Genomic DNA, 72,089 nt, shown 5'->3' with positions numbered 1-72,089 from the left:
AGCAGGGGGCTAAGCACACAGCCTTGTGGTGCACCTGTACTGATGGAGATTGTGGAGGAGATGTTTTTGTCAATCTGAACCGATTAGGGTTTGCAAGTGAGGAAATCAAGGATCCAATTGCACAAAGATGTATTGAGGCCAAGGTCTTGAAGCTTATTAATTAGTTTTGAAGTGATGATAGTATTGAATGCCGAGCTGTAGTCGATAAAGAGCATCCTATTTCTGAGCTCTTTGGGGTCATCCATGCAAGAAAGTGGCTACCAATTTGGATTACTATGGTTGCTGGAGGAACTTCAAATGGTAAAAAAACAGAACTGCATTTTATTAGAATGTCCTAATATTGAGAGGAAACAATGAAGGTTTAACAAAAGAAAAACTATCAAAAATACTTTGACTTCTACTTTCAATGGACCACAGTCTGCTAATGGATACTCAAATGCACATACTATATCCTTGTCCTTAATCTCATATTTTACACAAACTAAACTCTCTCATTTATGACATAATAAGTTCTGTTCTTTTATAGAAGATGGCAACTTCATCTACAGTGGGGTATGGACGCAAACTTCTGCTGGCTGTTGCAGTTACTGTTGTAGTGATGATGATTATAATAGTGATTTGTGTAATAGAGGTAGGTTTCTACAGCTTAACATTTTATCGTCTTCACGTTTATCGGGAAAACCTATAAAGGAGATGAGCAGCATTAACAGTGCTTCCAATGCTTTTTGGTTATTTAAATTAATCATAAAAATTCAGTGGCAATGTGAATTGGGGACACTGACCTAAACTAAAATTCTGTCTGAAGACTGGAATTTCACAATATTTACCTCTTATTGATCAGATTCTTATTCCTGCTTATGCTCAGATAGTTGTAATTTACAGAATAATTAATTAAGTGTATAATTTACATATTGGGTTATAAATATCATATAGGCATATGCAACTTGAGACATTGGACTCCCTAGATAACCATATAATAATTTTACTGATAGTATTGTGATGTATCTTAGCATTGTGATTTTGTTTTATTAGAGAAATTGTAATCTTATTTAATTTCAAAATGTGCCCATTTGAGTTTTGATTGGGGGGAATAAAGTGACTGATAACTCTGTATTTCAATTTTTAGGATATACAGAGGGCAATCCCTCATTATCCTTAAAATGATATCACAATCTATGAAGTTAATGATAACTCCAATATAAAGATCACAAAACCAATCAAGAACAGTAATAATCCCTGTAGCTGATCAAGCTCCAAATCACCCAAGTTTAAACAATGTTCAAATCCTTATTCTTATTCCTTTCCTGGCCAAAAATTTAACATGCATAAAAATTCTAACAATTGTTCCATTTTTTCACTCACTTAACCTCAAATTTACAAATTCAGGAATATCACTTATATACTATATTGTATACCTTTATCTATGCATATAGGGAACATAGAATTAAGTTATTTGACAAAAGAATTATGGAGGAATCTGAGGAAAGTATTTTCACCTTAAAGATGAACATAGAAGCATAAGAAATAGAAGCAGGAGTCAGCCATTTGGCCCATCAAGCCTGCTCTGCCATTAAATAAGATCATGGCTGACCTCGGCATAGTGTCAGCTCCAACTACCTACTTTTTCCCCATAACCCTTAATTCCCCTGCTATGCAAAACTCTATCTAACTGTGCCTTAAACATACAGTGGATTCCAGTTAATTGGGACACATCAAGACCAGTACATTTTGTCCCAATTAAGTGGCTGCTCAAATTTGCCGAAGTCTCATGGAAGTAGTTTTAAAAAAACGTATAAAAAAGACAAACTACCATTTAACTGAGTAACAAATGATGTATTTTAATGAAATACAGAAGAAATTAGAGCACTATCAATACTACTACAGTACTATAAAACTGTGTATTAGTTCCTAATAGTTATTGACAGAGGAATTCATCCAGTATATGCTGCCATGTTTTTTTGGTGGACTGTACATGAAAAAAATCAGTTCAGATCATGCACTGCCTTTTGTCCAATGCTTTCAACAATTGCATTCTCCAAATCTTCATTTTCATTGTAACATTCAAGATGGTGGTAGATACCTTCAAATTCTTCATAGTTCCTAACATTAGTAGTGAAGTCATTTCATTTTCACTCCAGGAAGATTCTGGCAATTCTAACCCTGAATGTTTGAAACCACAGTGAACAAAACTGTTCTGAATTGTCTAACTGCTTTAATTTGTCCCAGTGAGGAAGATAAAGAATGGTAGGGTGAAGGAACCATGGGTGACAAGTGAGGTATAAAATCTAGTCAGGTGGAAGAAGGCAGCGTACATGAGGTTTAGGAAGCAAGGATCAGATGGGTCTATTGAGGAATATAGGGAAGCAAGAAAGGAGCTTAAGAAGGGGCTGAGAAGAGCAAGAAGGGGGCATGAGAAGGCCTTGGCGAGTAGGGTAAAGGAAAACCCCAAGGCATTCTTCAATTATGTGAAGAAAAAAAGGATGACAGGAGTGAAGGTAGGACCGATTAGAGATAAACGTGGGAATATGTGCCTGGAGGCTGTGGAAGTGAGCGAAGTCCTCAATGAATACTTCTCTTCGGTATTCACCAATGAGAGGAAACTTGATGATGGTGAGGACAATATCAGTGAGGTTGATGTTCTGGAGCATGTTGATATTAAGGGAGAGGAGGTGTTGGAGTTGTTATAATACGTTAGGACTGATAAGTCCCCGGGGCCTGACGGAATATTCCCCAGGCTGCTCCACGAGGTGAGGGAAGAGATTGCTGACCCTCTGGCAAGGATCTTTATGTCCTCGTTGTCCACGGGAATGGTACCGGAGGATTGGAGGGAGGCGAATGTTGTCTCCTTGTTCAAAAAAGGTAGTAGGGATAGTCCGGGTAATTATAGACCAGTGAGCCTTACGTCTGTGGTGGGAAAGCTGTTGGAAAAGATTCTTAGAGATAGAATCTCTGGGCATTTAGAGAATCATGGTCTGGCAGTCAGCATGGCTTTGTGAAGGGCAGATCATGTCTAACAAGCCTGATAGAGTTCTTTGAGGAGGTGACCAGGCATATGGATGAGGGTAGTGTAGTGGATGTGATCTATATGGATTTTAGTAAGGCATTTGACAAGGTTCCACATGGTAGGCTTCTTCAGAAAGTCAGAAGGCATGGGATTCAGAGAAGTTTGACCAGGGGGATTCAGAGAAGTTTGGCCAGGTGGATTCAGAATTACCTTTCTGCAGAAAGCAGAGGGTGGTGGTGGAGGGAATACATTCGGATTGGAGGGTTGTGACTAGTGGTGTTCCACAAGGATTGGTTCTGGGACCTCTGCTTTTCGTGATTTTTATTAAGGATCTGGATATGGGGGTAGGAGGGTGGGTTGGCAAGTTTTGCAGACGACACAAAGGTTGGTGGTGTTTTGGATAGTGTCGAGGATTGTCAAAGATTGCAGAGAGACATTGATAGGATGCAGAAGTGGGCTGAGAAGTGGCAGATGGAGTTCAACCCGAAGAAATGTGAGGTGGTACACTTTGGAAGGACAAACTCCAAGGCAGAGTACAAGGTAAATGGCAGGATACTTGGTAGTGTGGAGGAGCAGAGGGATCTCGGGGTACATTTCCACAGATCCCTGAAAGTTGCCTCACAGGTGGATAGGTTAGTTAAGAAAGCTTATGGGGTGTTAGCTTTCATAAGTCGAGGGATAGAGTTTAAGAGTCGCGATGTAATGATGCAGCTCTATAAAACTCTGGTTAGGCCACACTTGGAGTACTGTGTCCAGTTCTGGTCGCCTCACTATAGGAAGGATGTGGAAGCATTGGAAAGGGTACAGAGGAGATTTACCAGGATGCTGCCTGGTTTAGAGAGTATGCATTAAGATCAGAGATTAAGGGAGCTAGGGCTTTACTCTTTGGAGAGAAGGAGGATGAGAGGAGACATGATAGAGGTGTACAAGATAATAAGAGGAATAGATAGAGTGGATAGCCAGCGCCTCTTCCCCAGGGCACCACTGCTCAATACAAGAGGACATGGCTTTAAGGTAAGGGGTGGGAAGTTCAAGGGGGATATTAGAGGAAGGTTTTTTACTCAGAGAGTGGTTGGTGCGTGGAATGCACTGCCTGAGTCAGTGGTGGAGGCAGATACACTAGTGAAGTTTAAGAGACTACTAGACAGGTATATGGAGGAATTTAAGGTGGGGGCTTACATGGGAGGCAGGGTTTGAGGGTTGGTACAACATTGTGGGCCGAAGGGCCTGTACTGTGCTGTACTATTCTATGTTCTATGTTCTCACCAACTATCAGTAACAAAAATCACTATTTTTTGAACACAAGCAAACACAACTGACACTATTTAAAAACTGTTTTTTCTAAGCACAATGTAATGTCTTACAGCTACGTAAGTGTACATGGTTGATGCTAGTTAGAAACTCTTCGACAACGGTCTTCTGTCCAAATTAAGTGGCATTATGTCCCAAGTAAATGAAGGGAATCCCAGCTATTTTTTCAATTAGTTTTTGTTCTTTAATAGTTGGCCCAAATACACAGCTGCCCCGATTAACCAATGGCCCAATTAACCAGAATCCACTGTATTATTTAATGAGGTAGCCTCGACTGCTTCCCTGGGCAGAGAATTCCAAAGATTCACTCCTCTCCACTCCTCATCTCAGTTCTAAGTCTTGAGTCTATGTCCCTAAGGTTCAGCCAATGTTGTGAAAAACACTGACTGAATGAGTTGTGGCTGAAGAAACCTCCATCCAATAGAACGTATAGAAGAGTACAGCACAGGAACAGGCCATTCGGCATACAATGTTGTGCTAAACCAACTAAAAAGCAAATCAAAAGCACCCAAACACCAATCCCTCCTATCTACAACAGGTCCACATCCCTCCATTGTCCTTATATCCATATACCTATCCAAACATCTCTTAAAAGTCTCCAATGTATTTGCTTCTACTACCATACCAGGCAGCACATTCCAGGCATCCACGACTCTCTGAGTGAAAAACTAACCCCTTTCACTTTCAACACATGTCCTTTGGTATTATACACTTCAGCCCTGGGAAGCAGATTCTCTCTGTCCACTCTACCTATGCCCCTCATAATCTTGTAAACCTTTGTCAGATCTCCCTCAGCCTCCGACGCTCCAGAGAAAAGTTTGTCCAGCCTCATGTGATAGCACATGCCCTCTAACCCAGGCAGCGTCCTGGTGGACCTCTTCTGCACCATCTCCAAAGCCTCAACATCCTTCCCGTAGTTGGGTGGCCAGAACAGTATGCAATACTCCATATGTGGCCTAACCAGAGTTTTATAAATTTGCAACATAACCTCCTGACTTTTGAACTCAATGCCTCCATTAATAAAAACAAGCATTCCATAAGCCTTCTTAACCACCTTTTGACCTGTGTAGTCACTTTCAAGGAGCTATGAACTTGGACCCAAGATCTCTCTGCTCAGCAACACTGTTAAGGACCTTGCTCTTAACAGTGCACTGTCTCCTTACATTTGCCCTGCTGAGGTGTGACACCTCATATTTACCTGGGTTAAGCTCCATCTGCCATTTCTCAGACCAAATTTGCAACTGGTCTATATTGTGCTGTATTCTTTGATAGTCTTCTACACCATCCGCAGCTCCACCAATCTTGGTATCATCCGCAGCTTTACCAGCCCAGCCATCTATATTCTCATCTAGATCACATTACAAACAGCAGAGGTCTCTGCAAAACTCCACTAATTACAGACCTCCAGCTCAGATAAGTCTCTTCAACCACTATCCCGTCTTCTATGTGCAAGCCAGTTCTGAATTCAAACTACCAAGTTGCCGTGGATCCATGCATTTTAATCTTTTGGATTAGCCTCCCCTGAGGGACTTTGTCAAACGCTTTACTAAAACCCCTGTAGACAACATCCACTGCCCTACCCTCATCAATCTCTCTCTTCACCTTGTCAAAAAACTCAATCAAGTTGGTAAGGCACAGCTTGCCCCGCACAAAGCCAGGCTGGCTCTCCCTAATTAGGCCATGGGTTTCCAAATGCTCATATACAGTTGAAGTCAGAAATTTACATACACTTTAGCCAAATACATTTAAACTCAGTTTTTCACAATTCCTGACATTTAATCCTAGAAAACATTCCCTGTCTTAGGTCAGTTAGGATCACTACTTTATTTTAAGAATGTGAAATGTCAGAATAATAGTAGAGAGAATGATTTATTTCAGCTTTTATTTCTTTCATCACTTTCCCAGTGGGTCAGAAGTTTACATACACTTTGTTAGTATTTGGTAGCATTGCCTTTAAATTGTTTAACTTGGATCAAACATTTTGGGTTGCCCTCCACAAGCTTCTCACAGTAAGTTGCTGGAATTTTGTTCCATTCCTCCAGACAGAACTGGTGTAACTGAGTCAGGTTTGTAGGCCTCTTTTCTCGCACACAACTCAGTATTAACAAAGTGTATGTAAACTTCTGACCCACTGGGAACGTGATGAAAGAAATAAAAAACTGAAATAAATCATTCTCTCTACTATTATTTGGACATTTCACATTCTTAAAATAGTGATCCTAACTGGCCTAAGACAGGGAATGTTTTCTAGGATTAAATATCAGGAATTGTGAAAACATATACAAACGGTATTTGGCTAAGGTGTATGTAAATTTCTGACTTCAACTGTATCGCCAAGAATTTTCTGCAGCAATTTCCCTCAACTGATGATGTGACTCACTGGTTTGTAGTTCCCAGGATTTTCCCTTGTTCCCTTCTTAAATAGAGGTACAACATTAACTACTCGCCAATCCTACAGAACCTTACCTGTGGCTAGAGAAGATACAAAGATACTGGCCAAGGGGCCAACAATCTCGTCTCTCGCCTCCTTCAGTAGCCTGGGGTAAATCCCATCAGGCCCTGGGGACATCCACCTTAATACTCATTAGGAAGCCCAACACTTCCTCCTTCTTGACCTCTAAACACCCTAACGTATGTATACACTCAACACTGATCTCCTGGTCCTCCACATCCTTTTGCTCAGTAAATACTGAAGCAAAGTACTCATTTAGTACCTTACCCACATTCACTGCATCCAAGCAAATGTTACCCCCTTTATCCTTGAGGGGTCCCTCCCTTGCCCTAATTATCCCCTTACTCTTGATGTATGTATAAAATGCCTTGGGATTCACCTTAATTCTACTTGCCAGGGACTTTTCATTGCCCTTCTTGGCTTTCCTCATTCCCTTCCTTAGTTCGTTTCTGGCTTCTTTATACTCCTCGTGCTTCACTTAATCCTGATTTCTGAAGCTTTACATAGTTTTCCTTTTTCTTCTTGACTAAGTTCATCACTTCTCTAAAATTAAAGGTTCTCTTATCTTTCCATGCCTGTCCTTCCTTCTACCAGGAACATACCTTTCCCATACTCTTTGCAATTGATCTTTAAACACGCTCCACACCCTCTGATGTGGACTTCCAAAGAAAAGGTGTTCCCAATTAATGCTTCTTAGTTCCTGCCTAATGCCCTCATAATTGGCCCTCCTCCAATTTAAAACTCTCCCACAAGGACCATACCTATCTTTATCTATAGCTAACCTGAAAGATAAGGTGTTGTGTTCACTGTTCCCTAATGGTTCATCCACTGAAAGGTCAGTTACCTGGCCAGGCTCATTACCCAATACCAGGTCCAGTACGGCCCCTCCTCTTGTTGGACTGTCCACAATACAGATTCAAGAAACCTTCCTGGATACACTTATGAAATTCTGCCCCATCTAAACCCCTTGCACTAAGAATGCCCCAGTTTATATTAGGGAAGTTGAAATCTTCCATGATAACAACCGTATTATTTTTACACATTTCCTCAATCTGATTACATATCTGTTCCTCAATGTCCCGGTGGCTATTCGGGGGTCTGTAGTACAATCCAATCAGTGTGTTTGCACTCATCCTATCCCTGAGTTCCACCCAAATGGACTCAGTGTCTGACCCCTCCATTACGTCTCCCCTGAGTGCAGCTGTAATATTGTCCCTGATTAGTAATGCAATTCCACCCCCATTTACCTCCTCCTCTATCTCTTCTAAAACTTCAAAAACCTGGTACATTAATCAACCCTTCCTGCCCCTCTCTCAACCAAGTTTCAGTAATGGCTACAACATTGTAGTTCCATGTAGTGATCCATGCTCTAAGTTCCATACCTATAATACTCCTAGCATTAAAACATACACACTTCAAACTATCTGACCCATCATACTTGTTATTTTGATTATTTCCTTCAACCCTCTTCCTGACATTTACCTTCCAGTCTAATCCTTCCCTTACTGACCTGGCGCTCCCATTCCCAGCCCCCTGCAAAACTGATTTAAACTGTCCCAAATAGCATCAGCAAACCTTCTGGCCAGGATATTGGCTGCCTTCCAGTTCAGGTGCAACCCATCCCACTTGTACAGGTCACCCCTTCCCCAGAAAAGGATCCAATGATCCAAAAACTTGAAACTCTGCCCCCTGCACCACCTCCACAGCCACTCATTAACCTGTGCTATCACCCCATTCCTTCCTGCACTAGGCCGTAGCACAGGGAGTAATCTAGAGATTACAACCTTGGAGGACCTTCTCTCCAGCCTCTTCCCTAACTCTATATACTCACTGCGTAGGACCTCTTCCCCTCTTCTGCCAATGTCATCAGTGCCAATATGCACCACAACCTCTGGTTGTTCCCCCTTTCCCTTGAGAATATCCCACAGCCACTCCGATACATCATGAACCCAAGCACCCAGGAGGCCACACACCATCCTGGTGTCTCTTTTACAACTACAGAGTCTCCTTTCTGTCCCCCTAACTATCAAGTCCCATATAACTACCGCATTGTCTAACTTTACCCAGCCCTATCAAACCTCAGAGCCGGCCTCTGCCACAATTAAAAAGTACTGGAACACAAGACTGTAAAACACTGTGGACTCTGAACTGAGGTGAAATTAGGTTAAACAATTTCTATTTTGGCCAATATGAATACAAGGCATAGAGGTAACAATTCGTGCTGCAAAGTTCCATTATTTTATTATTCAAATGGATTAGCACTCCAGTTCAGTTTAGTAATATTAGAACATGTTGAGGTATATCCTAGGCTTAAACTCTAAAAGAGAGAATTTAGCTCAACAATGAAGTCAAAAGTGCTTTCTTTCCCAACTTCAAACTCTCTCTTCCATCTTTATTATGTGAGTGTATCTGTTTTGCCTCTTTATTCTAAGGAGAAATAGTGGTTACATCAATTTGAGACAGATGCATAGCAGTTTAAAATTTGAAGAGCACAGTTGAGACACATACCATATGATTAGCTGGCAGCATTGGTAAGCAGATAAATAGTGTGCATTCTGCCAGAGAAGTCTTCGTTTTTCTCTGGGTAGACTCGTGCTAGGGAGAAAGCGTTGATTACAATAGGCATCATTACCTCAACCCTGGTTCAGTGAGGATGTTCATAAAGTGCCCACCTCATAATTCTCCTTCAGGATTAATTGTCCTTTGTGATTATCACAGTCTGTGCCATGCTATTTTCTCTGACAACCATGAATGATCTCCTGTGTTTCAATTTCACAATGTTCTCACCTGATTCTTAAGTGTGTGTCACACTGCCTCAGGATCTTTTACTGCAGTATACCAATGCACCTTTCTCTGGTATCATACAATTTCATCAAGACAAAGGTGGCATTTTACTGTCCTGATATATTGCTCTAAAAATTCCATTTCCTTGGTGACAATGGTTCCTCCGTTTTGACTATTGAATGCCCTTCTCATCCAGATTCTCATCATTGTTTGTTTAAGAGCTGCAGTTTACATCACAATGACGTGATCTTCAATGATGACTTGCTAAGAGTAGACAAGAGAATCAGTAAGACGGATAATGGAGATGGCTGTGAAACATTAGCATTTGGAAAGCTTGGGTCAGATTGGTCAATCCGGGGAGTGGATGGGGTTTCCAGAATTGTACAGAAGCAGGACTCTGATCTATAGCACACCAGCAGATGCAAGACGTAAACAATGAATTATAGACCACATCGTTAAAATAGCTAAAAGTAAAACACAGGCCAGTGGAGAGAGAAGAAAAGACTAGCACAAGCACAAGGATCTCAAAAATTTCCTTTGGAGGTCAGAGCATGTAACAGTTGGCTAGATGAAGAGTCTCAACTCAAAACAGCCAATGTCCCATTTCCCTCTGCAGTTGTTAACTGATGCTGAATCTTCATAAACTCCTAAGGAAGTAGAGGCACTGCCATAGGAAATAAGAAACACAATGTCATGTAAATAAATGTTCTGAAATTAATCCAACCAGTGCCACTCTGAAAGTAAAAACAAAGGACTAGACATTGGAGGCAGATCAAGAGGCTGAGTACTGGTCAGGGAAAGGAGAATCAATAGACAAAACCAGCAAGTGACAGAATCAGCTAAGTCAAAATAGGCAACACACACAAAATGCTGGAGGAACTCAGCAGGCCAGGCACCATCTATGGAAAAGAGTAAACAGTCAACATGTCGGGCCAAGACCCTTCAGCAGGACTACTTCAGAAAAGGATTTGGTATTAGATTTGTAAAATCCATCAAACATTTGGCATTTGGATCATCATTTATCTTATGTCTAATAAAATGCTATTAAACTAATATAAACACTATGAGCATGTGAGTGATTTTAAGATAAGGTTCAAAATTGTCGCATATAATATAAATCAGACTAAAAATTGAGAGAGCACATAGTACAAAAGAAGTGATTCACATACTAAAATATAGGCAAATGCATATGGATATATTTGATCTTTGTGCACTATCATTGCTGAGCATTTTATGGCAGCAACATATTTTGGAATATTGGTTACAAAAGATATTGTGCCTATTGCATTACCAGTCCAATTTATTTGAATTTTGAGTATGGATAATTATTTAGTCATCCTGCAAATGATGGAAATGTAAAAGTAGATTGTTCAGTTTTCATTAGCTAAGTAATTATTCTTTTAGATACTGTATATATTATTTTAATTCAACTTGCACTATGTGCTTTTCATTTTTAATTTATATTCTCAGCTACTAAGAACAGTCATTAACCTTTTGGAATCTGTACTACCATTTTGACATTTTTGTTTTTGATAATAGATTTGTTCTCAAAGGTCAGAGTCAAAGACACCTTATGCTACAGGAGATACTGCTTGTAAAAGTCAATCTAAGAGGTAAACATTCCCTTTGCACTAACTTATGAAATGTAATGTTCCAGTTTAGCGTTCATGACCCATATATTTTTGTGTAAAAGATGCTCAGAAATGTCAACAGTCTGTGCGGTTTTTTGTACACAGCCTTCTGAAGAAACTTACAGAGCAAATAACTGGGAAAAAATCAAAAGATGCAGAACAGGTAACAGCAGACATTGATTTTTTTCTTCTATTTGCTATTTTTAAATCATGCAACAGTGCTTCTATAACTTTACAGCAATTGCTTCATTAACATATTCACATTTATTATCAGATAAGCCCACTGATTGATGATACTGAGCAACGAAAGCCACCTTGGCTGCAAGACCTGTTCCGGCCATTCCAGTCAGTTCGCAATAAATCAATGGGTCATGGGACAAATTTCAAAGAATCCGTAGATGAGGAAGAAATAGATAGAACTAATGTGAGGTAAATTATGTGACTGTAAATCAACTGAAAGCTGATGTAATAAATTTAAATTTAGTCATACTACCAGGGATTATTATAACATTGAAATGTATTCAAGGGCTTCTAATTGTACAATAAGGTGCATACAATACAAGAATTAAATACCAAGCAAGAGTCAGAAGTATTTAAACAAAATTATTGCAAACATGATTAGTGTTAAAGTGTGCATTATTTTGAGGAATGATAAATCTGGAGTATGGAGGCATGTGTGTTTCTTTCTATTTTTCCTTGCTTCCCATTTACAGATCAGTTGCTTCTGGAAGAAACTCCCTGGTTTTCATTTCCATTCATTTCATTGGAAAAAAAAAATCAAACAATTATTCAAGAATGTGTGATCTACCACATCATTCTTACACCCAACAGCAATTCAAAAACAAAAAAAAAAGCTGAAAAGTTTATCAGCTACACTTGAACAGAGTTGGGGAAATGTTTAGTCAAGCAGAATTGTAAAGCAGAGATTATGATCTGTGTCGTACAGCTGGCCGTGAAATAGGTGTTGCATAAAACCAAGGAAGACTTAATGAAAAAATTCCAATTAATGAGCTAGAACATCGGGAACCAGATTCCACATGTATGCTGAAGTCATCCAGTGGTACCTCATCTTTGTCTCTTCAATCACTCTTTTGACAGTAATTTGTCATAATTCTTCTTTCCCACCACCCATACAAGATTATAGCTTTTCTCTAACTAAGTAGTACTTCAAATCACCAGATGCTCTATATAACTGAATCATCAACTCTTTACTTTTGTGTTCATATTTCTTAGCAATGCACAATAATGTTGTGTTAGCTTTCTTAGTTTGACACTGCATTGACATGCTCTCTTTTGCAAATCATGCGCCAGGACACCCAGATCTTGGAGTTTTTCAATCTCTTACCACTTGGATAATATGCTTTTGCCTATTTTCCTACCAAAGTGGATCATTTCACACTTTTACGATATACTTCATTTGGCTGGTCTTCAGTCATTCACTGAACCTATCTAGATCTCGTTGTTAGCTCCTTATAGTTTCCTATTTCAACTCAATTCAAGTTTAATTGTCATTTAACCATATATGATTACTCATGAATACAACCAAACGAGACAGGGTTACGACGGGGTCAGGGTGCAAAGACACATTACCAACAGTCACACACAGTGAGCACACACAAGATCACAATCACATAATAAGAGTCCCGAGGCCCACCTCACCCCCCCCCCCCACCCTGCGACGCTGCAGCTTGATACATACAAGTCAACAAGTTCATATAGAATATCAGGGAAAATACAATGACACAACCAAATACAGTGCCTAGAAAAAGTATTCAACTCTCCCTCCTCCCCGGAAGTTTTCATGTTTTATTGTTTTACAACATAGGATCACATTGGACTTAATTTGGCTTTTTTTTTTGACACTGATCAACAGAAAAAGGACTCTTTAGCGTTAAAGTGAAAAGAGATCTCTACAAAGTGAATTGAATTAATTACAACTATAAAACGAAATAATTGAATGCATAAGTATTCAAACCCTTCAATTACTTAGTAGCTGCACTTTTGGCAGCAATTCATCTTGAGTCTGTGTGGATAGGTCTCTATCAGCTTTGCACATCTGGACACTGCAATTTTCCCCCATTCTTCTTTACAAAACTGCTCAAGCTCTGTCAGGTTGCTTGGGGATCATCAATGAACAGTCCTTTTTCAAGTTCAGCCACAAATTCTCAATTGGATTGAGGTTGGGACTCTGACTTGCCCATTCCAGGACATTAACTTTGTTGATTTTTAAGTCATTCCTGTGTAGCTTTGGCTTTATTCTTGGGGTCATTGCCTTGCTGGAAAACAAATTTTCTCCCAAGTCACAGTCCTCTTGCAGGCTGCATCATGTTTATTTCCAGGATTTCCCTATATTTTGCTGCATTCATTTTACCCTCTACCTTCACAAGATTTCCAAGGCCTGTTGCACTGAAGCATCCCCACAGCATGATACAGCTACCACCATGCTTCACAGTAGAGTTGGTGTGTTTTCCATGATGTGCGGTGTTTGGCTTACACCAAACATAGCGTTTAGTCTGATAGCCAAGAAACTGAATTTTGGTTTCAGCAGGCCATAGAACCTTCTTCCAACTGACTTCAGAGTCTCCCACGTGCCTTCTGGCAAACTCTAGCCAAGATTTTGTGTGAGTTTTTTTTCAACAGTGGCATTCTCTTTGCCACTCTTCCTTAAAGCTGTGACTGGTGAAGTGCCCAGACAACAGTTGTTGTATGTGCAGTCTCTTCCATCTCAGACACTGAAGCTTGTAACTCCTCCAGAGTTGTCATAGGCCTCAATAGTCCCCTTCTTGCATGGTCACTCAGTTTTTGAGGACAGCCTGCTCTAGGCAGATTTACAGCTGTGTTGTGCCATATTCTTTGCATTTCTTGATGATTGACTTAACTGTACTCTAAGGGATATTCAGTGACTTGGAAATTTTCTTGTATCTATCTCCTGACTTGTGCTTTTCAATAACATTTTCGCAGAGTTGCTTGGAGTGTTCTTTTGTCTTCATGATGTAGTTTTTGCTAAGATACTGAATCATCAGCAGTTGGACCTTCCAGATACTGGTGTATTTTTACTACAATCAATTGAAACACCTTGACTGCACACAGGTCTCCATTTAACTAATTACGTGAATTCTAAAACCAATTGCCTGCACCTGTGATAATTTGGTATGTTATATTACAGGAGGTGAATACTTATGCAATCAAATATTTTACATTATATATTTGTAATTAATTTAGATCACTTTGTAGAGACCTGTTTTCACTTTGACAAGAAAGAGTCTTTTCTGTTGATCAGTGTCAAAAAAAGCCAAATTAAATCCACTGTGATTCAATGTTGTAAAACAATAAAACATGAAAACTTCTGGGGGGGGTGGAGGGAGTGAATACTTTTTATAGGCACTGTAAATATGCATATAGTCCAGACCCCTCAGTCCATTTTAAATATTAAGACTGCTTGTTGTTGGCAAAACTAGCAAGCAAAAATTTAGTGCATTCATCAAAGAGATTTATATAAATTGTGAAAAAGATCTCCCTGCATGCAGCTAAGGCCCTAACACCTTAATACTGAGAATGTTAGCTTGATAGAAAGCATTGTTATTTTTTCACTTGCACATACAGGGAATTTGAAGGATTTTGAGAAGACAGAATTGATGGTATTTTTCCACATCCTTGAGATGCCTGATGTAGGCAGACCATGCCTCTGAGGTATGAGGATAGGAATCTTTGCTGATGGGCCATGAGTTTTCAACTGCTCCACCAAAGCACTTGAATTGTCTTACTTGGAGCCTTTGTTGTTTAAGGGCATTGTGGTGCAGCAGGGACAGATTGGTCTTGATTTTGCAGATGTCAAGTTTAAGGACAATTTTCTCCTATGCTTAAGTGAAAACATTGATGCCTTGAGCTAGATTTCTTCCAACCCAATTTTTAAAAATCCTGGTTTTCATCCCAAATAGACACAGGTTGACCTTTTTAGGTGAGTTCGGTGCTGGGATAAGAAGGGATGTAACCCTTGGCCATGAAGGATCAATGAAGCCTAACCTTACGTTGACAAGATATTTGGAATGTGGCCTCATCATATTGAGCATTATCTTTCATCAGTAAGACAAACACAAATTGTCATAGCATTGGTATCTCCTAGTTATATCATTCTTATTTATTGAGGGGAGGGAACGTCGACTCAGACCATGAGAGGCCTGTGTCTGGCATTTTCATGCCTTACAAGGCGCAGAATTGGAAGTCTGTGTGGGGCACCACTCCTCCCACAGACACTAGAGCAATGTGTGGTTAAATGCCTTGCTCAAGGACACAAACATGCTGCCACAGCTGAGGCTCGAACTAGCGACCTTCAGATCACTAGACGAACGCCTTAACCACTTGGCCACATGCCCAACACATTTATTTATTTATTGAGATACAATGCAAAACAGGCGCTTCCTGCACTTCCCCTGATTTAATCTGAGCCTAATCACAGGACAATTTACAATAACCAACATACCTACTGACCTGGGTGTTTCACCAGTCACAGCTTTATGGGAAAGTGACAAAGAAAATCACTGTTGAAAAAAAAACTCACATGAAATCTTGGCTAAAGTTTGCCAGAAGGCACGTGGGAGACTCTGAAATCAGCTGGAAGAAGGTTCTATGGCCTGATGAAACCAAAATTGAGCTTTTTGCTCATCAGACTAAATGCTTTGTTTGGCATAGGCCAACCACTGCACATCATCAAAAACACACCATCCCTACCGTGAAGCATGGTGGTGGCTGCATCCTGCTGCGGGGACGCATCTTTGGACTGTGGAGCACCCAGAGGAAACCCACCTGGATACGGGGAGAATATACAAACTCCTCACAGGCAGTGGCGGGAATTGAACCCGGCTTGCTGGTACTGTAAAGCGTTGTGCTAACCATGATACTACCATGCCTCAAAGGCTACAGAGGTCTCTGCATCACCTATGCCACAACCAACATTGTTGACTACTGAACTGACCACAGCCTAATCTGTTATTTCTATCAGCCTTTCCTTGAAACACAGCACCAACAGATATGTTACCATAAGATCAATTCACCCGTCACCCCTCATGATATCTGATGTACAGTCACTCTTGATTAATCAATAATTCCAATTAAAATTATTGTTTTGTTTTCTAAATATCTAAATTTCATTATTCCCTGCCTCTATAACTTCCTCTATGCCTACCACAGTCAAAGCATCTGTGCTGCTCCAAATTTGCACTTACTGCACATGCTGATTTTCATTGTTACAGAACTGGTAATGTGGCCTTCTCGTGCCAAGGCCCTAATGAACAGAATTGTTTCCCTAAACTTCACCATCTTCTTCTCCTTTATAGGTGCTGCTGAAGACACCTTACCCAAACTTAGTCATCTGAACTAAAACCTTTTAATACAGCTCACTATCAGTATTTGTTTGATGTAGATCATTTGAAACAGTTTAAAACATGCTGTTCCATTAAAAGTTCAACACTCAGTGGCTATTAAGTACCTCGTGTACCAAATAAAGTGGCTATTGAGTGTATCTTTGAGGTTTTCTGCTGCTGTAGCCTATCCAGTTCAAGGTTTGACGTGTTGTGCTTTCAGAGATGCTCTTCCGCACACCACTGCTGTAACGCGTGGTTATTTGAGTTATCGTCGCCTCCCTGTCAACTTCAACCAATCTGGCCATTCTCCTCTGACCTCTCTCATTTTCGCTCACAGAACTGCTGCTCACTGAATGTTTTTTTTTTGTTTTTCTCCCCATTCTCTGTAAACTCTAGAGCAGTGGTTCTGAACCTTTTTTATGCTATGGAGCCTTACCATTAACCGAGGGGTCCATGGACCCCAGGTTGGAAACCCCTGCTTTAGAGGATGTTGTGTGTGAAAATCCCAGGAGATCAGCAGTTTCTGAGATACTCAAACCATCCCATCTGGCATCAACAATCATTCCATGGTCAACATCATTTAGATCACATTTCTTCCCCATTCTGATATTTGGTCTGAACAGCAACTGAACCTTCCAACGCATGCTTTTATGCGTTGAGTTGCTGCCACATGATTCACGGATTAGATATTTCATTAACAAGCAGGTGTACGTGGCCACTGAGTGTATCTGAATATAACTTGTTGCATTGACTCATGCAGTGCAGAGAGAGAGTAGAAAAAAAAATGGAATCCATCAGAAGGAACTCACAAGGGGTCATGCTTTTAATAAGCACAGCATGCCTTACATATATTGTATAAGCAGTCTTATGCAAAGAAGCCATGAATAATAGAAATCATAAACATCATATCATTGGAACAAAGAAAGGTGGATAGAGCCTATGATGGTGCAACAGTGCAGAAGGTAACTTACTTTATAATTTACTCCCACTAAATGCTTAAAAGTTATCATTTATATTTCTCTAACAAATTGGCAAGAAAGTTCTTCATTATTTAACCAGTCTATTAATATAGAACTTAGTAATAAGCAAACCAAAGAGCTGATTATAGACTACAAAAGGAAGAAGCTGAAGGTCAATGATGAGAATGGAGGGAGAAAGGGTCAGTACCTTTAAATTCCTTGGCATTAGCTTATCTGCAGCAAAGAAGATCGTGAATAATATGGCCTTGAACTATGCTTCTTCACAGTACAACAAATAAGGCTCACTGACTCTTGATTAATAACAAGAGAGCTGGCAATAGGGTAGCCAATTTGTGCCCATGTACTTGGAGCCTCTCAGTCTGCTCAGTTTCTAATAATTTATTTGTAAATTGTAAATGCCACAATTGGGCCTAGCATAAATTGCTACAACCTTCTCAAACCTTTGCAGTCACTTCCATAAGCAGCCACAGACTGTGAAAACCACTCCTTTGGAACACATGAACATTGCTTCAATCTGCACTACCTTAATCTGGTGTTAACCACACACAGAATTGGGCACAGTGAATATGTCTCAAGGCAATAGTCAAATTGATAAATCACAAACAACAGAAACTCTGCAGTTGCTGGAAATGCAAGCAACACACACAAAATGCTGAAGGAACTCAGCAGGCCAGGTAGTATCTATGGAAAAGAGTACCTGCTGAAGGGTTTTGGCCCAAAACATTGACTGTTGACTGAATGCTGAAATCATGATATTCAGGCACGATGGCATACTGGTTAGCATAATGTGATTACAGTGTCAGTGATCTGGATTCAGTTCTGCCATGACTCTGTATGTTCTTTCCCTAACCATGTAGGTTTCCTTCGCTTTCCTCATACATTTGAAAGGCATATGGGTTAGAAGGTTCATGGGTCCTATCAGTGGCACGGTCTCATTGGGCCAGAAGAGCCTTTCTCCATGCTGTATCTCAAATAAGTAAAAGAAAATACACTATCTTTGACCAGATGAATGCATAGTATTTGCATATGGGTATCTTACAATATCAAACTTAATCCCTAAACTTCCTAAAACTCTCAGGTTCTGAGAATATGGAAATTTAGATGTCATAGTCATAGTCATACTTTGTTGATCCCGGGGGAAATCGGTTTTCATTACAGTTGCACCATAAATAATAAATAGTAATAGAACCATAAATAATTAAATAGTAATATGTAAATTATGCCAGTAAATTATGAAATAAATCCAGGACCAGCCTATTGGCTCAGGGTGTCTGACCCTCCAAGGGGAGAGTTGTAAAGTTTGATGGCCACAGGCAGGAATGACTTCCTATGACGCTCCATGCTGCATCTCGGTGGAATGAGTCTCTGGCTGAATGTACTCCTGTGCCCACGCAGTACATTCTGTAGTGGATGGGAGACATTGACCAAGATGGCATGCAACCTCTTTTCATCTTTACATCTGTAAATGTAAATTACAGTTTACTTCAAATCCCTGAATCCAGAGTAGAAAAATTAATTCCTCAGTTTTAGTGGGGCGTGCATATTGGCAAATATTCAAAAGTCATTCTTTGTTCATGTGTGTAAAATAAAGTCCAACTCCAATCATGAATAAAAAGAATAGGGAACATTTTATATGTTTTCAGCATTAATTATGAAAAATAGAATAATTGCATGATCTGCTTTTTAGCTGGGAGATTGCTCTTTTGATCCTGTGGATTGGGTCAGTTGGCTTTGCCACCTCCGACAACAGACTGACTTACAGGCAACGTTATTGCTTCTTGAATGGCAATTACATGGATCAACATGATATACAATGCGAACAAAGTACCCACACACAATAAGTGATTGATGACCAAGTAATCATGTTCTGGTGGTGGTGGCGGCAAGCTCCTTCTATCCATCTGAATTCCACTGAAGGAGCAATCCATTAGTCCATGTGCTGTAGTCTTTTTCAGGGTTTGACTCCAAGTAAAAACCCAAGCTAACAAGACAGCAAACAGAGTAATAGAGTACAAATAGAAATGGTTTTATTTCTTTCCCTCTTTATTCTTTACTTACAGGGAAGCAATATTAAAGTGCTTTTTTAATACTGTGGTACTTTGTTTAACTAGAAGTTTATTTTATAACCATATAACAATTACAACACAAAAACAGGCCAGCTTGGCTCTTCTAGTCCGTGTCGAACGCTTACTCTCACCTAGTCCCACCGACCTGCACTCAGCCCATAATCCTCCATTCCTTTCCTGTCAATATCGCTATCCAATTTAACTTTAAATGACAATATTGAATATTTTAGTTCACTCCCTGAAAGCAGGACTCCATAAGAGTGCTATTTGAAAAGTTAACATTTCCTCACTTCACAACAAACATCTTTCAAAGTATCAAATACTTAGGTAAAGAATAATTTTTTAGGGTAAAAATTGTTTTGTTACTTGTTAATTAATAATTTCCTAATGCAAATAAAATTGTCCTTTATATGCCAGTATTGAAATTGTTATTGTGATATCACCCCACCTGCTGAAATGTCATTATATATCATTTGTGAATAGCATTTCATATGGTTTCAGCTTCAAAAAAAAATAAAAGACAAATTAGTATGAAAATACTAACTGTTTGATAATAGACGGCCTTGTACAATAGCATGGTTTTGTGAATAGTGTCTCACTAGTTTTAGACAACCCTTCCCAAAAGAGTAGGGGAGTCTAAAATTAATGGACATAGGTTTAAGGTGACGGAGTGGGTTTCAAGGATAATTTGAGGATCACGTATTCCATACAAAGGGTGGTAGATAAGTGGAATGAGCTCCCCAAGGAAATGGTAGTGGTGGCTACAGTTAGAATGTTTAAAGGGCATTTGGATAGATTCATTGTTGGGAAAGGTTTAAAAGAACATGAGGGAAATGCAAGCAAGCTCCAAGAATACAGGCCAAAATATTTAGTCCTTCTTGGTAGGATAACTTTCCTATCCCAGAAATTAGGCTGGTAGGATAACTTTCTCATCCCAGGAATTAGGCTGGTAGGATAACTTTCTCATCCCAGGAATTAGGCTGGTAGGATAACTTTCTCATCCCAGGAATTAGCCACTTTTGGACTACCTCCAGTGTTACTATATTTTTAGGTAAGGGACTAAAACTGTGCGCAACATTACAGGTGAGGCCTCACCAACACATTTTATAATTGCAACCCCTCTCTATTTTTAAACTCCAACACTTTGCAATGAAGGTCAAAATGCCATTTGCCTTTTTCCACTGCTATTGGACTTACCTGCAAGCTTTTACGTGATTCATGCACTGAAACACCTGGATCCCTCAATAGCTTTGTTAAAACTGTAGGAGAGCTTGTCAAGATATTGACTCAGTCATAATAAGTAATAATATCCCATTAGTGACCTCTCCCATATAAAACAATAAAGACAGCTGTTACAAGAGAATATGGAAAATTGGCCAAAGGATTGGCAGATGGAAATTAATTCAGATAAATACAGAGTGGTGTGTTTTTGAGAAGTTGAACAAGGAAAGGATAAACAGGGTAAGTAACAAGGCCTTGGGAACTACAGACAGACCTAGGGTATCCTGAAGGTGGTGAAGAAATCATATGGATGCTTGCCTTCGTTGGATGGGGCATTGAATACAAGAGTTGAAACGTCACGTTACAACTGTTAAAGACATTGGTAAGACCATACCTGCAGTGTATATTTCTCGTTGCCAAACTACAAGAAGGATACTGTTAAGCCAGAGAGGGTGCAGAAAAGAATCTGGGACTGGAAAGTTATGAGGCGAGGCTGGATAGGCTGGGATTTTTCCCTGGATCAAAGGTGACTGAGAGGTGACATTTCAGAGGTTTATTAAATCGTGAATGACATAGACATAATAGATAATCACAGTCTTTTTCCCAGGGTAGGGAAGACAAAATCTAGTGGCTTTTAGTTTAAGGTGGGGAGATGGTGTAATGAAGTATTAAGGAGGATTTGTAAGTGAAGTATATGGAGGGTGCTAGATATATGGAATGAGCTGCCAGTGGATGTGATAGAGGTAGGTACAGTTACAATATTTTAAAGACATTTGGACTATTTCATGGGTGAGATTTAGGAGAAGTTTTGAGCAAAGTATTGAAGATTTGCTAAGTATATCACAGGAAAAGAATCTCAGGGTTGTATGTGGTGCATGTATAATCTGATAATAGATTTTACTTTGAAGCAGCATTGTATCAACCACTGTGAAATAAAAACCTTTCCCCTCAAATCCCCTTTAAAACTCCTTCGTCTCACTTTAAACCTGTGGCCTCCTATGTTTATACCCTACCATGGGAAAATAATTCTGACCATCTATTCTTTCTATACTCCTGTAATTTTTATACTGCTATCGTGTTGCCTTAGAGTCTCCTTCACTCCAGGGAAAACAAACCATCCTGTGAAACTTCTCCCCATAACTAGTCCTCCAATCCAGGTAACATCTTAGTGAATCTCCTCTGCACTTCACAGCCCAACCATACCCTTTGCATGTGTGGTGGCCAGAATGGCAGACGATACTCCAAGTGAGGTCGAACTGCTGTTTTGTGAAGTTGCAACATAACCTCCCAACTTTTATATTCTATGCTGTGATCTATGAAGACAAGTTGCTATTTTCAATCATCAGTGGACTTTAACACCAAGATCCCTTTGTTCATCTACCATTTACTGCTTATGACCATTTGGCTCATCGTTTTGCACCTATCGATATTAAATTTCATTGGCCAAAGCTCCTGCCAACTTTCTGAGCTATCTCCTACAGCAGCCTTAGACAATCCGCCTCACTATCCACTGCACTTCCAACTTTAGCATCAATTTTCTAGATTGCAAGATTCCCACCCTCCAGTAGAGGGAGCTGTACACAGGCTCAGTTGTCATAGATTCTGTCTTAATTAGATTTAAGAAATTGAGATCTATGAAATTCCTGTACAATTTTAGCATAACACTTCATAGTCAAAATTCTTCAACATACTGGAAGAACTCCAAATTTGACCAAAAAACCCAGCAGATGTTAATATCTTGACCTCACTCTGAAGTGTGCCTGTTGTACCATGTGTTTCCATCATTCTGCAGAATATTGTTTCTCTGGGCACCAAGATAGAGCTGGTGATGAAGCATACACAACTTTATGAATAACATACTAGAGGGAAGTGACACTTGCATTATGACAACTTCCTTAACCTCAGAATTTAACAGCAGCTCAACAATCTTCAGCAACTTCACTATGGGAAAAACAGTGGGATTGAGAGCAACACACAGAAAATGCTGGAGGAACTCAACAGGTCGGGCAGCATCCATTGAAATGAATAAACAGTTGATCGTTCAGGCCGAGACCCTTCTTCGGAGCTGAAAAGGAAGGTGGAATACGCCAGAATAAAAAGGTGTTGGAGGGAAAGGAGGATAACTAGAAAGTGATCGATGAAGCCAGGTGGATGGGAAAGGTAAAGTGTCACAACCACGGATTCAGCAGCGCAGTACATATGGCAATCGCGCTAGTGAATTTGCATGTGTCAGCCAATTGTTATTTAATCATGGTAGTATTTAACTCCATACTTGTCATCATAGTGCTTGTCAAGACTTGCTGTCACCTGGTGCGGATATGGCCTAAGTGTGGAGTGAGGGACACTGAGGCCGGTTGATACTTCACGTACTTAAATGCGAACAGTGTTAAAGGGAAAAGAAAACAATAAACACTAGGCCAAGCAGGACCGTTAACTAAAACTCTCAAATGGAAAACCAAGCCTACACTGCGGCGAAAAGAACAACCAAGAATAAAACGAATACCGCTAGTCTTCAGAGACAGTTGACTCGACAGCCCAATTTCTCAGGCAAGGCAGAATGCAGGCAGCGTAGCGTAGCTATGTGGCCAAGTCTCGACAAGCACTATGATGACAGTCATCAGGCTGCCATGATGGAATATGAGGTGTTGTTCCTCCAGACTGAGAGTGGCCTCATCATGGCAAAAATGGAGGCCATGGATTGACATGTTGGAGCGGGGATGAGGATAGGAATTAAAATGGTTGGCTACAGGGTAATTCCCCTCTAGTGGATGAAGCAGAGACGCAAAACAAAGCGGTCCCCAATTTACGTTGGGTCTCAGCAATGTAGAGGAGGCCGCAGTGGGAGAACGGGATATAATGGACGACGCCAACAGATTTCCAGGTGAAATGTTGCCTCACCTGGAAGGACTGATTGGGGCCCTGAATAGAGGTGTGGGAGGAGGTGAATGGGCAGGTGTAGTACTTCTGTCATTTGCAGAGATATGTGCCAGGAGGGAGATTAGTGAGGAGGGATGAATAAACAAGGGAATCATGGAGGGAGCGGAAAGTGGAGGGAGATAAAGATGTGTCTGGTGGTAGGATCCCATTGAACATAGTGAAAGTTGTGGAGAATGATGTGTTAGGTGCGGAGGCTCATGGGGTGGTAAGTGAGGAAAAGAGGAACTCTACCACTGTTAAGTCAGCAGAAAGACGGGGTAAGCGTGGATGTCCGTGAAATGGAGGAGATGTTAGTGAAGCCAGCATCAATGGTGGAGGACAGGACACCCCATTCTTTGAAGAAGGAAGACACCTCTGATGTCCTGGAAAGGAAAGCTGCATCTTGGGAACAGATGTGCCAGAGATGAAGGAACTGAGGAAAGGGAATAGCATTTTTGCAGGAGACAAAATGGGAAGAGGTATAGTCAGGTGAGCTGTGGGAATCAGTAGACTTCTAGCAGACCTCCAGCTTCCTGGATAACCACATCTGTACCAGATGGACTGAGCTGCAGCTCCTCGGAGAACGTGTTAAGGAATTGGAGCTCCAGCTCGATGACCTTTGGCTCATGCAGGAGATTGACAAAATGGTAAATAGAAGCTATAGGGAGGTGGTCACACCTAGTTTGCTGGAGGCAGGTAACTGGGTGACTGTCAGGAGGAAGATGGGAAATGGTTAGCCAGTACAGATTACCCCTGTGGCCATCCACCTTTATAATAAGTATACTACTTTGGATACTGTTGAGGGAACAACCTAACAAGGAGAGCTGCATCGATTGGGTCTCTGGCACTGTGGCTCAGAAGAGAATAGAGGTGAAGAGGACTGCAGTAGTGATAGGAGATTCCATAATCAGAGGAATAGAGATGAGATTCTGGGGATGTGATAGAGACACCTGGATAGTGTGTTGCCTCTCAGGTGCCGGGGTCAAGAATGTCTCAGTTTGGGTCTACGACATTCTAAAGGGGGAGGTGGAGTCTTGGTACATCTTGGCATCATCGGTAAGAAAGGTAAGGAGGTGTTAAAGAGAGATTTTCGCGTGCTATGTAGCTGAAAACAAGACACCCAGGGTTTTAATCTCTGGATTGCTGTCCATGCCACACGACAGTGAGGGCAAGAATAGGATGATATGGCAGATGAATGCGTGGTTGAGGAACTGCTGCAGGACACCAGGTTTCATATTTATGGATCATTGGGATCTCTTCTGGGGACATTACGACCTGGACCAAAGGGATGGGTTATATTGGAACTCGAGGAGGATCAATATCCTTACGGGTAAGTTTGCTGGAACTGTTTGGGAGGGTTTAAACTAATTTGACTGGAGTGATAGAGCTGAGGATGGTGTAGTTGGTTTACAAACAGAAGCAGTGTGCAGTGAGACTGCTAGCTAGAAGAGGCTGATGATGGGGCAAAAATGCAGTCAACAAGATGAATGCAAAGTAAAAGGGGGACAAGATCGAAAAGGGTGAATGCAGACTTGAGGTGTTATACCTTAATGTGCACAGTATACAGAATAAGGTAGATGACTTTGTAGCACAGTTACAGATTGGCATGTGTGATGTTGTGGACATCACTGAATCGTGGCTCGAAGAAGATTGTAGCTGGGAGCTTAATGTCCAAGGATACACATTGTACCAAAAGGAGAGGTAGGTGTTATCTGTCAAGTAGGGTGCCGTGCACAATCCTGATTTCATGGAGACAGACGTGAGAGCGCAGAGGAACATCTGGTGAAACTTCTGAAATGCCTGTTTCGCTGCCGCTGCTACTGTGTGGTCCTGAATCTCAGGAGGGGAAGGCCCGGGTCCTTGGCTTTGCTTGTTGCTCGGCGGCCGGGGCGGGGTCGAAGCGCTCGGCAGAGGTGGTGCTTGGTGCTCGGTGTCGGAGGGCTGGTCGGAGGCTCAAAGTTTTTGGACGGACTCAGAGTCGGCTGTGGCCGTGTGCTTCCAGGGTGCTGCATTGGGAAGTTTGCGGCACTGGAAGTTCATGGCAGGGAGAGTTTCTCCCTTCTACCGTCTGCTTGAGATGAAAGGCTATCGGGACTTTGAGACTTTTTTTACCGTGCCCATGGTCAGCTCTTTATCAAACTATGGTATTGCTTTGCACTGTTGTAACTATATGTTATAATTATGTGGTTTTGTCAGTTTTAGTCTTGGTTAGTCCTGTGTTTCTGTGATATCATACTGGAGGAACACTGTACCATTTTTTAACGCATGTATGCATTTCTAAATGACAATAAATGAGGACTGAGTGTCCTCATAATCTAATCTAATCTAATGTAATCTAATCCCAAGAGGGGTATTTCTAGAATGCCTACAAGATGGCTTTTTAAAGCAGGTTATTATCTTAGTGGATTGGGTGTTTTCAATGAACTGGAAATGATTAGAGAGCTTTAAGGAGACAGTGATCATAATATGATAGACTTCACCCTGCAACTTGAGAAGCAGAAGTTAAAGTCAGATGTATCGTTATTACAGTGCAGTAAAGAGAACTACAGAGGCATGAGAGAGGAACAGGCAAAAGTTAATTGGAAGGGAACACTAGCTGGGAAGACAGCAGAACAACAATGGGTGGATATTCTGGGAGCAATTTGGAAGGTACAGGATATATATATCTCAAAGCAGAAGAAGTATCCCAAAGGCAGGATGACGCAACTGTAGTTGACAAGAAAAGTCAAAGCCAACATAAAAGCCAAATAGAGGGCATGTAATAGAGCAAAATTTGTGGGAAGTTAAGAGGATTGGGAAGCTTTTAAAAACCAACAGAAGGCAACTAAAAATTATTAAGAAGGAAAACATCGAATACAAAGGGAAGCTAACTTTTATACGGGGTCGAAGAACCGTTATACAGTGAGTTACAGTGAGCTTGAGAAACGAGATCAGTGAACAAGGAAAATCATTGTGAGTTATGTTTGGTAAGCGTTCGTGGGGAATGTTGAATGTTTGACCGTGAGCCACTGTGCGTCTCGGGGGTGGGAAGTTGTACAAGACCAGTAAGACAACACGGGTGAAGACGAGGGGCCCGCCCTGCCGGTGACCAGCCCTGTGCTCCTGGAGAGGAGCAAGACAGCAGATGGAGGACAGGGTCTGAGACCCGCAGGGAGTCCACTGAATAGTCAAATTAAAAGACAACAGGGACTTCGAAGACTGAGATAAATTATGGCCAGAGAAAAGGGTAAAGAAATTGTATTGTGTTTGAAAACTAACTAAATTTGATTACAGGTTGACCTAAAACTAGCTGGTAAGAAATGGGCTGTAAGGAAAGTAAATGCGTAAATGCAACCGACGCTATGCCAAAGAGAAGAGACACGACCTCAAGGCCTGCCGATCCACCGACAAAGACTCCGATGAATAAGCAAACTGAGAAAAGGGTAAATAACATAGGTAGACTAAGCTACCTCAGGGTGAGCCCGTAGTGCCTCTGGACTCCCCGGTGGATAAGGTATGGCTAGAAACTGGAGATAGCGGGTACGTGATTACTTTTTCGAGTGATCAAGATGGATTGAGCCAGCGAGACAAAGTCTATGCTGGCTTTTTGGTTAAAGAAAATTCGTTACTGGAAAGGTGAGACCAAAGGAGGGGACGGGGACCAGAATTGGGATTTGGAATACATGATGTAAAGATTCAATAAAAGGGAGGAAGTGGCCAAAAGGCATCAGCCACAATAAACCTAAACCTCAGATGGAGGAGGAAAATACAAGAAATGGAAGTAGATCCTATTCACCCTGCCCCCTTTCTCCCTCTGTGGGACTCACTTCTAAAATCCTAGATAACGAGCTGCTGGAAAACCCTATTATGGAGAAGAAAAAATCTGCAGATGCTGGAAATCCGAGCAACACATACAAAATGCTGGAGAAACTCAGCAGGCCAGGCAGCATCTAGGAAAAGAGTACAGTCAACATTTCGGGCTGAAACCCTTCGGCAGGACTGGGGAAAAAAAAACCTAAGTAGATTTTAAAGGTGGGGGAGGGGAGAGAGAACCACAAGGTGATAGGTGAAACCAGGAGAAGGAGGGTTGAAGTAAAGAGCTGGTAAGTTGATTGGTGAAAGAGACAGAAAAGAGGGAGGAGCACCAGAGGGAGGTGATGGGCAGGCAAGGAGATAAGGTGAGAGAGGGAAAAGGGGATGGGCAATGGTGAAGGGGAGGGGGGCATTACCGGAAGTTTGAGAAATCAATGTTCATTCCATCAGATTGGAGGCTACCCGAACGGAATATAAGGTGTTGTTCCTCCAACCTAAGTGCAGCTTCATTGCGACGGTGGAGGAGGCCATGAATGGACAATTGGAATGGAAATGGAAAGTGGAATTAAAATGGGTGGCCAGTGGGAGATCCTGTTTTTTCTGGTGTAGGTGCTTGGCGAAGTGGTCTCCCAGTCTACTTCGGATCTCTCCGATATACAGGAGGCCACACCGGGAGCACCGGACATAGTACATGACCCCAACAGACTCACAGGTGAAGTGTCACCTCACCTGGAAGGACTGTTTAGGGCCCTGAATGATAGTGAGGGAGGAGGTGTACGGGCATGTGTAGCACTTGTTCCTCTTACAAGGATAAGTTCCAGGAGGGAGATCAGCGGGGAAGGACGAGTGGACAAAGGAGTCGCGTGGGGAGTGATTCCTGTAGAAAGTGGTGGGGGGATGGGGGAGGAGGGAAAGGTGTGCTTGGTGGTGGGATCCTGTTGGAGATGGCGGAAGTTACAGAGAATTATGTGCTGGATTTGGAGGCCGGTGGGGTGGCAGGTGAGGACAAGAGGAACCCTATCCCAGGTGGGGTGACGGGAGATTGGGATAAAACCAGACATGCATGAAATGGAAGAGATGCAGTTGAGGGCAGCGTTGATGGTAGAGGAAGGGAAGCCCCTTTCTTTGAAAAAGGAGGACATCTTCGTTCTAGATTGAAAAGCCTCATCCAGAGAGCAGGTGCAGCGAAGACGGAGGAACTGAGAGAAGGAAATGGCGTTTTTACAAGTAGCAGTGTGGGACGAGGTATAGTGCAGGTAGCTGTGAGAGTCCGTAGGTTTATAATAGACGTCGCTGGGCAAACTGTCTCCGGAGATAGAGACAGTGAGATCGAGAAAGGGTGGGGGAGGTGTCGGAAATGGACGAGGTAAATTTGAGGGCAGAGTGAAAGTTGGAGGCAAAGTGGATGAAGTCGACGAATTCAGCATGTGTGCAGGAAGCAGCACCAATGCAGCCATCGATGCAGCGAGGGAGAAGAGCGGGATGGTCACTAGTGTAGTCTTGGAACATAAGCTGTTCCACGTCGCTGACAAACAGGCAGGCATGGCTGGGACCCACGTGAGTGGCCACTGCTACCCTTTTTTTTTGAAGGAGCCAAAGGAGAAATTATTTAGAGTGAGAACAAGTTCCGCTAGGCAGAGGAGAGGGGTGGTGAAGAGGAATTGGTTAGGTCTTTGTGTCCAGGAAAATAATGGAGATCTTTGAGGCCTTCCCGCTGGAGGATGCAGGTGTATAGGGACTGGACGTCCATAGCAAAAATAAGATTATGGGGACCAAGAAACCTGAAATCATTGAAAAGGTTCAGAGCGTCTGAAGTGTCATGGATGTAAGTAGAAGGGACTGAACTAGGTGGGATAAAACAGAGTCGAGGTATGGAGATAGTCCTATCTGGCATGGTCGCCGCACAACATAGAGCCTAGCAGCTGCAACGACAAGTTCAATCCTTACAGTCCCATTCCAGGAACCAGTTTCCCTGAAGTGAACAGATTTCCCCATCCGGTGCTTCAAGTACAGGGTATCCTGCTCCCACGGAACGGGAACAGTCACCACCTCTTGGTGTGGGGATGCGAATGCAGTTACAGACGAGGAGAATACAGTCTATAGAACAGGTAGCAGAACCTAGCGATAGCCAGAGGGATAGTGAGCTATCTATTAGTGCAACCCATATGCAGTACCCTGAATAATGGCAGGAGATATACCAATCCTCAAACCCTGGACCCATGCAGGGGTTAGGAGTATGATTAGTGATGTCTCCAAACCCCATCAGGAAACCTATCGCGTTCCACAATTGGTTAGAACAAACTTCTGAAATGTTTAACCCTTTACCCCAATGATTTTTTTTTCAAGAATCGATAGATTCTGGCATTGTACCGGATGACTGGAAAATTGCAAATGTTACTCCACTATTTAAGGAGGGTTGGATGCAGCAGAAAGGAAACTATAGACCTGTTAGCCTGACATCAGTGGTTGGGAAGTTGTTGGAATCGATTGTTAGGGATGAGATTACGGAGTACCTGGAGGCACATGACAAGATAGGCCAAAGCCAGCATGGTTTCCTGAAAGGAAGATCCTGCCTGACTAACCTACTGCAATTTTCTGGGGAAATTACAAGCAGGGTAGTCAAAGGAGATGTAGTAGATGTGGTGTACTTGGAATTTCAGAAGGCCTTTGACAAGGTGCCACACATGAGGCTGCTTAGTAAGATAAGAGACCATGGAATTACAGGGGAGCTACTCGCGTGGGTGGAGCATAGGCTGGTCGGCAGAAAACAGAGAGTGGGAATAAAGATATCCTATTCTGGCTGGCTGCTGGTTACCAGTGGAGTTCCACAGGGGTCGGTGTTGGGACCGTTGCTTTTTACGATGCATGACAATGAATTGGACCATGGGATTCATGGATTTGTGGCTAAATTTGCCGATGATACAGAATAGGTGGAGGAGCGGGTAGTGTTGAGGAAACAGAGAGCCTGCAGAGAGACTTGAATAGTTTAGGGGAATGGGCAAAGCAGTGGCAAATGAAATATAATGTTGGAAAGTGTATGGTCATGCACTTTGGAAGAAATAAATGGGCAGACTATTATTTAGATGGAGAGAGAATTCAAAATGCAGAGATGCAAAGGGAATTGGGAGTACTTGTGCAGGATACCCTAAAGGTTAACCTCCAGGTTGAGTCGGTAGTGAAGAAGGCGAATACAATGTTGTAATTCATTTCTAGAGGTATAGAAAATAAGAGCAGGGATGTGATGTTGAGGCTCTATAAGGCACACATGAGACCACACTTGGAGTTTTGTGTGCAGTTTTGGGCTCCTTACTTTAGAAAGGATACGCTGACATTGGGGAGGGTTCAGAGAAGATTCACGAGAATGATTCCAGGAATGAAAGGGTTACCATATGAGGAACGTCTGGCAGCTCTTGGGCTGTATTCCCTGGAGTTCAGGAGGATGAGGGGGGATCGCATAGAAACATTCTGAATGTTAAAAGGCCTGAACAGATTAGATATGGCAAAGTTATTTCCTATGGTAGAGGAGTCTAGGACAAGAGGGCGTGACTTCAAGACTGAAGGACGTCCATTTACAACAGAGATGTGGAGAAATTACTTTAGTCAGAGGGTGGTAAATCTGTGGAATTTGCTGCCACGAGTGGCTGTGAAGGCCAAGTCATTGGGTGTATTTAAGGCAGAGATAGATACGTTCTGGATTAGCCAGGGCATCAAAGGGTATGGGGAGAAGGCAGGGGAGTGGGGATGACTGGAAGAATTGGATCGGCCCATGATTGAATGGCGGAGCAGACTCGAATGGCCTATTTCTGCTCCTGTATCTTATGGTCCTCTGATTCCCAAGGGGGTGTTTACCTGTCCTAAGGGGAAATAAAAGTCTCGGAGGCGTTCAAGATTCTTGTGGGGAGCATGCTGTAAGCGGCACCCAAACTTAAGACAGGAGACCTGACCGATCTTTATTAGATCAGGCACTTCGAAGAACAAAAGATGAGGCACTGGAACACAGGAAGAACCATAGCTCTGCAGGTGGTGAGCAATTCTCGTCACAAAGCGTCTGTAAGTCACATCCGTCGTCAATATCCGATAGGCATTTCCCGTTTGAGTTAGTTTTTTATTTTAATTTAGCCCAGTACCTACGTCATGATCTCTGAGTCTGAAGGCGGTGAGCCTTGAATTCTCATCCTGCTAAGAAACAGCAACTACAGAAAGTGCGTCAATACAATGTTAGATATCTGGAGTATAGTTTTATTCCGTTCCCATCAGATCAGCAATGTGTCTTATTTGTAACATTGTACTGTCTAATGAAGCCATGGAACCATCTAGATTGTGGAAACACTTCTGTCAAGGACACCCTGAAAATGCTACTTATAGTCTTACTCAGTTCCAGAAGATGAAAGAAGCATTTGAAAAGCATTGCATACTGGAGTCTTTTGCCAAGCAAGCTAAAAATTACCTTGATGGTGCTCTCATTGCTTCTAATAACATTTCCAAAAATGATAGCAAAGTGTGGAAAATATCACACAAAGTGTGAAAGATTAATAATGCTTGCTGCACCAGTACAGTATTTTAAAATCAATTCCTCCATGTAATAGCTTTAGCTCATCGAATTGATGAAATGAGTGAAGCCATTGAGTATCAACCACGCACTGAGCTAAAAAAAAAAGATATCAAGGGAGAATCAATCAATCTATGACGAGCTAAAAACGTATATTGAGGATAAAAGGATTCCAATTAGGTGTTGCGTGAATGAAGTCACTGCAGAAAAGTGCTGGTAGGTACAAAGCAGCTTCTTTACATACTGTCTATATGCCGTCCTTACACACCTGGAGAAAAAGGATGCTTATGTGAGAATGCTGTTCTTAGACTACAGTTAAACAATCAACACCATAATTCCCTCCAGGCTCGACAAGAAGCTCAGAGACCACGGCCTTCAGCTTGTGTAGCTGGATCCCAGACTTCCTGTCAGATCGCTGGCAGGAGGTAAGAGTGGGCTCCCTCACCTCTAATCCTCTGACTCTTAACACAGGAGCCCTTCAGGGCTGAGTAGTAAGTCCTCTCCTTTACTCCTTGTATACCCATGACTCTGTCGCCACCCACAGCTCCAATCTGCTAATTAAATTTGCTGATGACACTACATTGATTGGCCTTATCTCAAACAATAACGAGGTGGCCTACAGGGAAGAAGTCATCTCTCTGACACAGTGGTGTCAAGAAAACAACCTCTCCCTCAATGTCACAAAAACAAAGGAGCATTACAGGAGGAATGGAGACAGGCTAACCCCTGTTGACACAAATGGATCTGGGGTTGAGAGGGTAAACCGCTTTAATTTGCTCGGTATCCACATCACTGAAGATCTCACATGGTCTGTACACACCAACTGTGTGGTGAAAAAGCCACAACAGTGTCTCTTTCCCCTCAAACGGTTGAGAAAGTTTGGTATGGGCCCCCAAATCCTAAGAACTTTCTACAGGAGCACAATTGAGAGCATCCTGACTGTCTGCATCACTGCCTGGTATGGGAACTGTACCTCCCCTAATCGCAGGATTCTGCGGAGAGTGGTGTGGACAGCCCAGCGCATCTGTGTTGCGGACTTCCCATGATTCAGGACATTTACAAAGACAGATGTGTAAAAAGGGTCCGTAGGATCATTGGGGACCCGAGTCACCCCAGTCACCCCAGTCACAATCTATTCCAGCTGCTACCATCCGGGAAACGGTATCGCAGCATAAGAGCCAGGACCAACAGGCCCCGGAACAGTTTCTTCCACCAGGCCATCAGACTGATTAACTCACGCTGATATGAGTTTATTTCTATGTTACATTGACTGTTCTATTTATTATAAATTACTATGATTGCACATTTAGACGGAGAAGTAACGTAAATATTTTTACTACTTATGTATGTGAAGGATGTAAGTGTCACATACTCCGTGATGGGTTAAAGAACCAGCAGAAATGGAAAACACTTTAGAGTCCAGTATTGCTATTAACTAATGGTATTTATTAGTAACTACACAATACAGTAATAAAAATGCAGATAAATCAAACAGGTTAGCAATCATTATATATAAGTAAGTGTGGAATATATATGAAAACCAAGCTTCTTCAAGTCTAGGGGTAAATAGATACAGTCTTACGATGATGAGTAATGTTCAGTTCAGTTCGTGTTATTGAGTTGAGTAGTGATGGAGAGAGAGAGAGGGAGGGATTTGAGTCTTCAGGTGAGCTGGCGCCGTCGATCTTCTCGTTGTCCTCCGAAATCCTTTAAAAGTCACCGATTGTGACATCAACAAGGGGGACCGTTTTTCTGTGGTGGAGCTATCACCCAGGCAAAGGTTGGACACATGGACAACTCCCCTCTGGTCACTCCCTTTTCTCACTGCAAGAGCCACTGATCGATCCGCCTAATCGATCCTCCAAAAACCCACTCTTTCCGTGTGCACAACAAAGCTCATTCAGTGTCTAAATACATGTGCCCCAGATCTATCATCTGACCTACTATTTATCTCACCGTACTGAGTACCAACTGTCTCTCAAATAACTCCTCCTTTCTTTGTCTGTGTAAGAAATGTACAAGCAGGCAATGTCCTTGGGAAGTATAAACACACTCCAGAGAAACTATAACATTGATTGTCCATCAAATAACGCCGCCCTCGGTCACCATAGCAACTTACAAGCTGCTCGGTGCTCTCTCTCGCCAACTTAGCAGAAAAGTTAGTCAGTTCTTCCTCGTGCCTTAAGGTAACAGTTCAAAAGTTAGTCTTCGTCTCTCTCTCTCTCTCTCTCTCTCTCTCTTTCTTTCTCTCTCTCTTTTCAAAACAAGATGTCAGTGTCAAATACCTCTCTCTTTTCAAAAGCACAGTTCATAGAGGTAATTCAGGACTCTGTCACATAAGAAATAGTCAATTCAATATTCGACTAAACCAAGTACAGCAGGCATCATATGGAGATGCTTTTGATCGAAAGGTCTCCTAGCCCAACGTGAGGCTCGATATTTTATGTGCCAAACAGCAAAGGACAATTCCATACTTACAATGTATGGACAATGCTTTCTTTGAAACTACATACAACCTTCACACCTCCTGATTCGCATCCACACCACAGACATCCAAATGAATTTTAATCAGCACTGACTGGTCTAGGATTAATTCCTTTAGCAACCCATTATTCAGAGCTGCACTTCAAATATTATCCACAATACATATTCAGATGTGAAGACTGGTAGCCAAAGTCAATTGCTAAATGTATATGCCCTAAACCCAGAAATCACTAACATTAGGAACATGATTTCTTGTACAACAGATGGTGCACGATATATGACAGGTCGCCATGCTAGTTTAGTGGCATTTATGAAAAAAGAAATTTCTAGTCTGTTTGCAATCCATTGTGTATTTCATCGTCAACCTCTGGCAGCCAAAGACATCAGCCAGCACCCTTTTTCAAGCATGACTCTTGTAATATTTGCTATCAACAAAACTAAAGCTCATTCATTAAATAGCAGAATATTTCACCAGTTATGCCAAGATAATGATGAAGAGTTTGAACTCTTGCTTCTTTACACTGGAGTGTGTTGGCTGCTGCTTAAAACGTTTCTTTGACCTTTCTGACGAAACAAGATTGAACTTCTGTGTGGAGATGTAGCATACTTAGCCTAAATGTTAAAAATGAACATTCTAAATATTAAAATGCAGAGTGAGAATTTCAATTTAATTCAGGCAAAAAGTGCAGTGTCTACTTTCATCGGAATATTGGAAATATATAAGCAAAACATCTGGGAAAGAATGTTCTCACAGTTTCCCTGCGTGGAAAGTATGACACTCTCTTTCACAGATGCTGATTTGCAAGAGTACCGTTTATACCTGCAGTCACTGAAGAAGGATTTTCAGAATCGATTCCAGTATGCAGACAGACGTGTCTAAAACAGGCCAAAGAGACAACCCCAGCCAAGCAGCATGGTGATTTTGGGGCGCTCGCGAGATGCTAACAGAGAAAGGTGAACCCGTAACTGATTTCCTTTCTCTGTTTAAAGATGCGTGGGAAAAGAGTGCTGGAATACAATTAGAGTAGAGCAGACCCTTAGTGGTGCAAAACCTTTTAAAGTTATTTTGCGACCCAAAGTAACACACTCATTCAAATTGACGACGGATATAAGAAGAAGCCAAGACTCCTGACGTTATAATACGTGTTTAAAGGGCCAAATATTTTTAGCCCTGGAGGGATAGCAGCCGAAAAAACAGATGGAGGGACACCCATCGCCGATAAGTTACTTCCTGAAAGGAGACCTCTCCGTACCTCATGTACCCTTGGGAATAAAACTCTCTCCCCAAGACTAAAGATCTGGGTCCGGTGATGAAACGGTTAAGAGAGCAAATTCCGGGCGCCCTTCCGATTGGCGTCAACTATTAGGACCCAATACTGGGGTGATAGTGACAAATCCTCTTACGGCTTTCTCTTTAAGGATCCCTTGTATCATTAGACGGGAAAGCCCACCCACGTCTCCTCAGTGTAGCCCTCCACTTCGACTGAAAGAGTTGGAACCATGTTTGTGGGCATTGCCAATCCCAATACCGAGCTGGCTGGAAGAATGGCGGTTCGTGCAAGATTTACAGGCTGTCAGCCAAATAGTACAGCCCATTTTCCCGGTTGTACCGGACGCAAATGTCATTTTTTCCCCTCTAAAACATCTAAATCTCGATGCTACACGGTGATTGACCTCTGCTCCGCCTTCTTCTCCGTCCCCTCTGCACGAGAACAGACAATATACGTTTGCCTTCATGTATAATAGACAACAATATACCTGCACAAGGTTGTCTCAGGGCGATGCTGAGAGCCCAGCGGTATATGCAGCTGTTGTATGAGACGACTTGAATACATTACTGTTCCCAGGCACTAGTGTCATTTTACAATATTCTGATGATCTGCTGTTAGCCTCTTGGACACTGGCGGATTGCCAGGAAGACTCTGTAACGCTGTTAAACCACCTGGCAGTCTATGGACACCGAGCCTCATTATCTAACTTACAGTTCTACCAAACAATTGTTACCTATTTAGGCTATGCAGACAAGTGCAGACAAGTGGGAGGTATTGCACGTTGGAAGGACAATCCAAGGTAGAACATACAGGGTTAATGGTAAGGCACTGAGGAGTGCAGTGGAACAGAGGGATCTGGGAATACAGATACAAAATTTCCTAAAAGTGGCGTCACAGGTAGATAGGGTCGTAAAGAGAGCTTTTGGGGCATTGGCCTTTATTAATCAAAGTATTGAGTATAAGAGCTGGAATGTTATGATGAGGTTGTATAAGGCATTGGTGAGGCCGAATCTGGAGTATTGTTTTCAGTTTTGGTCACCAAATTACAGGAAGGATATAAATAAGGTTGAAAGAGTGCAGAGAAGGTTTACAAGGATGTTGCCGGGACTTGAGAAACTCAGTTACAGAGAAAGGTTGAATAGGTTAGGACTTTATTCCCTGGAGCATAGAAGAATGAGGGGAGATTTGATAGAGGTATATAAAATTATGATGGGTATAGATAGAGTGAATGCAAGCAGGCTTTTTCCACTGAGGCAAGGGGAGAAAAAAACCGGAGGACATGGGTTAAGGGTGAGGGAAAAGTTTAAAGGGAACATTAGGGGGGGCTTCTTCACACAGAGAGTGGTGGGAGTATGGAATGAGCTGCCAGACGAGGTGGTAAATGCGCGTTCTTTTTTAACATTTAAGAATAAATTGGACAGATACATGGATGGGAGGTGTATGGAGGGTTATGGTCCGTGCGCAGGTCAGTGGGACTAGGCAGAGAATGGTTCGGCACAGCCAAGAAGGGCCAAAAAGCCTGTTTCTGTGCTGTAGTTTCTATGGTTTCTATGGTTTCTATGTTCTGCAGATCCAATGATACCCGGAAATGGAACAGGCATATCAGGCTCTGAAGAAGGAACTGTTCCATGCCTTGGGCATTCCTGACTATTTTAAATCCTTCCAGTTATATACATCGCCGCAGACGCATCGATGCCGTCTGGAGCTGTGCTCCTGGTAGGGTCACCCATGGCTGTAAGGTCGAGGGTGCGGTCCCTGACAAAGAACAATCCAACGGTGGAACAGGCGGACGAAGTTACTTCGAACTCAACGGCTGTGAAGGCGGATGAAGGCTGCAACAAATCCATCAGCTCCAATCGTCGTGGTTTCCATGCCATTGGAATAAGTTGGTTGATTTGTGAAGTATCGTGTGCTTCTTGGAGTGCAACATCAAGTACACATTAAACAAATAGATGCAAAGGCGCCTTCGCTCTGTGGGCCACTTCTTCACGTCTTTCGGCGATCAGGGGAGGGCGACGGGAGCAGGCAATGTGATGGTTGGAAGCTCCTAGTCAGGAACCGGCACGAAAGTAGTGAATACTTGATTCAGTCGCTCAACTTTTGGACAGAAGCAGAAAAGTTATTCGGTAGCAGTATTCACGTCTGAGCAGCCCTATTTGGGATCCACTCTGCTCACCCTGAACTGGGAGCGGGCTAGAAAAGGTGCCCTAAAAATAGTCTGCTTCACCTCATCCTGTCTGGAAAGCCGCGTCTAGAGGGATCACCATCATGCAGTCAAAAAACATTGAGAAGTGAAACTATGAAATTTTGGAACCTGAAATATACGCACTCTGATGGATAACCCAAAGGCAGACCGACCAGAGAAGAGAACTGCCTTTGTTGCCCAGGAACTCCAAAATTTCAACTTTGACATTGTTGCTCTGAGTGAGACCCGCAGAGCTGGAGGAGGGCAATTAAAGGAAGAGCAAGGTCAATACACCTTGTTCTGGAAAGGACTTGATCCTGAACAACCGAGGATCCGTGGAGTAGATTTTGCCATCCGAAACAGCCTACTTCAGAAGCTGACAGAGCAGCCACTGGGAATCAATGAACATCTCATGACTCTGCGAATCCAGCTTGTCAAGAACCAACACGCCACCATCTTCAGCGGCTATGCCCCAACTCTGGGCGTTGAAGATGAAGTAAAGATGAACTTCTACGCCCAAATTGACGACGTCCTTTTCTCTGTTCCCAACAACGACAAGATCATTCTCTTGGGAGACTTCAATGCCAGAGTCGGGAAAGATCATAGCCTCTGGACTGGAATAATAAGCAAGGAAGGAGCTGGCAAGGTCAACGCCAATGGAACACTCCTCCTCACCAAGTGTGCTGAACACAACCTGGTGATTACAAACACCCTATTTCGCCAGTAAAACAGGCACAAGGTCTCCTGGCAGCATCCATGCTCCAAACACTGGCACCTCATCGACTACATCATCGTACGATCTCGGGACCAACAAGTTGTACTGATAACAAGAGCTGTTACTGGTGCCGACAAGTGCTGGACAGACCATCGACTCATCTCGTCCACCATGAGAATGAAGATTTGGCCCAAAAGGAAACACCAAAATCAGAACACTATTAAGAAATTCAATGTTGACATCCTTCAAGGCATCAACCATGTACAGAAGTTCCAACAAAATATTGAAGAACAACTGCCTCAACAAATCCCACCATCTGTAGAAGAACACTGGAATCAATTGAAGAACGCTATCATCACCTCCTGCAAAGAAACAATGATGAAAAAATATCAGGATTGGTTCAAAGATAGTGACAAACTACTCCAATAACTCATCGACGAAAAGAGAAAAGCTTTCATCTGCTTACAAAATGACCAACAATTGGCTACCAAAAGGAAACACTATCAGGAATGCAAGGCTGCAGTCCAGAAGAGCACCAGAAACCTGAAAAACCAATGGTGGAGGAAGAAATCTCAGGAAATCGAACAACTGGCAGACGCCAAAGACACTCGAGGATTTTTCAATGCAACTAAGGCTATTTTTGGCCCATCCACTCACGGTCAAGCCCCTCTCAAAAGCAAAGATAGTTCAACCATCCTGAAGAGCAATGCTGACATCAATTCTAGATGGAGGGAGCACTTTGAAGATCTTCTAAATCAAACCGTCTCATTTGACAGGAATGTGATTAACAACATTCCAAAACAGCCCGTTGACGACTCCCTAAGCAAAATACCAACACTTGAAGAAGTCAAGGAAGCCATCAAAACCTTGAAAAACAACAAGGCCGCTGTACTCGATGGAATACCCGCCGAGGTCTACAAAATTGGAGGTAACCCGCTTCATTATCAACTGCATCAACTTCTCATCAAGATCTGGATAAATGAAGACGTACCAGCAGACCTTAGAGACTCAGCAATCATTACCATCTACAAAAGGAAAGGTAATCGATCTGAATACGGAAACTATCGTGGAATCTCCCTGTTAGCAAAAGCAGGAAAGGTCCTCACCCGCATCTTGAACAACTGGCTCAAGCCTTTAGCCGAGGAGATCCTTCCGGAGACATAAGCCAGTTTTAGACCATCACGTGGAGCAATCGACATGATCTTCACAATGCGACAACTACAAGAAAAATGTCGTGAACAACTTCAACCTTTGAACATTGCATTCATCAACCTCACCAAAGCCTTTGACTCAGTATCAACGGAACCCCTATGGGATGTCCTCTCCACCTATGGATGCCCTGAAAGGTACATTTGAATCCTGAGACCCCTCCATGTTGGCATGCTTGCCACAGTCATGGCAGTAACAGTAACTGTGAGCCTTTTCAAGTTATTTCCTGGCATAATTTACATATTACTATTTAATTATCTATGGTTTTATTACTATTTAATTATTTATGGTGCAACTGTAACGAAAACCAATTTCCTCCGGGAACAATAAAGCATGACTATGACTATGACTATGACTAAGTTAGATCAGGAGTAAAACAGAGATGCGTGATTGCCCCAACTTTGTTCACGATCTTCATTGCGACAACCATCCACATCATCAAGGACAACTTACCCCTAGGAATCAAAACTGTTACAGAACAGATGGCAGACTTTTCAATCTTGCCCGTCTCAAGTCCAGAAACAAAACATCCACGAGTTCCCTCATGGAGTTCCAATACGCAGATGACAACAGTGTTGCAGCTCTTTCAGAAAACCACCTACAACAGATTCTGACTGTCTTCAACCGTGCATACACGAAACTTGGACTTACCATCAATTCCAAAAAGACTCAGATCATCTACCAACCGTCACCAACTGAGACAAATCGGATAGAACCATCAATTCAACTTGGTGAAACAACCCTGGACAACGTGGATTACTTTCTGTATCTTGGAAGTCACCTCTTCTCCAATGTCGACCTTAATGACGAGGTCCAACGTCGTCTTAAATGCCCTGGAATGGCTTTTGGACATCTCCAAACAAGAGTCTTTCATGATCGTGACATCTGAACAGACACCAAAATGTTAGTGTACAAAGCAGTGGTAATCCCAACGCAACACACATCAAAGTTGCTGGTGAATGCAGCAGGCCAGGCAGCATCTCTAGGAAGAGGTGCAGTCGACGTTTCAGGCCGAGAGATGCTGCCTGGCCTGCTGCGTTCACCAGCAACTTTGATGTGTGTTGCTTGAATTTCCAGCATCTGCAGAATTCCTGTTGTTTGCATAATCCCAACGCTCCTGTATGCATCAGAAACCGGGGCAACATACCGACGCTATCTGAAGGCACTTGAAAAGTTCCATCAACGCTGTCTTCGAAACATCTTAAATATCAGCTGGGTAGATAGAAGAACCAACATCGGTGTGCTAAATGAAGCAAAAACAACAAGCATTGAAGCCTATGTCATCAAGAACCAAATAAGATGGAGCGGTCATGTTGTTCGGATGAAAGACGAACGTCTGCCGAAAGAAATCTTCTACTCCCAGCTTAAAGAAGGCAAGTGTAAAAGAGGCGGACAACAGAAGACATTCAAAGATGTCTTCAAAGCCAACATGAAGAAATGTAACATCGACATCAACAATTGGGAAACCAATGCCAAGGACAAGAAACTCTGGCAAGCCATCATCCGAGTGTTCCAGTGGAGCATAGGGAGCGGACCCAAGAGCAGGGCACAGGCACAGAGAGCGGGTTAGGACTCTTACGCGAACACAGAGCCTGGACTTGGATTTGACTGGAACATGGAGCCTGGACCTGGACTTGACTGGAACACGACAACACCATACAAAGACAGACAATTCGTAACAAGGCTTGGAGCAGCGGCAAACGGCCAGCAATACTCAGCCGGACACAAGACGACACAAACAAACAATGACAGTCCATTCGTATCTCGGCCCCAGGTAGCACGTGAAGCGGCAAACGGACGGCAAAACTCAGCTGGACGGCAGGCTCTCGACTCAACCCAGGAACTGCAGGCGTCAGGCTTATGTTACTAAATGGCACATACTCGATATGTGGGGATTGACCTTACCCCTGACTATCTTTTAACTGGACCAGATGCTGTCACCCTTGATTTGTGGTGCCTATGGTATGCTACGCTCATGGCCTAACACCCCTTAACCTCTCGCTGCAGAAAAGGGCTATTACAAACACAGAGATTTTCTGAATGATAGCATTGCCTTATTATGGGATAGGGAAGGCGGCATGGGAACTGATTAATATGGCCTCGGCTCTTGAAAAAAAATAGGTAATGATACTGCCTCAGCCTTAGCGGATACACAAAGGCAGATTAAAGGCTTAACGGCAAACGTAATAGCCATTTGAATCCTGGCCTTGTAAAACAGGATGGCCTTGGATTTTATTTTAGCTGAGAAAGGGGAAGAGTGTGCCAAGAACGTTGCACCTAAAATCCCGATAAAACTGAAACCATAACCCACTAAGCCGACCATATCCAGAAAACTGTAAAACAGATGCGTAAGATCGGAGAAGAATTCCAAAACTATAACCCTCCTGAGGGCTGGGGATCCTTTGGGAACATCTTTCATGGTTGGTGAGGAACAATGATATAGAAACATAGAAACATAGAAAATCTACAGCATAATACAGGCCCTTCGGCCCACGATGCTGTGTCAAACATGTACCTTAGAAAGTACCTAGGGCCTCTATTTTTCTAAGCTCCATGTACCTATTCAGGAGTCTCTTAAAAGACCCTATTGTTTCCACCTCCACCACAGTCACCAATAGCCAATTCCATGCACTCACCACTCTCTGCGTAAAAAAAAACTTACCCCCGACATCCCTTCTGTACCTACTTCCAAGAACCTTAAAACTGAACCCTCCCGTGTTAGCCATTTCAGTCCTGGGAAAAAGCATCTGACTATCCACATGATCAATGCCTCTCTTCATCTTATACACCTCTATCAGGTCACCTCTCATCTTCCGTCGCTCCAAGGAGAAAAGGCCAAGTTCACTCAACTTATTCTCATAAGGCATGCTCCCCAATCCAGACAACATCCTTGTAAATCTCCTCTGCACCCTTTCTATTGATTCCACATCCTTCCTGTAGTGAGCTGACCAGAACTGAGCACAGTACTCCAAGTGGGGTCTGACCAGGGTCCAATATAGCTGTAACGTTACCTCTCAGCTCTTGAACTCAATCCCACGGTTGATGAAGGCCAATGCACTCTATGCCTTCTTAACCACACAGTCAACCTGCGCAGCAGCTTTGAATGTCCTATAGACTTGGACCCCAAGATCCCTCTGATCCTCCACACTGCCAAGAGTCCTGAATATTATATTCTGCCATCATATTTGACCTACCAAAATGAACCAAAATGAATCACATCATCATGAAGCGTTTCGAGAGGCTCGTCATGAGGCACATCAAGACCCTGCTGCCCCCCCTCACTGGACCCCCTGCAGTTTGTGTACCATCCCAACTGTTCAACAGACGACGCCATTGCCATCATCCTCCACCTGGACAAAAAGACATGTATGTTCGAATGATGTTCATAGACTTCAGTTCAGCATTCAACACAATCATTCTTCAGAAACTGATTGGAAAGCTGAGCCTACTGGGCCTGAACACCTCCCTCTGCAACTGGATCCTAGACTTCCTGACTGGGAGACCTCAGTCAGTCCGGATCGGAAGCAGCATCTCCAACACCATCACACTGAGCACGGGGGCCCCTCAGGGCTGTGTGCTCAGTCCACTGCTGTTCACTCTGCTGACCCACGACTGTGCTGCATTACCAGCGCAGGTCTGACAAGACTGGAGTGGAAGTAAACAATCCTTATCCAAGATTCTAACTCGGAGTGCAGGGTGTGGCATGTAGAACCGAGATCAGAAGACACTCCTTCACCCAGTGGGTGATAAATCTGTGGAGCTCTCTACCACAAAAGGATATGAGAACTGAGTCACGAAATGTACTAATGAAAGCAGTAGCTATATCCAGAGTGGAGAGATCAATGGATATGGGGAGAAGGCAACAACCTAATCCTGGAGTGGATAGTCAATGCACTGCAGATGCTGGAATCTGAAGCAACACAGAAAAGGACTAGACGAACATTGGGTATTGCAGCATCTATGGAAAGAAATGGAGAGTGGATATTTTGGGTGGAGACCCTTCATCTGGACTAAAAGATTGACAGGAGATAGCCAGTACAAAGTGCTGGAGGGAATGGATGAAGCAAGAGTTAGCAGGTTAATAGTGGATCCAGGTGTGGAGGGATGAAAGGCACATCCAATCCACCCCCCACCCCATCTACCTGGATCCACCTGTCACCACCTCACCCCAGCCTTACTCCACCCCTTCACTCCTTTTAGGAAAGGTGAAGGGCCTGGACTGGAAAAGTCACATTCCATTTCTTTCCGTTGATCATTCCTGGCCCGCTGAATTCCTCCTGAACCAATTTCGAGTGGACTCACGTCCTGTTGAAAGGTAGAACAAGCCAGAAGGACCCGACCCTTACTCCGGCTCGTATTTTCTACGTTTCTGTGCGTTTCCCAAGGATTGTTTGCAATCTTTTCTCGGGGACTTTCACAATTACTGCTTTGGGCATCTCCCGCTTTCGGATTCCTTACTTCAGAAAGGGAATTCACAGAGGAGCGCTATGCTGCGGCTCCCAAAAGTCTTTCCGCTCTGTTCCAATATAATGTCCTATATTAAAGCAGGCAGCATGGGAGAGAGAGACAACACAATCCACAGCCACAGGGCTTGGCAGTACAAACGGCCATTCCAGGATCACAAGCCGTGGCGTTTCTATATCCCGAGTTCCAGTCGGCGAACAAGACCGGTTTTCGGAGCTGATCCTGGTCTCAGATCGGTGCTTTATTCTGTGTCGGGTGAAGATGGCATTGGGCCGAGTTTGGAGAGTTTGCAGTGTGTGGCTGTTTTTGACTGTGACCCTGACCCTGGGCTGTGAGAGGCTGCGGTTACTGCAAGTTCTTAACACAGAGACTCTGGGCAAACTGGATGAAATGGTGAGTTGAACCCGGAACGAGTGATGTGTCGCAGACATTCCCAGCTCCTGTAAAATGTCAGATCAGTAGAAACATTTTGAAGTTCTAGCATCGTAGGGAAAATTGCGCTGGACTCTCTGTAATATTGTACAAATGTTTTTATAATAATTTGTAACCGAATATTGCATTGGCTTCTCGTGCTGTTCTTGTCTCTTCTTAATATTGTTATTAGCAAAATTATACCAGGCCCGAAAAGATGATATTCACCCTAGCGTCAAGGAAAATAGGACATAGAGAGAAAGCGAAGTCAGGGGCACAGTGGATTGGTGCGGAGGGAGCGGTGAGGGTGGATCGGTTTTAAGGGGAAATAAAGAATTTGAAAGGGCTTTGCGAGAGACTTTGATTGGGAAGAATGAGATTTTGAGTCGACGTCTACAGAGCATTTGCAATAAATGTAATAAATTAATAATGCAAATAGTGTACAATATTATTGGGATTAAGGAGACAAGACCTGGGCTGGAGGAAGCAAGGATGGGAACTGAATATGCATTTAGCACTTACTCGGAACAGCATATGGGAAAAGGAGGGTGGTGGCATTGCCGGTTGAATTGGGAATAAGTGATAAAGTGAGAGAGGAATTTACTTAGGAAGGTAGAGATTCTATAGGGGTAGAGTAAAACAAGGAGCAGAAAAAGTTAGGGGGAGTTTTATACAGGGATGGCACTAAACGGGATGCATGCAATAAAGGTCATAAGACATAGGAAAAGAAATAGGCCGTTCGGTCCATAGAGTCTGCTCTGAACTTCGATCATAGTTGATTTACCACCATCAGGCAAAAGGAATTCCTGCTCATCTCTGTTCTAAAAGGGCGTCCTTATATTCTGAGGCTGTGACCTCTGGTCCTAGACTCCGACACTATAGGAAACATCCTCTCCACATTTACTCTTTGTCGGCCTTTCAAGATTTGATAGATTTCAATGAGACCACCTACCCCACCCCCCACCATTCTTCTAACCTGCAGCGAGTACAGGCCCAGGGCCATCAAACGTTTCTCGTACGTTAACCCTTTCATTCCTGGATTCTTTCCTGCGATCATCGTTTAGACCTTCTCCAATGTAATCCTCTGGAACTATTTCAGAATCCAGTGGTTTCTGAAAATTTAGTACTAATGCCTACACAATCTCTCGAGCTACCTCTTTCAGAGCCCTGGGGTATAGTCAATCTGGCCCAGGTGACTTACCAACCTTCAGACCTTTCAGCTTTCCAAGTACCTTTTCCTTACTAATAGCAACTACCCTCACTGTTGCCCCCGGCACGCTTGAATTTCTGGCATACAGCTACTGTCTTCCACAGTAAAGGTTGATGCAAAATACTTATTCAGTTCATCTGCCATTTCGTTGGTCCTCTTTACTCACCTGCCAGCGTCCAATGTCCACTCTTGCCTCTCAGCTACTCTTTGTATACCTGAAAAGAAAATACTTTTGGTATCCTCGTTTACATTATTGGCTAGATTGCCCTCATAGTTCATCTTTTCTCTCCTTATTGCCTTTTTTTTAGTTGGCTTCGGTTGTATTTTAAATGCTTCCCAATCCCCTAGCTTCCCACTAATCGTTACTATATTGTATGCCCTCTCTTGCACTTTTATGCTATCTTTGACTTCCCTCGTCAGCCACAATTGCCTCATTCTCCCTTTAGAATGGAAGAATAGTGATGTTGATTTGCACACAGATCAGTGACAGTAACGTGGTGGAGGAAACAGTGGCATAGTTGTAAACCAATGCATTCATGAACCAGCTAGAGAACAGGTCATCCTGTTGTGTAATGGAAAATGGTTAATGGGAAATCTTGTGTCATTGCCCGATGGACGGAGTGATATCTTTATGATCAAATTCTGAATTTTAAAAAAAGACTAGTGTAATGGATTTAGAAGCTAGAATCCTGAATCTAGGATAGGTATGAGAGAAATGTTAGATGCAATAAACTGGGGAGCGTTCCAGGGATGATAAGCAAAGGCAAACAGTGAAGGAGTGTATGGATAAGCTACAACAATTGTGACTCAGCTCTGGTTACAATGGAATTTGGACCTATACATTGCCTCAGGACTAAGATCAGTTTAGAATGCAGCAGAGAATTAGAGGGGGAATAAAGTGTGACAGTAACTTGCAGGGAACATAAAAGTTGATTGTTAAAGTTGTTATAGATATATGAAAATAAAGATAGATGAAGATAAGTGGAGACACATGACATCAGAAATGAGGGAATTTATAATGAAAAAAACAAAGAAATGGCCGAAGAATTGAACAAACCCTTTGAGTCTACCTTCAGAAAGGAGGGCACAGATAATCTCTCAGAAATGTCCAGGGACAGTGTCTAGTGAGAGAGAGGAACTGAAGGAAAATAATATTAGTAGGGAATGATGTTGGCAAAATTAGGATTAAAGACAGATAAATCTCGAGGGCAGAATAGTCTATATCCCGGGCTACGTAAGTAAGTGGATGCTATGGTGGCGATTGTTCAACATTACTTTGGCTTTGCTTCAGTTCCTATGAATCTGAGATTAACTAATGTAACCTCATATTTGAAAGATGGAGGGAGGAAAACCTGAAAATTCTCATTCTGCTTGCTCGACTTTGCTTCTCAGGAGTTACTGGAGCCATTGTTTAAGGTGCAATAACACAGCATTTGTAAAGCAGTAACAGGATCTATCAACGTCAGGCTGGATTCACAAAAGGCAAACCATGTTTAATGACTTACTGCAATTTTTTGCAGATATAGCTAGTCAATTGGAGTGGGGAATGAGTGGATATGGTATATTTCAGGCCTTCAAAAATCTTTGGCAGGGAATATTAGTGTAAAATTTTAATTGGATTAATGTACTGCCATGGATGGTGAACTCTTTGGTGGACAATAATTAGACTTAGGAATAGATGTAGACAATGACAGAGTGAACTTGCACAGGGATCAGTGTTAGGACCCTAGCTATTCACAATATACTGTATATCTCCAAGTTTGCAGATGATGCAAAACTGGGTGAACGTGTGAGCTGTGAGAATGATATAGAATGCCACAACTACTAGCACTGCAGCACTAGTGATCCAAGTTCATTCCTGATCTCAAGCTCAGCCGTAATAAAGTTTGCACATTCTTCAAGTGACCAAGTGACCATCTCAGAAACATGTAGGCTGGTAGATTAATTGACCACTTGCCCCTATAGTATAGCTACATGGTAAGGGGTAGGAAGTTGATAAGAATGTGTAGGGAATGGGTTCGAGGGCAAATTGGTTGGGGAATAGAATAGTTAAGTGGGATGTTATTGGCCTGATGAATCAAAAAACCTTCTTCTATGTTGTAAGAATATATGGAAAAATGACTGAATTAGACAACTTGAGCAAGTAGGTAAATATATCGCAGAAGAGGTGTAATGAAGCTATATGGCAAGCTATCTACTTTGGTAACAAAATCAAGAAGGCGGAACAGTGTGAGGCTAGGAAAATTGGCAGGGACCGGAAGACCTCACTGTGCAACAAGACCTCATCAGTGGCTGAAAGTCGGCACATGTGGGCTGCATGTTAAGAAGGCCTTCATAATTAGAGGAACTGAGTGGAGGAGCTAGAATATCTTACTGAAATTGAACGAAGTCTTAGTGAGACCACACCTAGATTATTAATTCAGTTTCTGTCCACACCTGAAAAAGAATGTTCATGCTATAAGAAGGAGCACAATGAAGGTTGATCCTCTGATTCATTGTATAGTAGGACTGATGTATGAAAGAAAATGGGCTGACTGAACTTATATTTGCCAGATTTAGGATGGGACCTTACTGAAACTTATAAAGTTCTGACAAGACTGGGCAGTCTAAATGTAGGAACGCTGTTCTAGATTTTGTGTGAAAGTATAGATCCGAGAATCAAAGCCTAATAATCTGTGTGTATGCCAATAGGACTGCAATGAGGCAAAACTTCATCACCAATTCTGAAACTCTCTACCACAGAAGACAGTCAAGACCAAATCATTAATTATATTCAAGAAGGAGTTAGATGTCATAGGTTAAGCGTGAAAGGTGATTCATTTAAGGGGAACCTGAGTGGGGACTTCTTCACTCAGGAAATTGGAAGGCAAGGGAAGCGCATGGAAGTGCCGCTGGACGGGGGATCGGCACTGAGAATCCAACATTAATCTTCGCCATGCTTTTTTTTTTGGGTTTCTACCATACCGGAGCCCCTCATGAAAATATTAATAAAAATAGACTGATCTCCAAGGCGGAGCCAAGCGCCGGTTGCGAACTTCTCTCGGGGATTTTCACAGTCGCTGCTTTGGGAATCTCCCGCTTTTGGATTCATTAACTCAAGTTGGAAATGCACAAACTATCGCTCTCTGGTTTGTTTCCAAAACTCCAGCAGAGTGCTTTCACCTTTTCCAATGTGATTCTACATTTCAACGCATCCGGCAGCATGACAGAGAGTTCACAGCACCATCCACAGACCCGGAATTTGGCGGCCGCTATGGCTGGATCAGTACTACACTCTTGGTCGAATAAACAAGGCTTTAGCCAATGTTTGCATTGTGTGCCTGTTGTTGGTTGTGATCTTGCCCTTGGGCTGTGAGAGGCGGCAGTTACTTTAGGTTTTCAACACAGAGACTCTGGGAAAACTGGATCCACACCCAAAGACAGGTCCGAGAGAAAGGGCGGCAGTCTGCAATCCCTTATTTTATCCCAATCGTCCTTTAATGTGCTGATCATAACTGTACCAGCTCGTCTATATGCGGCCGACATAGTATTTTACAACTCCCAAAAGAGTACAGTTTGCAGTGCCTCGACGTTTAACCCCATGTCTCCCGTCTGCGTTTGTTACCATTTGGTTTACCCGCCTGCACTTCTTCCGGCATCTGCGAACGTGCACTCAAAAGCAGCAAGTAATGTGCTGGAAGAACTCAGCAAATCGAGCAGTATCTGTTGTGGAGAGGAACTGTTGACGTTTCGGGTCGAAACTGTCTATACACTGTAAAATACTATGCGGTTATCACGCTTGTATTCATAGAAACGTAGAAAACCTACAGCACAATACAGTACCTTCAGCCCACAATGCTGTGCCGAACATGGCCTTACTTTAGAAATTACCTAGGGTTACCCATAGCCCTTTATTTTTCTAAGCTCCATGTATCTACCCAGGAGTCCCTTAAAAGATGCTATTGTACCCGCCTCCACCACCACGCACTCACCGCTCTCTGCTTAAAAAACTTACCCCTGACATCTCCTCTGTACCTGCTTCCAAGCACCTTAAAACTGTGCCCTCTCGGGCTAGCCATTCCAGCCCCGGGCTGATGTTGGAGTCGATTGTTAGGGATGTGGTTTCGGATGCTTGGGGCACATGATTAAATAGGCCGTAGACAGCATGGTTTCCTCAAGGGAGGAACTTGCCTGACAAATCTGTTGGAATTCTTTGAAGAAATAACAAACAGGATAGACAAAGGAGAATCTGTTGATGTTGTGTGCTTGGATTTTCAGAAGACATTAGACAAGGTGCCACTCATGAGGCTGCTTAACAAACTAGGAGCCCATGATATTACAGGAAAGATTCTGGCATGGATAAAGCAGTGGCTGATTGGAAAGAGGTAAACAGTGGGAATAAAGAGAGCCTTTTCTGGCTGGTTGCTGGTGATGTTCTACAGGAATCTGTGTTGGGACCAATTCTTTTTACGTTATGTGTTAGTGATTTGGATGAAGGAATTGATGACTTCAATACAAAGTTTGTAGATGGTACGAAGATAAGTGGAGGGACAGGTAGTTTTGAGGAAATAGAGACGCTACAGAAGGGCTTAGATAGATTAAGAGAATGGGCAAAGAAGTGGGCAGATGGAATACAGTGTTGGAAAGTGTATGGTCATACACTTTGGCAGAAGAAATGAAAGGGTTAACAGATCAGTCATGTTCTTATTGAATGCAGAGCAGACTTGATGGGCCAGATGGTCGACTCCTCCTCCTGTTTCTTCTGTTCTTATGTTTTCTAAATGGAGAAAAAATACAACAAAAAAATTGAGGCACAAAGGCACCTAGGAGTCCTTGTGCAGGATTCCCTAAAGGTTAATTTGCAGGTCAAGCCTGTGGTGAGGAATGCAAGTGTGATGTTAGCATTCATTTCAAGAGGACTAGAATATAAAAACAATGATCTAATGTTGAGGCTTGATAAAGCACCGGTGAGAATTCACTTGGAGTATTATCAGCAGGTTGGGGCCCCTTATCTTAGAAAGGGTGTGCTGAAACTTAATGATGTCCCGTTAGTGAAGTCACAAGAGATTGCAGATACTTGAGTCTAGAGCAACAGAGGTAAACTATGGTGATGAGGTCGAGGGCCAATCAAATCGCATCTCCTAATGAGACTGGACATCTCCAGTAGTGAGAATAGTAAATACGGGAGGGATGGTTTTCCCACTGCCCGCAAACTGACCCACTACGTAAGCTGACCTGAGTTACAAGTTTGAAGAGTGAACAGGGAGTTCATGTTTGTGGCAGTGAAGTTCGCTTGGGGTTTGGGGGTGTGAGTGGGGGTTGGGGGCTGCTGTCAGTGATGGTGCTTCGAAATGGCCTGGATACCATCTCCTCAAGCTGTTGATAAAACCTAGATGAAGTGGAAAAGGAAGTGGACAATGGAAAGGGAGAGGGATTGTTTCAAGGGACTCGATCACACGTTTTAAGAGGCACTAACTGAACCAAATGTGCAGGCTGAGAGATGAGGCCCAATGAAAATAAGAAATGAAGTCACGGAGATGGCCTCCAGAGGAAGAAAGAAGATATCATTAAGTTTATTATTGTCACATGTACCCTGATACACTTAAACTCTTTTGTTTGCATGCCAGTCAGTAATCATTCCACGCATAGTTACTTCGAGATAGATAGGAAAAAGAAAACAGCATACAAATACAGTGTTGCAGTCAAAGAGAAAGTGCAGTGTGGGCAGACAAATAAAGTGCAAGGGTGATGATGAGGTAGCTGTTTTCGAAGTTGATGCTGGTCTCAGAACGCTACTTTCTTTAGTGTCGTATGAAGATGGCATTGGGCAGCGTTTGGAGAGTTTTCAGTGTGTGGCTGTTGTTGACTGTGACCCTGACCCTGGGCTGTGAGAGTTTACAGTTACAGCAAGTTCTCAACACAGAGTCTCTTTGCAAACTGAGTGAAATGGTGAGTTCAATCCCTAACAAGAGACGGGTCTGAAACATATGAATTTTGTTATGAATGTGTGGAATGGGCTGCCGGTGGCAGTGGTAGGGGCGGAAATGATAGGGTCTTTTAAGAGACTCCTGGATGGCTACATGAAGCTTCGAAAAATAGAGGGCTATGGGTAAGCCTAGGTAGTTCTAAGGTAAGGACATGTCTGGCACAGCTTTTTGGGCCGAAGGGCCTGTATTGCGCTGTAGATTTTTTATGTTTCTATGTTAGGGTTAGGAGCGACAGTTGTTTGGCTTTGCAAGTTTACATAAATAATAAAATGGGCATCCCCAGTATTTCAGCTTCTGTAACAGAGATTATCTTCTCCTCCCAGGGCGGCCCATTTCCGCGGCACTGTGTGAGAGAAAGGGACTCTCTGAAATCCAAGCCTCTGAACCTGATGAACCTTACAAAGCACCTAGAGGTGAGTGTAACCTGGATTTTATTTTCTATTCCCGCCTTGTAACCATGGACTACAACTGATCTCAATGTCTATTGCCCACATCTCTGTTAAAATGGCAGAAGTATTTCTCTTTTTCAGTCCTTAAAATCATCTTATCTGTCCCTCTATATTCTATAAACTTTGAACATCTCCATTCCTTTAAGAATATCAAGGCTAGCGGAAGGTTTTGTTTTGAATCAGGGTTAGCACAGAGGGAGCAATATATCTGAATTGTCATAAAGGCGATTTATATGCTACATCATAAAAGTTACAATGCGAAATAAGATCACAGTGTTGTGAGTATGCATTAACTTTTATGGATTAGTGGTTAAAGGTCAGAAACAGAGTGGGGATAAACAATGCTGATTATTTGGCTATAATTGGTATCTCAGTTATGTTCCTTATCTTTTATAGATGAAAACATTAGATGGTGGCATATCCATGTTTGTTTTATGGTACCAGGCTAACTAGAACAATTAAGACGTGAAGAGGAAGCAAAGAGGCTGCAAAGTGATACACAGTAAAGCAGAAGGAAGACATTTACAGATGGGACATGGAGAATGGCAGTTGAATAATGTGAGGAGATTCATTTTGGTAAGAAGAGAAACACTGATGAACTGGTAAATACTTAGAGTGCTATCTTACTAATCTTGTTTGCTATAGAGCATAACACTTCTTTACTGGTACAACAAGCAGATAGAAATGTCATGGTGTGCTCTCAGAGGTCTGGGCCCAGGTGCGGACGGCAGACTCATGATTTGACCAAAGACCCAGAATAGCCATGAAGAGACAAAAACAGGAGGTTAGACACAGGGATACCAACAAAGCCTTGGAGGAGTGACAGCACAAGACAATTAGTTCTCTATCACAATGACTCTGCTAAGGCACTCCTCACTTTTAATAATGGTCAACAATCCAACTTAAAGGTGCATTACCACCTCCAACTGAACTGGAGTGTGGTGCAGAGAATTGGGGAAACACTTTACTACTTCCCTCTCAAATAAAATTAAATTGCACCCCCCCCCCAAAAAAAAGCCCAATAGATTGCAAGTAGTGGAAGAAGATACTGTGAATTAAATTATGGCCTGTTCTAACAACCGCCATTCCATGTCCAACCTGCAACCGCATGTGTGCTTTGGCCTTCAGCCTCCGAAACCATATGCGTATCCACAGATGACTGCATAATGTTTAGCCTTCTTCGTACCCTGAGAAACAACCACCAGAATCTTGCACAAGGATTCCCAAGTCCCATTGTGCCTCAGTTTTTTTTGTATTTTCTCTCCATTTAGAAAATAGTCAACTGTTTCATTTCTTCTACCAAAGTGCATAACAATACACTTTCTGACACAGTATTCCATCTGTCATTTCTCTGCCCATTCTCCTAATCTGTCTAAGTCCTTCTGTAACCTCTCTACTTCCTCAGAACTACCTGCCCCTCCACCTATGTTCATATCATCTACAAACATTGCAAAAAAGCCATTAATTCCATCTTCCAAAGAATCAGTATCAACACAGATCCCTGTGGAACACCACTAGTCACTGGCAGCCAGTCAGAAAAGGCTCCCTTTATTCTCCTCCCAATCAGCCACTGCTTTATCCATGCTAGCATCTTTTCTATAATACCGTAGCTTGTTCAACAGCCTCATGTGTGGCACCTTGTCAAAGGCTTTCAGAAAATCCAAGTACATGGCATCAACCAATTCTCCTTTGTCTGTCCTGCTTGTTATTTCTTCAAAAGAATTCCACCAGTTTTGTCAAGCAAGATTTAATCGTGAGGAAACCATGCTGACTATGGCCTATTTTGTCATGTGCCTCCAAGTACCCTGAGACCTTATCCTTAATAATCGACTCCAACATTTTCCCAACCACTGAGGTCAGACTAACTGGTCTATAATTTTCTTTCTTCTGCCTCTCTCTCTTCTTGAAGAGTGTAGTGACATTTGCAATTGTCCTGCCTCACGGAAACATTTCAGAATCTAGTGATTCTTGAAAAATCATTACTAATGACTCCACAATCTCTTCAGCCATCTCTTTCAGAACTCTGGGGCGTATACCATCTGGTCAACGTGACTTATTTAACTTCAGACCTTTCAGTTTCCCATGAACCTTCTCTCTAGTTATGGTAACTTCACACACTTCATGACCCCTGACACCTGGAACTTCCACCATACTGCTAGTGTCTTCCACAGTGAAGACTGATGCAGAATACTTATTCAGTTCATCCGCTACTTTGTTGTCCCCCATTACTACCCCTCCAGCATCATTTTTCAGTGGTCCAATATCCATCCTCGCCTCTCTTTTACACTTTTTGTATCTGAAGAAACTTTTGGCATCCTCTTTAATATTATTGGCTAGTTCACTTTCATGTTCCATCTTTGCCTTTATAATGACTTTTTAGTTGCCTTCTGGTGGTTTTTAAAAGCTTCCCAATCCTTTAACTTCCCATTAATCTTTTCTCAACTATATGCCCTCTCTTTGGCTTATATGTTGGCTTTGACTTCTCTTGTTAGCCATGGTTGTGCCATCTTTCCTTTAGATTACTTCTTCCTCTTTGGGATGTATATATCCTAAGCCCTCTAAATTGCTTCCAGAAATTACAGCCATTGCTGCTCTGCCATCATCCCTGCCAGTGTTCTTTCTCTGGCCAACTCCTCTCTGTAATTCCCTTTACTCCACTGTAATACTGATGCATCTGATTTTAGCTACTCCTTCTCAAATTTCAGGGTGAATTTGATCATATTATGATCACTTACCCCTAAGGGTTCTTCTACCTTAAACTCTCTAAGCAATTCTGGATCATTGCACAACACCCAGTCCAGAATTCTGATTCTCTAGTGGGGTTAACCACAGATTTCTCTATAAAGCCATCTCGTAGGCACTTTAGAAAAACCCCCTCCTGAAATCTGGCACTAACCTGATTTTCCTAGTCTACCTGCATATTGAACTCCCCCATAACGATTGTAACTTTGTGCTTTTGGCATGCATTTCCTATCTCACGTTGTAATTTGTAGGTCACATCCTTACTACTGTTTGGTGTCCTGTATACAATTCCCTTCAGGGTCTTTTTACCCTTGCAGTGCCTTCACTCTATCCACAATGATTCAACACCTTCTGATCCTATGTCACCTCTTTCTAATGATTTGATGTCATTTTTTACCAACAGAGAAATGTCACTCCCTCTGTCTTCCTGCCTATTTTTTCAATATAATGTTTATCCTGGGACATTAAACTCCCAGCTATAATCTTTAAGTCATGATTCCATGATGCCTACAACATCACACCTGCTAATCTGCAAATGTGCTGCAAGTTCACCTACCTTATTCCTTATACTGTGTGCATATAGATATAACATCTTTACTCCTGTAATAGTATATGTTCAACTGTTTCATAATGATGACAAATGTACACAAACCTGATTGATGTTTTCCAACAAGATACAAGGAATAATTAATCATAGTATGGCCAATTCTAAATCATATCAAAATAATTCCTTCCCTTTTTGTTTGATCCCCTTATGCCATAAGCCTAAGTTTTACATAGAAACATAGAAACATAGAAAATAGGTGCAGGAGTAGGCCATTCGGCCCTTCGAGCCTGCACCGCCATTTATTATGTTCATGGCTGATCATCCAACTCAGAACCCTGCCCCAGCCTTCCCTCCATACCCCCTGACCCCCGTAGCCACAAGGGCCAAATCTAACTCCCTCTTAAATATAGCCAATGAACTGGCCTCAACTGTTTCCTGTGGCAGAGAATTCCACAGATTCACCACTCTCTGTGTGAAGAAGTTTTTCCTAATCTCAGTCCTAAAAGGCTTCCCCTCTATCCTCAAACTGTGGCCCCTCGTTCTGGACTTCCCCAACATCGGGAACAATCTTCCTGCATCTAGCCTGTCCAATCCCTTTAGGATCTTATACGTTTCAATCAGATCCCCCCTCAATCTTCTAAATTCCAACGAGTACAAGCCCAGTTCATCCAGTCTTTCTTCATATGAAAGTCCTGCCATCCCAGGAATCAATCTGGTGAACCTTCTTTGTACTCCCTCTATGGCAAGGATGTCTTTCCTCAGATTAGAGGACCAAAACTGCACACAACACTCCAGGTGTGGTCTCACCAAGGCCTTGTACAACTGCAGTAGTACCTCCCTGCTCCTGTACTCGAATCGTCTCGCTATAAATGCCAGCATACCATTCGCCTTTCTCACCGCCTGCTGTACCTGCATGCCCACTTTCAATGACTGGTGTATAATGACACCCAGGTCTCGTTGCACCTCCCCTTTTCCTAATCGGCCACCATTCAGATAATAATCTGTTTTCCTATTTTTGCCACCAAAGTGGATAACTTCACATTTATCCACATTAAATCGCATCTGCCATGAATTTGCCCACTCACCCAACCTATCCAAGTCACTCTGCATCCTCTTAGCATCCTCCTCACAGCTAACACCGCCACCCAGCTTCGTGTCATCCGCAAACTTGGAGATGCAGCATTTAATTCCCTCATCCAAGTCATTAATATATATTGTAAACAACTGGGGTCCCAGCACTGAGCCTTGCGGTACCCCAATAGTCACCGCCTGCCATTCTGAAAAGGTCCCGTTTATTCCCACTCTTTGCTTCCTGTCTGCTAACCAATTCTCCACCCACACCAATACCTTACCCCCAATACCATGTGCTTTAAGTTTGCACATTAATCTCCTGTGTGGGACCTTGTCAAAAGCCTTTTGAAAATCCAAATATACCACATCCACTGGTTCTCCCCTATCCACTCTACTAGTTACATCCTCAAAAAATTCTATGAGATTCGTCAGACATGATTTTCCTTTCACAAATCCATGCTGACTTTGTCCGATCATTTCACCGCATTCCAAATGTGCTGTTATCACATCCTTGATAACTGACTCCAGCAGTTTCCCCACCACCGACGTTAGGCTAACCGGTCTATAATTCCCCGGTTTCTCTCTCCCTCCTTTTTTAAAAAGTGGAGTTACATTAGCCACCCTCCGATCCTCAGGAACTAGTCCAGAATCTAACGAGTTTTGAAAAATTATCACTAATGCATCCACTATTTCTTGGGCTACTTCCTTAAGCACTCTAGGATGCAGACCATCTGGCCCTGGGGATTTATCTGCCTTCAATCCCTTCAATTTACCTAACACCACTTCCCTACTAACATGTATTTCGCTCAGTTCCTCCATCTCACTGGACCCTCTGTCCCCTACTATTTCTGGAAGATTATTTATGTCCTCCTTAGTGAAGACAGAACCAAAGTAATTATTCAATTGGTCTGCCATGTCCTTGCTCCCCATAATCAATTCACCTGTTTCTGTCTGCAGGGGACCTACATTTGTCTTTACCAGTCTTTTCCTTTTTACATATCTATAAAAGCTTTTACAGTCCGTTTTATGTATTCTATAAAGAGGTTTCCCCTTACACCCATCATCACACAAGTCTTGCCCTAACCCCCTAATTCTTATTCGCTAAGGCAACAAACGAGAGTACTCTTTAAACAATCATCAAATGCAGGAAACACGTGCCAGTCACAATTAACATGACAATGTTAGACAGAAAGGACTCAGGAACTTAAGAGCTCAAGTAAAGATAACGCTTAGTAAATAAGGTGCTCAAGAACCCGAGAAGCTCAACACTCTATGTAAGTCGCAGAGGTGCAGAGCTAATGACAAGAAAGCAGGAATTTGGAGTGCAAGTATAAACATCTTTAGTTGCAAATTATCATCATTTTATTTGGTTCACATCTGACGGACACTTTGCAGTTTTGACCTAATTCTGTGCACAAGGTGTACCTTGCTTTTGAGTTGGTGCGTATTCATTAATCAGCTTTATCTCTTGGATGCAATATTTCCGAGAGAATATTCGCTAAATTTAAAAGAATGAAATTTGATGCCTTTGAGGTGTGGCATTTTGAAAGAGATTGTCAAGTTTGATATAGAAAGGCAGGTTCATTTGTCTGCTGAATCTGCAAACAGGCGGCATTGTTTTCAGGATAAGGGCTCATCCATGATGAGGAGAAATTTCAAACTAAGAGGCTGTCACTTCTCCATATCCAGAAGGCTTTGATTAGTCAGTTATAATGTTCAATGCTGAAGTAGCTCTAAAGGAATCCCAAGTTATGTGGATGGGTTGGGAAACCAGCTGGAGGTTAGACATCATCCTTCACCTTATTGGGTGCAAGACAGACTAATTGAGGTCTATTCTCGCTCTTACTTCATGTATTCTTACCCGATTCAGCCTTGCTGTCTTTAAACATTTGACTCCTTTTTAATTTCAAACTCCTTGAAATTTCAACTCATTTACCACCACACATCCTGTCATTCTGTCACTCCCTGCAACATTCTGTTAGCCTAATTTCACGCAGTGATTCTCACTGCAACAATTTGCAGGTTTGTGTTGACAGTATCACTTTCAGGATGAAATTTTGATGATAAAAGGGTAATTTAACTTAACAGTTAAGGAGGCCATTCTATCTCTCAAACAGTATGCAGGCAGTGGAGTGAACTTTAATTACCTTTGAATGAATGTTACTTCGCTCCTCTTTTATGCAATAGAGCAAATATTCCCGTTCAATCATTTTCAACTCTTTGTTAAATTTATTTATTGAGAAACAATATGGAATAGGCCCTTCCAGGCCATCAAGCCGCACTGCCCAGCAAACTCTGCTTTAATCTGAGTCTAATCATAGGACAATTAACCTACCAACCGGTATGTCTTTGGACTGTGGGAGGAAACTGGAGCACTCAGAGAAAACTCAGCCAGTCATGGGAGTAATACACAAACTCCTTACAGGCAAAAGTGGAAATTGAATCCAGGTCACCTGTACTGTAAAGCACTGTGCTAACCACTACGGTACCATAGAATTTCTTGGTAGTAGGGAGTCACCAATGCTCATCACCCCCTATCTACTAGGGTTCATTACCTGGAGTGGACCATGCAGGGGTCCATGGATCCCTTGCTTAATGGTATTAGCCATGGCATAAAAAAGGTTGGGAACCCCTGACTAGAGACAATATGAATGAATATGCCACCACTGAGGCTGAGGAAGCCCATCCAACAATGAAACACTATGCAAGGAGAAAAGGTTATTTCACGATGTATAGATAAAGGAACATGAAAGATTACTTATAATATGATCTAATTTTATATAAAATTGAAAGAGATTTAATTAAATCTCAACCAGGGTCATACATACAAACAATGTGACTACAAAAATATGAAGTGTAAGCTGACTATATTATATTGGAAAACCATATTGAAAGGTGTGACTGTAAACAAACAACGATTAATTTTCTTATGGACTCTGTTAGCCTTACTTATTTTAATAGTTCAACACTATATGTTTATATTTAGCTTGATTCATGAACTTGATGTTAATCACACAGGAACACACATGAAAATAGGAACAGGAGTCGGGTGCTGGGCAGCTCAAGCCTGCCACAATCTTTAATGCCATCATGGCTTATCTGCCCCAAGCCTCAATTCTCCATCAATGCCACTTCCACTTATCCTAGAAATTCTCCTACTCTACAAAAAATGTGTCTGCTTTCCCTTTAACTACTTTTAATAATCTCTCATCTGCAATTCTCAAAGCTAGAAAATTCCTGACATTCACCACCCTACATGAGCAGAAATACCCAAGTTTCTCAGTTTTAAATCACTACCCTTGTAATTACATCAAAGTTGCTGGTGAACGCAGCAGGCCAAGCAGCATCTGTGGGAAGAGGTCCTGACGAAGGGTCTCGGCCTGAAACGTTGACTGCACCTCTTCCTACAGATGCTGCTTGGCCTGCTGCGTTCACCAGCAACTTTGATGTGTGTTGCTTGAATTTCCAGCATCCGCAGAATTCCTGTTGTTTCCTTGTAATTACATTAGCTTGTAACTACCTCCACATATTCAAAATTTTCCAACTAGTGGAAACATCTTGAGATCTACCCTAGCATGCCCCCTGTGGAAATTAAAAGTTTCAATCAAATAAGACCTCATTTTTCTAAGCTCCAAAAATACAGATCCAAATTAAACTGCTCATGATAGACTAACCGTCTCATCACAAGAATTAGTCTCATGGATCTATTTTGGGCTGCTCATATGGAACAACATTACAGCACAAAAACAAACACTTCTGTTCACAGTATCTGTGTCCATCATCATCATCATCATCATCATTATGTGCCATGTTGTCTGCATGGACGATCATGGTCTATCCATGACCATGATTGTTCTTGGCAAATTTTTCTACAGAAGAGGTTTGCCATTGCCTTCTTCTGGGCGGCGTCTTTACAACAGGGGTGACCCCACCCATTATCAATACTCTTCAGAGATTCTCTGTCTGGAGTCAGTGGTCACATAACCAGGACTCATGATCTGCACCAGCTGCTCGTATGACCAACCACCACCTGCTCCCATGGCTTTACGTGACCCTGATCAGGTGGGGTGGGGGGCTAAGCAGGTGCTGCACCTTGCCCAAGGGTGACCTGCAGGCTAGCAGAAAGAAGGAGCACCTTGCACCTCATTTGGTAGAGATATATTTCCACCCCGCCATCCATGTTGATGCCAATTTAAATCAGAATTTCCTTCCTTAAATAAGAGGACCAAAACTGTGCACAATAATTTAGATATGGTATCACTGATATTCTGTATAGGTGTCAAAGTATTTCTAAACTTCAAAGTTATTTGAATAAGGGTCAATATGCAACGCCTTTCTAACTACATGCTGCATTTGCTTACTAACATTTTGTGATTCATGAACAGTCAATCCAGTTTAGACATCCTCTGTACTCCACTCATTTGCAATCATAAAACTGCTTTACTGTTTCTGTTTCATTTTAATCCTAATCTTTAGGCACCCAGGAAGCTTTGTCGATGAGTTCCCTTTGCACTCTGTTTTTATTTGCTGTTAATTTAGCAGCTAGCAATCCCAAACCGCGTTCAGTTCAAGATTCAAGATTCAAAAAACTTTATTATCATTCTAACCATACATCAGCTGTGCAGGGCAGAATGAGACAGCGTTTCCCAGGAGCAGTGCAATCATAACATAACGAACGCAACACTAAATAATAAACATAACAATAAATAGTAAAAACACAACAGCCACATGTCAGTTAAAATCAGTTATAAGTGCCCAGTGCAAGTTAAAAGTGTCCAAAGCAGAGTCAGGCAGAGCAGCTATTTAGCAGTCTGACTGCCTGTGGGAGGAAGCTGTTTAGTAGCCTTGTGGTTTTAGTTTTGATGCTCCTGTAATGTTTGCCTGATGGCAGAAGAACAGACAGTTCATGGAGAGGGTGTGAGGGGTCTTTAATGATGTACCGTGTCTTCTGGAGGCATCGACTCTGAAAGAGGTCTTGGACAGAAGATAGGGAGACCCCGATAACCTTCTCTGCTCCCCTAACCACCCTCTGCAAGGCTTTTTTGTCAACAGCACTGCAGCTGGAGTACCAGGTTGTGATGCAAAAGGTCAGCACTGTGAGGGGATCCAGGAGTGCCCCTATTAACTGCTTGAAGAGAGACAGAGAGGGACATTCATCATTGATGGTTTGTTTGGAAAGGAGAGAGAGATGAAAATTAACGGTTGGACGGTCACTTTAAGGCATTGGAAGTAACTTTGGATTTTTACTGAGTTTGGGTTTGGAGATAGCACTGAGCAGCTCATAAGTTGCTATGGTGACCAAAGGCAGTGTTATTTAATGGACACTCGATGTTATGACTTTCGGCAGGTTGTTGATGTTACTTTCAAGGACTTGTTGCCAGCTTGTGCACTCCTTTACAGATAAAGGAAGGAGGGACTCTTTGAATGACAGGTGATGCTCAGCCTGGTGGGATAAATGGGAGGTCAGATGATACAGACCTCAGACACATGATCTGGACACTGAATGAGCGTTGTTGTGCCCGCAGAGAAAGTGGGTTTTGGAGGATCGATCAGGCGGATCGATCCAAACTGCCATTCCAGCGGTGAAGAAGGGGTTGACTGGTGGGGAGTTGTCTATGTGTCCACCCTTGCCGGGGTGATAGCTCCACCACAGGAAAACCGGTCCCCCTGGTTAAAGTCACAGTCGGTGACTTGTAAAGGATTTCGGAGGACGACAAGAAGATCGACGGCAACAGCTCACCTAAAGACTCAACTCACTCTCTCTCCCTCTCCCTCTCCATCACTACTCAACTAAATACCACGAACTAAACTGAACTTTACTCAACATCGTAAGACTGTATCTGTTTACCCCGAGACTTAAAGAAGCTTGGTAATCATACATACATTCCCACACTTACTGATTTATTTACTTTTATATATAATCATTGCTAATGTGTTTGATTTATCTACATTTATATTACTGTATTGTGTAGTTACTAATAAATATTAGTAGTTTATAACAATATGAGACTCCCAAGTGTTTTCCATCTCTGCTGGTTCTTGATCCCCGTCACAGGGTACGTGACAGCACACTCAACCACACCTCTGTAGAATGTAGTTAAGATGTTAGTGGGGAGTGATACTTGTTTAAGCTTCCTCAGAAAGTGCAATCTCTGCTGGGTCCGTTTCACAATCCCAGTGGTGTTCCTGGACCAGGTGAGATTGGCCGAGACCTGCACCCCAAGGAACTTGATGTTTTCCACTCTCCCCATAGTGGAGCTGCTGAGGGGTGTGTGCTCAGGCTGAGATCGTCTGAAATCAACGATCATCTCCTTGGTTTTGGTGACGTTAAGCATCAAGTTGTTATCACTGAACCAGCTCTCTAGGTGTATCAGATTCAAATTCTACTTGTTAAAAATAAACCATTTCCAGTTTCATGTTTTCCTGTTTGTTAATTTCTTGTTCATGTTGATAAATACTGAAGGTCGAATAGCTGGGAAGATCTCTTTAACATCATTGCATGTATCTTGCACAGACCCAAGAGGGAATCAATATTATCTATCAAACATTGCAACAAGTCACCAAAGTGTACAGCATGAACTTGGATCCAGTCACATGGTCTAGGAACAAAGTGGAATACTTCAGACTTCTTCCGGATTGGCAACTCAGAGAGCTGGAAGAATGTATAAGAAAACCAAGCTCAAAATCCAGGTCAAAAGGAAAGGACAAAATTAGGAAATACTTCAAGAAGCTGAGAAAGTTTCTCAAACGGAAGGTAAGAGAGCAGGTATACTGTATTATTTCAATGTAGAATCCGAATCAGGTTTATTGTTACTGACGTATGTCTTGAAAATTACTGTTTTGAGGCAGCAGTACAGTGCAATACATAAAAATACTATACATTAAAATAAGAGATCTAAAAATATATATGTAGTGCAAAAAGATAGCAAAATAGTGAGATAGTGTTCATGGGTTCCTGGAACTTTCACAAATCTGCTGACAGAGGGTAAGAAACTGTTCCTTAATTGTCGAGCATGTGTTTTCTGACTCCTGAACTTCCTCCTTGATAGTAGTAATGAGAAGAGGGCCTGTCCTGGGTGATGGTGTTCCTTAATAATGGATGCCACCTTTTTGAGGCATCGCGTCTGGAAGATGTCCTAGATACCAGACAGGCTTGTGCCCATGATGGAGCTGGCTGAGCTTACAACCTTCTGCAGCTTTTTCTAATCCTATTCATTCTCTAATTTATTTTTATATTTTGTTTTGACATTTTTAGCAATTTAGTAACTGTGCCTAGGAAATAACCAAAGCTGAGAACAGAAGCCATTTCCAGCAGCTTCGTTTCATACAAGCAAAAATCAGCAGGAACAACTGAATAATTTTCAAAGGCATTTTCTACTCAACATAAAAATGATAGCCATTTATTTATTATAATTATTTCAGTATGTGTTCGGTGGAATGCTAAGGATTCACTGGAAAGATCTATGAAAAAAGCTGTCATTATTTCTTCCATAATGAACTGAAATACTATATTATAAACAGCAACTTCAATTTGTAGAACACTATTTGCATTATTGCCTTTGCCATTTCTCATGTTCTAGCTGAATGAAATGACCGAAGATGTAATGTAAATTTAGTATTGATATCATCTTGTGAGTTGAACTCTGTGCTGTCATTCTGAAAGTAAGTGCTATGGAGTTAAGCAGCTAAAGATAAGACATGTTTCACATTTAGCTTTGCTCCATATTCACTTTGAGGATGATGAGGTTAGCTGAATACTGCCTCAAGACTGGATAATGTTTTCAAGCCCTTTAAAGTGAGTTTGATTGACAACAAACCCAGAGAAATATTAACCTTTACATTTTGGCTTTTCAAGTGGGCAACACTTTAGGATGCTTCTATCTATCTATCTATCTAGCTATTTATTTATTTATTTATTTATTGTGATTACTTCAGCAGGGAACTATTAGTTTTATGCAATGTGAAATGCTAATTACATGTAACTGATGTCTATAAACTGAAGAACAATATTGCTATAAAATGGAAGATTTTATCCTGAAGGAAAATGTTTTAGTACTAATAAATTGTTTTAAGCATTACACTGAAATTATATTTATTACCCATTTGTGTCAGGCCACTTTCCATTCTTCTGATGAATGTCTTTGAATTCCCATCCTGCCCTCTGCTGCTTTCACTCTCTATCTCTTTTGAAACTTTAATCTTTTGTTACCAGAATATCTTCCAAATTTGTTGAAAATTACTGTTTGTTGTTTTCCTTGCTAACTGTTTCTTCATTAAGCTCGACATTGTATGTTCTAGGTGTAAGTATTTTATTTGCTTGCTGCAGCAGTAATTTACAAATCATTTCATACTTGTTTTCATATATTTATTTTGTTGGTTCAATTTTACATCCTCCAGTGGTCAAATTTTCATTGGCAAGGTGAGTGTTGTTTATCATTCTTTCAATTTCATTCCAACTCATTCAACTGCAATACTCACTGCCCTTCAGTGACTTTTCTTTTGTTCATAAAAATATACTCTATACGATTTTCCATGATCATTTGATATTATCTTGTAAGGAAGAAAATGATAACAATTTAAACACATGGTTATGAATGGAATTGAGGTACATGGATGATACAGAGGAGAACATTTAGTATAAATTGGCATCAAGGTTGATACAGCATCATGGGCTGAAGGCTTGTCTAATGCTGTACTGCTTTATATTCTAAAAGTTGTATTAAGGACTAGATGTCCAGTTTGAGATTATATGTTCAGATGTTTGAGAGCTCAAATCTGAGGTGGTCTATTCCAACTCCAACTCTTTTTATTATTTGACATTCAGAGCATTGAAACCATCCATTATGGGTTTTGTAAACCCTGAGGACTTTTGATTGTCTAGGATTGGTCACTTATCTGTGGCTGTACGGAAAATCACAGTCGTAGGGAAACATTCAGGGGAGTATCCATTTGAGAATGAACCTGCTACTTCACTGTGCTCATCATTTTTATTCCCTTTGTATGGCCTGCTATTTTGGCGTTCACAACCATAGTTTTTCCATTCTTAGGCTAATATTTAAAAACCTAGGTTATTGATCCAGATATTGGAATTCAAATTCTACTCCAGCTGCTAGGAACTTCAAATTCAAGAAATGCACACAGGAATGAAAATCTGGTTTCAGTAAAGGTGACCACGAAACTAAAGTAAAAAAAAAATTACTTGAGGTTAAAGAAATCTGCTGGCCTTTCACATGTGACACTGGAGCTATTAATATGGCTGCCTCTTAATCGATCCTGGAAATGACCTGAAAAGCCAGTTTATGTGGCAAGTATTAATGGAGATGAATGCTAGCATTGCCAGTGGCCCCTGTGTCCTGTGAACGATTAAAGGATTTAAAAAAACACCCCGCAGATCACTCATAAATTCAATTCCTTCAATTGTTTTGAATATCTGTGGCCCACTCTTATACTGCAAGTTTAACACGGGTAATCCCAATGATATATGTTGGTAGGAACCAAAGCAGACACAATGTTTTCCGACGGATTTTGCGGTTTTATTCCCTTGCAATATATCTAAATCTGGCAACTCCAATGCAAATCTCAGAATATAAAGTGCATTTCGTGTCCAGTACATGTTGAATTTTTATTGTGTTCTGGACTTGTTAAAAAATATATCACAATCCACGCCGATGTATGTAAAAATCAACCAATGATTAATGATGACTTTTGAGAATTTCATAGACTTTGAGAAGCTGAAGAAGTGTTTAACGTTGTAATTGTCTAGAATGGGCATTGCTCATAGGCACACTTGATACACCAGCCTTATTTAGTTTCATCTGACAAACTCTTTTAAACTGTATTCGTGAACATGGCATGCAAGATCACTATCAGGCTCATTTTAAATATGCTGTTTCTGAATTTCCAGGAAACAAATGATTGTAGTCCGCTATAACATGCAACTATATACTGTATATATTGAAATATATTTGCAGACATTTGCGGTTTAATTACTCGTGGATAATCTAACCATAAATGTTTTCATTATCTGATTGAACTCTATTTTCAGCCATATTACTGTACTCTTCTGTACATAAATCAATATTTTACATTGAATGGACCCCATGCACAGATAGATGGCCGGTTTTGATGTGGACGATATTCAACAACGTTAAGCGATAATTTTTTTTTAAAAATCACCGTTTATCAACACATTTGCAAGATTTCGCAGAAGGCAAAGGGGAATATTGAAATTGTTGCCTCCCCATGAAGTCTGACTACACAGATAAGAAGATATATATTAGAAAGTACTGATAAAGTCCAAACATTTCTTTTAAATATTTATGTACCTTGCCCCCACCGAGGACGCTGTTTATTCCCCACTACACGGATGCACCGTGGCAGAAGTGCGCAACCTATCGATGCAATCCAACATCACGCCAAAATTTTCAAAAGGAATTTTGCAAACCTGCGAATTTTGAATCTGGATGAACAAATGTAGCAGGTTTATTGGCACGCAGGCACCCTGCTAATTCCCGTCCAAATCTATCGCTGTCCTGATTTACGCACATGTAGTATGGCCAGTTCAACTTCCCGTTTGGAATTTCACCTCTATTTAAAACACTCAGTTATTCGACCAGTTACATTCGTTTCTACGTTACTTCCTTAGTTTTCAACTTGACCTTTTATTTTGAGTGTAACGTTTTTAATATTTCCACTAAAGTACCTGAAACACTTCTTTTTGCCTAATTCGTTCAATGTTGTTTGCATCAGTCCTCTATAGTAATTGAAAATAGCTTTAAATTTCAGTTTTACGCCGAGTTCTCTATTCAAAGTCTGTGATGTGCACTGCAAATGTTAAACCAGAAATGTTTCGAGACCCAAGAGACTGTAGATGCTTGAATTTGGAGCAAAATAAAACAAACTTCTGGAAGAACTCAGCGAGTCGACCAGCATCTGTGAAGGGAGAGGGATGGTCGACATTTCGGGTTCAGACCTTCAGAGGGGATGGAGTGGGTGGAGGAATAGAGAAGTCAAAGCAATTAATGTCACTTTGGCGACTAGAAATGATAGACTCAAAAGGAGGTAGAAGGGTAGCGGAAGGGGAACCGTTGCTAGTTGTTGCAACTGGGTGAGGTGTGGGGTCTGCAGGGGCCAATGGTATAGAGAGGGCTTGAGAGAGCTGAGTAGGGTGAACGGAGCTGAGAGGAAAGCGGGAGGGAGAGCAAAGCGAAGTCTGGGGGTGGGATGTGGTATGGAGTCAGCGGCAGCGGAAGAGCAAAAGGGGCGTGGAGCGCCGGAGATCGGCCAAAGAACGGGGAGAAACCTGGGACTTGAAGTGCAGAGCTGAGAAAGTTTCATTGAGCCAGGAATGGGACCAATCTTAGGTTAAGAGTGGATCCGGCGGAGGTCGGAAAAGAATATTCAACTCACCCCCCCCACCGCCCACCCCCCAACTGTTGCATTGCACCTTGTCTCCAATGTTTATACACAGAGACCGGGTCCCGGGAGCTGGATGTTGGATTACAGGGGAACAAAACCCAGACATGAGCATCACGAACAACTCGGACACGACAAACTTTCGCCGACAGAGCCGTCTGCGAAAGTCGAACAAAGACAGTCGTCACCAGCCGGTTGGGCCCGGTGCTCTCCGCACTGTCCGCACTGCGGTGTGGAGAGCGGCTGTTGGCCCAGAGCGGGAGTGGTGATCAATGTGCAGTCGTTTCCAAAGGAGTTCTCTCCGTCACAGTAAAAGCGGTTGCGGCAGAATTTACGCGGTCGCGGTCACCACAACCCTGATAGTACACTGTAGCTGATATCGGCAGACACAAGGCATCTCCCCCACCGCCCCCTGCTCTGCAACCATTCACCTAGACTGTACTCCCGCGGAGAGCTGGATTTTGACTCCGATCAGGAATTTTCACTGTTACTGTTTCCGGAATCTCCCGTTTTCGCATTCAGAGCGGAAATGAGGAAACGATCACTGACAGTTTTCCTTTCAGAACACCTGACGCCCATTTTCAGTTTTCGAATGTAATGGCACACATTAAATCCGGCAGCATGGCAGAGAGAGCTCACAACACGATCCCCAGACACAGGACTCGGCAGCACCGGCGTCCGCTCCCGGATCACAAGCCGCGGCGTTTCTATATCCCGAGTTCCAGTCGGCGAACAAGACTGGTTTTCGGAGCTGATTCTAGTCTCATATCGGTGCTTTATTCTGTGTCGGGTGAAGATGGCATTGGGCCATGTTTGGAGAGTTTGCAGTGTGTGGCTGTTTTTGACCGTGACCCTGACCCTGGGCAGTGAGAAGTTACAGTTACTGCAAGTTCTCAACACAAAGACTCTGGGCAAACTGGATGAAATGATGAGTTGAACCCGCGCCCAGAAACCGCTCCTGACAGTCCCCGGCTCTTTGATTTAAATCTCAGAAAAGGCGCTATAGTTTGAGAGCTTTGTCGTTCTACATGCCTGATTCCCCGCGTTACTGTGATATTTCGGTGTTGGATTGTCTATAACAAAGTTTACTTTCTCCCTCCCAGGGCGCTGCCTTTCCCTGGCAGTGTGTAAGTGAGAGGCTGTCGCTAAAAACCCAGCCCTTGAAGCTAGTGAATCTTTCGAAGGGGTTGACGGTGAGTGGTTGGACTTTATTTCATTCAGTTGCAGAGCGCATTATTTTGGTACTTCATCATCTATCATTGTGACTTCGTGTTGCCGAAACGTGGATGTGAAAAGGAGTGTAGTATGTACTCCTTTCTCGGATGTCAGTGACTGAGAAAACAACTTCCCACCGACACTGGCTCGTCTAGCGGAGCCTTTAAGACCAGAAAACCATAAAATATAGGAGCAGAATTTGGCCATTCGACCCATCGAGTCTGCTCCACCATTTCATCCTGGCCGATCCATTTTTCCTCTCAGCCCCAATCTCCTGCCTTCTCCCTGTATCCCTCCATGCCCTAACCAATCGAACTCTGCCTTAAATATACATGAAGATTTGGCCTCCACAACTGCTTGTGGCAAAGAATTCCACAGACTCACCACTCAATGGCTAAAGAAATTCCTCCTCATCTCGTTCTAAAAGGAGACCCCTCTATTCTGAATCTGTGTCCTCGGGTCTAGTCTTAGATAGTCTCCCAAATAGGAAATGTCCTCTCCATCAAGACGTTTCACACGATTCAATTAAGTCACTGCTCATTCTTCTAAATTCAAACTTTTTTCATGTGACAAGCTGTTTAATCCTGGAATCATCTTCGTCAACCTCCTTTGAACCCTTTCCAGTTTCATCACTCCCTGTCTAAGAAAAGGTGTCCAAATGAGGTCTAAAGAGCAGGCAGTAGATGATGTTCAGAATTTCAAAAGTGCATGATGAAATAACTGTTCGATAAGGTGAAGAAAACGATATTGGATTAAAATATCAGCAAGGAACGAGGACTGGCTAAAAGACAGAGAACATAGAACTAAAAAAAAATGAACATCCATGTCGTCAGGCTATTAATAATAAGGGGTTCGGTATTGTGAACAGAGTAGCTGACCCATGTTAAAAAAGGTCATTAACGAATTAAATGGAAATAAGAAGTGCAATATACTGTATGTCCAAGTTTGTTGCTGATAATAAGGCGCAAAGGGTAAGGGCAGCGTGAGGACGGGTAGGTTGGAGAATTATGTGGGAAACTGTGATTGTGCAGTTTGCTGTGAATCTGCGTTTTTAGAGTATAAATTGAATAGTTCAAAATTGGAAAGTGTCGAAGTACAGAGTGTTCATAGTGTGCATAATGATTCTATCTGACTGCAGTAAATGATGTCAATGAAAACGTGAGTGGTCTGATTAGTATGTTTGCATATAACGCAATTATTGATGGAGTTATGGATAGTGAGGAAAGCTGTCAAAAAATGCAGCAAGATGTAAATCAATTGGAAATTTGGGCAGAAATATGGCATGTAAAGTTTAATCCAGTTAACCATGATGTGGTACACGAGGAAAGATGGACGTTAGGGGCATTCATGTACAAAGCGATCTTAGGGTGCAAATCCACAGCTCACTGAAAGTGTTGACATAAGTGGTAAAGAAGCTTTCCTGCTATGACTATAAGAAGGACGCAAAGACTTAAAGGAGGAGTTCACTGAGATGTCTGGATTGGAGAGTGCTGCTGAACCAGATTGCTAGCAAGACTGCTGTAATGCCACCTTGTGTTCTTTGCACAGACCCAAGAGAAGATCCATATTGTTTGTCAAACACTCCGGCAAACCAACGAGATCTACGGCATGAGTTTAGGTTCAGCCACATGGCCCCTCAAAAAGGTGGAAGGCTTCAGGGTTCTCCTGCATCGGCAAGTCAGAGTGCTGGAGGAATGCGAGTGGAATCCAGCCACAGAGTCTCGGCCAAAGGGAACCATCATAATTGAAAAATACTTTCGAAAATTGCGAAGCTTTCTTAAACATAAGGTGAGCTGGTAGCTGTTATACTCTGTCATTAATTAGCGATATTGCATTTCACCCAGTTTCTGTATGCGCAACCCATAATTTGCTCTCCTGAATATTTTCTTTTTCCAGAAGTTTGCCGAATGTGCCTGGGAAATTATCCGTGCTGAAACGAGAGCCTGTTCACAGCAGATCCTCCTCATCGCAGCAAAAACTAGCAGAAAATACTGAATAATTTTAAAGGTGCGGCCAGCACTGGAAAAGAAGAATGGACGTTCCTTTCAAAGAGAAACATTTTATATATAACATCTTCAGCTGGAAGTGACTTGAGTAGAGGATGTGTCTTTATATACTTCCACATTTACTACCTATTTAATGACCATAAACATACACTCAGTAGCCGCTTTATTATGTTCACGTGTACCGCTGCTCTTTAATGCAAATATCTATTCAGCCAATCATGTGGCAGCAACTCAATGCATAAAAGCATGCAGTCAGAGTCAAGAGGTTCAGTTATTGTTCAGACCAAACATCACAATGGGGAAGAAATATGATCTAAGTGACTTTGACCATGGAATGATTGTTAGTTCCAGATGGGGTCGTTTGAGTATCTCAAAAACAGCTGATCTCCTGGGATTTTCATGCACAACAGTCTCTAGAGTTTACAGATAATGGTGCGAACAACAAAAAGCATCCAGTGAGCACCAGTTCTGTGGGCAGAAACATCTTGTAAGTGAGTGTAGTCAGAGGAGAATTGTCAGCCTGGTTCAAGCTGACAGGAAGGTGACAGTAACTGAAACAACAATGCGTTATAACAGCTGTGTGCAGAAGAGCATCTCTGAAAACACAACACATCGAACCTCCACAGCAGCGGAAGACCACATACACTCGTACTTTTATCAGGA

The 72,089-nt window shown here is 42.3% G+C and overlaps 1 protein-coding gene across 1 annotated transcript; it reads left to right on the top strand.

The window, feature by feature from the left end:
• The first annotated feature begins 44,655 nt into the window (after positions 1–44,655).
• On the top strand, positions 44,656–64,066 carry LOC140191771 (interferon beta-like). The gene is made up of 4 exons (XM_072249497.1): positions 44,656–44,787; positions 52,305–52,394; positions 63,305–63,544; positions 64,046–64,066. Exons 1-4 carry the CDS (start codon positions 44,656–44,658, stop codon positions 64,064–64,066), a joined length of 483 nt encoding a protein of 160 aa, XP_072105598.1.
• Positions 64,067–72,089: the final 8,023 nt, after the last annotated feature.

The sequence above is a fragment of the Mobula birostris genome, chromosome X, assembly GCF_030028105.1.
Source record: "Mobula birostris isolate sMobBir1 chromosome X, sMobBir1.hap1, whole genome shotgun sequence".
In the NCBI taxonomy this organism is placed as follows: Eukaryota; Metazoa; Chordata; class Chondrichthyes; order Myliobatiformes; family Myliobatidae; genus Mobula; species Mobula birostris.
The sequence above is the reverse complement of the archived record's forward strand: the minus strand, read 5'-3'. Positions and strand labels throughout refer to the sequence as shown.

What these genes read in the sequence shown, in the direction of transcription:
- LOC140191771 (XM_072249497.1), top strand. Translation starts at nt 44,656, where the DNA reads ATGGCATTGGGCCGAGTTTGGAGAGTTTGCAGTGTGTGGCTGTTTTTG. An exon ending in TGGGCAAACTGGATGAAATG is followed by an intron (nt 44,788 to 52,304) that starts GTGAGTTGAACC and finishes TTCTCCTCCCAG; the next exon opens with GGCGGCCCATTTCCGCGGCA. An exon ending in GAAAGTTTCTCAAACGGAAG is followed by an intron (nt 63,545 to 64,045) that starts GTAAGAGAGCAG and finishes TGACATTTTTAG; the next exon opens with CAATTTAGTAACTGTGCCTA.